Source organism: Anguilla anguilla, chromosome 11 (assembly GCF_013347855.1).
Source record: "Anguilla anguilla isolate fAngAng1 chromosome 11, fAngAng1.pri, whole genome shotgun sequence".
NCBI classification, from domain to species: domain Eukaryota; kingdom Metazoa; phylum Chordata; class Actinopteri; order Anguilliformes; family Anguillidae; genus Anguilla; species Anguilla anguilla.
In genome coordinates, this window is record NC_049211.1 from 15,670,419 (window position 1) to 15,733,261 (window position 62,843).

The 62,843-nt window shown below is 46.7% G+C and overlaps 1 protein-coding gene across 3 annotated transcripts; it reads left to right on the top strand.

The window, feature by feature from the left end:
- The first annotated feature begins 12,461 nt into the window (after positions 1–12,461).
- Positions 12,462–55,176, top strand: sema3b (sema domain, immunoglobulin domain (Ig), short basic domain, secreted, (semaphorin) 3B). Of its 3 annotated transcripts, none has more exons than XM_035383157.1 (18): positions 12,462–12,907; positions 34,324–34,643; positions 37,177–37,334; positions 39,860–39,922; positions 45,664–45,783; positions 46,268–46,361; positions 46,483–46,602; positions 46,912–47,054; positions 47,208–47,322; positions 47,479–47,548; positions 47,829–47,973; positions 48,082–48,301; positions 48,502–48,593; positions 48,720–48,761; positions 49,048–49,205; positions 49,583–49,638; positions 50,601–50,740; positions 51,192–55,176. In XM_035383157.1, exons 2-18 carry the CDS (start codon positions 34,466–34,468, stop codon positions 51,690–51,692), a joined length of 2,415 nt encoding a protein of 804 aa, XP_035239048.1. In that variant the 5' UTR covers positions 12,462–12,907; positions 34,324–34,465; the 3' UTR covers positions 51,693–55,176. The 3 variants fall into 3 exon arrangements, with proteins under 3 accessions (XP_035239048.1, XP_035239049.1, XP_035239050.1); XM_035383158.1 differs by lacking the exon at positions 12,462–12,907 and adding an exon at positions 29,742–30,167; XM_035383159.1 differs by lacking the exon at positions 12,462–12,907 and adding an exon at positions 31,063–31,167.
- Positions 55,177–62,843: the final 7,667 nt, after the last annotated feature.

Consider the following 62,843-nt stretch of genomic DNA (forward strand, 5'->3'; position numbering starts at 1 on the left):
AGTGAAGATATTGAAAATAAGCATGTTATTCCTGCACACATTCTTTTTATGATCTCAGCTTTTATTATGCCATTTCAGTTCATTTGTCAAAACGTTACGTAAACACCGTTGAGGCTGGCGGTGTGCACATACATAAAAGATGACCTCTGCATGTATGTGTAATGTGTTGACAAAGGTTTGCACTGAAATATTGACTTAATAAAAGCAGGGGTCATATTCAATGTGTGTAGGAATAAAGAGTTTATTTTGAATATTTTATATTCATTTTGGGGGGATTTGATTTGTAGCACTATGAAAAAAGAGCACAAAAAAAGTATGTGCTGACCATTTTTTGAAACCATCAGATTTTGACCATGCTCTGAATTACACTTGTTTTGAGCGCTTCAGCTCTTGGGTTGTGTACAGAGGTACAGCCTCTCCAGTGGGACCCAGTGCCGCAGAACACTCCGCATTGCTGCGGCGCCTGGATGCTGGGCTGAAGAGGTTAAAAATGAGGCTGCGGCGGCCGTTCCACTACGGCAAAGACAAAAGGGCCCGCGTGGGCCACACAAAGCGCGTTCCCTCTCCCGGCAGAAAGAGCCGAACCGGGGCTCTCTCACGCAGCCCGGCAGGTGCGGTGGCTGCTCTTTGCTGCTAATTTGATATATTGTTAGCCGCTGTGGTTCACTGCACAGCCACTGAGCTGCCGAAGCGCCGAAAAGCCAGGAAACCCCAGAAGAGAAAAAAAAACTTTTTTTGACCGAAATGAGAAAAGGAAGGCGAAGACGGGGCGCTTGTTTGCAGAGGGCAAGAAACGGGGCAGAACTCGGAAAGATAGAGGAAGAGAAAAGAGTGTGTTGGGAGAAAGGGAAGAAAGAAAAACAACCTCACGCGGATGTTTGCTTTGGGAGGGAGATGAGAGACTCACCGGAGGACTTGAATAGCAGAGACCGGCCCACCTCATTCACCCCATTTACCACGGGGCCTTGTGCTGTAGTGTGCCAAGCGAGAATAAAAGACGGTGCTAATGCACATTCTGGATCTCCTGAGGATTATGGAATAATGGGACCTGGGCCATATTCTAATCAGTGACACGTTACACACATTCCCAGATATGGTTGCTGTTTAACTCCAACATTTTGTGTTTGCATGTTTCACTAGGTCAAGGCATGTAATAATCATTATCTTCCTATTCACAGAGAGGAGAGGGGAGAGTTAAAGTGGAGCCAAAGCGAGTGTGAGGTATGGGTGGGAGAGTCTGGCTTGGGAATCCTGAACAGAAGGAGGAATCAGTGCTGTCATGGGTGAGGTGGAGGAGGAAGATTTCCACATTGTCAGAAAGGAAAAGTGAGTTAATGCAGTTGTGGCTCTCAGTGGTGGGCAGTAACAGGAAAAGGAGTAGAACTAGCACAATTTCTGCACCTTTTTGGGGACAAAGCAAAAGTGCACCCCAAAAAGACATACATTACATTGTGAAACTAGCTGAAATTAGTTAGCAGGTGTTCTCTTCTAAAAAGTGTGACATATGTAAATAGCCAATAATGGTCAGCAATAGTGCTGCGAGAAGTACTAGAAGTACAGTATACTTATATATTTCCACTAACATGACATTAAGTGTGAAGACTTTCTAGAAAGGAAGTACTAGAAAACACACATTCATGCAAATATATGCAGGAGCGCACACACAAGCATGTGCAGACACGTACATACTACAGTGTAGAGCAGAAGTGGGATAATGCCAGGATTACATTGCTTGCTGTGAGAGGCTGCTGGACTGAGTTGAGCGGGCAGCTTGTTATCCTCTCCCTGGTGTCAGGATTTATTTATTTATTTATTTGTTAGCTAGCTCATTTGTCAGCCTAGTTCATACCCTACAGACACCATGTATCAGCATGTATCAAGCACTTCTAGGAACGAATGGAGATGAGCTGAAAACTCATCATGTACACAAGTATTTGCTTTACTGTCAGTCCTGCAGTCCCCTGGTGCATATGCCTTGGCTAGATAACTAACAGTAACAGGGCTGGTTTTGCTCTTCATGCACTTTGTGTCTCCTGTTTTATGTATGTCCCCAAAGTCACATGGTAATAACAAAAATTGAGACTCATCACACAGGCCCTGTTACTTTCTGACTGTGTTGAAATTCTTCCTTGGTTAAAGCCTTTATGTGTCAGGGAATGCAAGTTGAAATTGGATTACCAAAGTTACAGTACTAGAGCAGTACTAACACTGCCAATTCACAAAGCAGATTCTGATGTATAATAATAATAATAATAATAATAATAATAATAATAATAATCATCATCATCATCATCATCATCATCATCATGAAGTCTTAATTGTCATCCAAAATTTAATGTTTGATTCTGAAGTGTGTATTATATTCAAAGCACTGGACTGTGTTTACCTACACACCACCGGGGTTCACGCAGTGGCATCCACGATATGGACAGATGCAAGCTTAACTAGCGAGCTTAACAGCTTGGCAAAGCGCACACGTACACACCCTCCTCCCCATGTTAATGGCAGATCCAGCTGCGCTGCACATCTGCTTTAACAATGAGAGACATGGGACCAGAGTCACACTCCTTCACACTGACGCTGAGCTGGGCACCGTCCACCTCTGGAAGGCACAGGCTCCCGATGGCATGTGTGCCGCCCCCCTCCCTCAGCAGGGCTAACGGAGGGAGGGAGGAGCAGCGAACGCGACGGTGGATATGAAGACAAATCATACTTCACTTCAGCCGTCATTAGTCTCACCTTGCCGGCCCATCTGCTGCAGATACTTTTGGCAGGCCGGGGGAAGCACTCGCTCTCTCTCCTGCCTCTTTCATTGGCTCAACGGATGGGCGTTCTGCAGTGGAATGCTGTTCGGATGAGGACGGCAGCCAGGTGTTCAATCTTCACCAGCAGTGTAATTACTTGCCTCGCCAGAAGTCCTTCTGTCAGAGCATCTGACTTCGCTGCGAGAGCTGCTGATTGGTCCAGATTAGACCTTTGGCTTGCATTATTTGTTATTGGCTAAAGAGGACATCTGCTCAGTATCAGGGGACATGGCCTATGAGATGAAGATGTGGAAGCAGATACTTCTCTTCACGTCTTCTCAGTGTTTTGTTTAGGCCAGGCAGTTATGGGCAGACTACTGTTAAATGAACATACATGCGGTGAATCCCTCAGGCAAAAGTACAGCACCTGAATTTATCAGTAAACAGTAAAGTGCACCTGATGATAGCAGACTATCAGTACAGGGCCTGGTACTGTTTAAGGGCACAGACATAAGTGGCACACATCAGACACGAGACTCACAATCTAATGCTCACGTGTGTAGTCCAAAAGTCCGATAGGCCTTTCTTAGACAGAAAATTTGGCATAATTGTGCACCATGAAAAAATAAACTGTATTTAATTTATTTATTTCACAAATGGACTAGAGGGGGCTGAGTCTTTTGCGGGGGGGGGGGGGGGGTGCAAGGCTATACCAGGAAGCTGATCTCAGATCAGAACATCTAAGCCTGGAAGGCACAGCGGGCAGAAATGTCAAAGGAGGAGACTGTGACCGAGGCACAGGGGTAACCAAGAGAAAAGCTTTCCCTCTGATAATGGAAGTAGGTGATGCGCATTAGCCTGAATTAAATGCACCTGAAGCAAGTAAATAATGAAACAAGAATGGTGGGGTTCCTGCTGGCTTTCACTTTGAGGAAATGACACGATACTGTGGAGCAATCCCTGGCTCTGGAACAAATTAAGTATGTGGATCAAAGGAGAGAGAAGAAAGGGGTATACGAACCTACGAGAGAGAGAGAGTGAGAGATTGTGAGAGAATGAGAGAGAGAGAAAGTGAAGAGAGAGACTAGCAGAAAAAGGTATGGAGAGAAGGCACAGGAACAGTGAGGACCACATGGTGTCATGTTTGCGCCTCCCCATTCAGGCATTCCCTCCCTCATACGGGGTACGGGGTCAAGAGTCAGAGGGTGTCCTGTGCCTATGGTCTACGATTGTTTTTCAGACTCTCCTTTTTGAAGTCAAGGCCGCTTTTATCTTCAATGCTGAAAGGGAAACTGAACCCCACATCTGTATCACCAGGTGTTTAGGTAAAGACAGACTCCATGAGGGGGTGAGGTTAGAAATATTGAGACCAGTGCTGGAATTCATTTTAAACCATAGTGGATCTGGTGAGAATGATAGTTGTCCTAAATTCGCTTGCATACCCCCATTTCACCACAGACTAAACTCCAAACCCCTCTGGGCTGGAGGTTCCCCCACCTCGTCATGTCCGGAGAGGCGCGCGTAGCCCAGGCCAGGGAAACAATGGGATCCTCTACTGTAAGACCACTGTAGGATGAGCACTGTGTGACTGGAGTAGTGATGTCATTGTGTGTCATTCTCTTGCATCAAGTTCAAACAGTACCCCTATTCATGGATCCACTTTTACTTTCACACTCTCACTGTGACTGTGAAAGTCTTAAAGATTTAGAACTGTGTGTGTGTTCAAAACGAGGCCTGCCATATCAGTGATATTAGGACACAAAAGTGAATTTATATTTATCAGATCCGCAAAAAAGATCACATCGCCTGAGTCACACCAGCCACTTTTATTCAGGCTAGCTAGCTGTAATAAAAGAATTGTCAGAGACGTGACTGATTCAAGTATTTCGGGAATGAGTGGGGAGAGTGGGAGATGCTGAACGGAGATTCGCTGGCTCTTGCCAATTTTCCCTTTGAATTGGTCTGTCTCTGTTGCTCTTTCTCAGTTGCGCTCCTTGACGTGTGCGTGATTCCCTCAGAGCACATGCTGAAGTGACACAGAGGGACTAGCGTCAGATGTCTGTCAGTCTCACATGGTTAATCTCTGCTGACCCCTGGCCCTTAAGCAGTGGTTAACCCGATCTTGATTTAATGTGCTACTGGAGGGGACCCGCTCCTTTGTCTTTGACTGCGAATGCGTTTGCCTTTAAGGCTCCAAAGAAAACCCATTTGTTTGCTCGTTTGAGGGGTTTTGAGGTGTATGGAAATTATCAGTGAAGCTGAAAATGCAGCAAAGCTGGTGGGGTCCCATTGAAAATCATCAGAAACCACTAAGTGCTTTTATTCCCAAATACCTCGCTGACATTTTCCTTAAAAGGCACGACTGTTGTTTTTTTGTCTAGCCCCCATGTGGCATGTGACCCCCCAGCAGGTGTTTAATTTTACAGCGTGTATATTTTTCTGCTTAAAGCTGTGGCCAGGATCTGAGAGGCTTTGAAACGCGAGCAGCAGGGCAGGAAGTGGTCGGCTCTTGGCTGGGACATACAGCGGCATTAGCGTGTGCAATTAAACAGAAATAAATCATTCTGACTGCTTTCATCCCCACGGATGCTACACTTATATAACCCCCCCAGGCCCAGCCCAGCCCAGCCCAGCTCTGCTCCACCAAGGGCACATGCTGGAAACTCCCTCATCTTCATCAGGTACCGTAGCGCTCCCATCCCTCTCAAGTGTTCCCATTCATTTGCCTCCTCATTTATAACTGTCTGCCGCTCGTCTGTATGTGCTTGGGCCCTTTTTCCCCCTCTGTCCTTGCGTGTGCTGCGGTACGCACATCCTTTCTCTCCTTATTCTCCTTCTTGTGAAATGTCCCATAGCCTCTCTGTCTGTGCGCGCTTCTTTCTCTGGAAGGTTAGGCTGTGATTTATGCAGAAAGTCTTGTTAAATTGCTCTTCAAGGGCATAACAACACTGATAAGTGACGTTGTGAAACATATCCTCAGAGGCGTCAGCTTTTCAGACCTTGTGTGGGACAGCCTGTTAATAGAGTGAAGCATCTTTCTCTATTTTTTGCTCTCTCTCTCACACACACTCTCTCTCTCTTTCTCTCTCTCACTCTCTCTCAGTCCTCTCCCTCACACACACACACACACACACACACACACACACACACACATGCACACATGTACATACACACACACACTCACTCAGACATTCACACATACACATTTGCAAATGCATGTACACACACAAAGCAACAAATGAACAGTATAATGATAACTAATAATTATTTTAAAGACCATGTTCTTAGTTATGAGCTTTACAGAAGCATTTCCCTTTCGCAACGGGTTTAACTCCTCTCACCTCTATGGGCGATAAACAACAGCCAACTTTCAATTTAGCGCCTTGACATTCTCACCACCACATCGGTTGGGTTGGAGAGGCAAGATTTTACACACAGTATGGCCAAACGTAGCCACGCAAGCCCATTTCCCACGACTGTGTGAGGACGCAGGGATGAAGGCCCTCCTGCTTATCTCTGCATGTGAAAACAGGTCCGCGTTTTGTGTTCATAAGGGATTTATGACCCCCGGGACCAAGCAGCTGGTCAGGGGCGCGAGGCAACAGGGGTCAGCCGGGCGGAAGCTCCCACAAAGCGGGCCGGACAGGCAAGCTGAGCTGCATCTCCGGTTTAAAGAAAATAAGAAAAACACGACCAAAACAGGAAAAAAAAATGGAAGTAAATTCACATTGCCCACTTTGTGTGTAATCACATGCATGAGGTCCAATTTAAGAGGAACCAGAAACGTTATCAGCAGCAACAAGCTTGCACTTTTTAACCATGACGCTCACTGTAGAGACCAAATGGCAGGGTTCTGAAAATAACGAGCTTAAGGACAGGGCTCAATGGCACTGTTATTCTCACTCCGCTCAGAGGTTATTAAGTTAACTATTTCACGCTATGCGCTGACTATGGGGGGAGGTAGGGTACTGTATACACATGATATGATTCATCAGATCTGGGGCAGCTGAAGGTTCCTTCCTTGAAGCTTTGATAGAAGGGAACTCTGAGTCTGTCAGTGTCACCTCCAGTTGCACAGCAGTGTAATGTTTAATCAGGGAAATGCAACAAAGCTTCACTGCAGCAGGGCAGAATACTGTTGTCAGCTCATCTCAGCACTATACTCTCTTCCCCTGTGAGAATGTAGCCCTTAGCCTTTTAGCCCAGAGAATGGGCCTAACGTGTGGGATGGCAGTGAGAAGCTTCTGAGAGTTGGACCAAGAGAGAGGGAAGGAGGGAGAGAGAGAAAGAGAAAGAGAAAGAGAAAAGAAACAAGAAGTGTATGGATTTTTCAATCATGGTGTGATAATCCTCTGTCCTGAATGACTTATGAACTGAATAGATGCCCCCGCCCACCCACCCAAGAAAATTGGCCTATTAGACTGTACAACCCCCAGGAACAAAGCTCAGTTTTCTACTCTGCAGTACAAGGAACTTTCTGTCCTGCCTCAAGAAAGTTTAGTTTTTTTAAAGAGCAATCTGAGCCATGGCTGATACAAAGACCAAATGCCAGCGGCTTCTGATTCTCAGGTCTTGTGTTCAGCAGTGTGTGTGTGTGTGTGTGTTAGAGGGAGGTAAGGCATCATCAGAGGACCCTGTATTGGCCACAGGACAGAAAAAGGGCACTAACTCCATCAGTGCCCAGATGCATGGTTACATTCCTGCCAAAGCAATAAAAAAGCAATATTTTGAGTCAATATGGCCACAACAGGTATTCATTTTGGAATGTGCACCATAATGAGACACTTTCTGCCTCTGTAGCCGGTTGCAGGAGTACACTGATCCACAGAAATAAATAAATAAATAAATATGCAAGCATCCCAACAACATGCAGAAATCATTTACTCGAAGATCCTTGACACACACTTTTCCATTTGGAATTTCTTTGCTGAGCCATGTGTTCTTGGTTTGAGCGCATGTAATGGAACAATGTGGGGTCGTCTTTGAAGTGAAAAAGAAAAAGTCGTTAAAGTGACTCAGGGTAACTTAGTTCAGGGTAAGAAAGGAGGCAAGCACATTTTTTGTTGAGAGAAGCACTTTTTCAGCAGGGATGAGCGCTGAACTGGCAATTTTTATATGCAAGACTATATGCAGCTCCTCTTGAGGTATACATGCATTTTGTATGTATTATACATGAACAGTCGTGTTCACAGTACTGTAGACTCATGCAGTGTATTCCCCAGTGCCGGGCATTGCGATCTGTCAGTGATGCTGGGTGGGGCAGAAACTCAGTGGAGGTTTCAGGATTGATTTGTTTTCAGTAGTTATGTTTAATTTGTTCTAAAATTAGCAAAAGATATATTTAAAAAATCCATTGCTCTACTTTTAAAAATTGATAGGAAAATATTAACCATGTGGTATTTAACCAAACAATTTAATTAATTCAGCTAAAAACTGACAGGTGAAATCATTGGGTCATAATTATTGAACGTGTGGTCACCTGTTTACTGAAACTAAAGTATTTGTGAAAATGGATTCAGCAAGCCAAACCTGCATTACACTTCAGTAAGTGAAAGTAGAAAATCGTGTGTGAACGCTTTCAACAACCTTAATTGATCAAGATATTGGCTGTGACAAAAACCAGCACAGATGTGGGTCCCAAGACTGTGCTATAAAAACACTGATAAAGAGCGTATGAATTATTTAGGTGAATAACTTTGCTTTACTGCACTGCAGGAATACTGTTCACAGGCTCACAGATGAAGTGTCCGCCTATAGTATACAAGTAAAATGTTCTGGGATGCCGTATAGACACACACTGCCATATAGATACGTCATATAGATGCCATATAGATGGAGTATCACTATGACGTATTACACAGGTGTGTGTGTGTTTCAGCAGAGACAACACACACACGCATGCACGCACACACATGCTCACAAGCCACGCACGCACACACACACACATGCCCATGCCCAGACACTGATGAACACAGATGTTTCAGGGAGAGGCCCTTTAGGGCTTGGGGGACTGTTGACAACAGCCAAGACAGGTGTATTCAGTAACCCCCTCCCACCCTCAACCCCATTACCCACACAGTCACCCTGACAGCTCTCATTAATTGCCTCTGCAATCTGTGTTGGGCATTGTCTTGTTCTGTGTACCTACTCATAATTTCTCCATTGTATCCCCTCTCTCCCTGTTTCTTTCACCTTTGCCTTTGTATTTTTCTTTCTGTTAAAATTGCCAGTCCTGATTTATGATCCATGGAGTGGCACAGAGTCTGCTGAATTTTATTTTCGCCTAGGAATCTGTACCTAATTCAGACTCAAGAAACCAGGTGAGGTGAGTTGATTGTGACATCAGCATCTTTAATAAGTCAATAATTGCTGAGTAATAATGAAAACCAGCACACCCTACCATTCTCTGAGACCAGGGTAGTAAAACCCTGGTTTAGGAGGAGCAGGCTACATTGGCTCTGTAGTCACATAGCGTACAGAGTCTGAGCTGGCCGTGCATGATTAGGGAACGGGGAGATGGTGTGTTCAGGAACTCAGAGTTCAGACTATGCGTGACTGTTTGTTTAGTTAGTAATGAGGTAGATTAATAGGTACTACTGAGATCAATGTTTAATAGGATCTGGAGCCAGACGATAGCATGCTCGCTAGCTTCATTTGTAGGGTGCTCTCAGGAACTCATGTTTGGAATTCTTGCTCATATTTGTTCAGCACGCAGTTACTCCATCTGGATAATTTCAGTGTTTAGACCCCCTTAAGTTATATTCCAGCACTGACGAAGCTCGCTGAAATCCCTTCCTGAAACAAAGAAGGTGGAAAAAGCGCCGGTGTGGAGTTACTGAGCTTCTGTTGCACAGCTTAGTGAATCTGATCCAGAGGGCCTCACTCTCCACTTAGGCAGCGGGCCCATTCAGCCTCCTCTGGGAGAAACCGCACAAAAGGACACAAAGAGTTACAGGCAAACCCACTGAAGTCTCCTGCCTCTCAAATGCAGCTAGCACGTACAGGTGTGGCACTGTTTATCTGCGTGCTGCTGTGTGTGTGTGTGTGTGTGTGTGTGTGTGTGTGTGAGAGAGATAGCAAAGTAGAGGAAGGTAGATAGAGGGGAAAACTGTTTCTGCATTAGTGTGTGGGACTGTGAATGACTAGGTGTGCAAGTGTTTCTGTGGGTGTGCATATGTATCGGTGTATGTGTATGTGTTTGTGTAAGCGATTGGGCGTGAGAGTTGAGGGAGAGGTCTGTTGGAGAAATTTGTGTTCACAACGTGAGAGAGGGGGCAGGGGTGGAAAGGGCTTTTTAAAAGCAGACCTTGACAAATAGTAAGTTGACAAAGGGCAGTGGGGTAGGGGGTTGAGGGGCTGGGGGGCTGGGAGGAGGGGGCTGGAGGTGGCTGGGGCGGAGGGGGACATTTAGGAGTCCTGCAGTCGTGTAGCTGAGAGTGAAGGAGCAGTGATTCAGTGCCGGGGAGAAAGGCTTCTCTTTGAAAGCTGCTCAGCTGGTCCCTGCGCTGTGATTGGTGGCCACTGTGGCCCGGTCTCTGTGGCCCATTCACCGGAGGATTGTCCCCCTCTCTCACGCTGGGGAAGTGTTTAGAGGCCTTTTACTGTGCTCCCCACTTTTCTCCAGGCATCTTTTCCCCCTTCATTACAAGCAGGAAATAAAGGGAAGGCAGTCCCCTCCTGCTCCCCATTGACACCGGGGGTGCAGGAAGAAAAGCTTGTATTATCATTTATTTTGCTTATGGAATGTGCTTCTGTTATTCACTTTGATAGACTGAAGAAAACATTCATTCAGCTGTCCAAGGTTTCGTTTTATGGCCTGGGTGTGTAGGAGGGGAGCGTCGGTTGATATTCCAATCGGCCGTGACAGCGCTCAACGTGTGGACCGTTACCTACACACTTTGGCTCCGTGGTGTGGGGCTGCAGTTGTTTTCACTGCTGTGCTGTGTTTGTCTCGCGGCACTCGCTTATAGGCAGAATGGCTTTCTGACTCAGTAAATCACAATTAAAAGCTACTGCAGACAGCAGACCGAAACAACACAATGAGACAATGCCAGGAATTACAGGAAGTATAGATGAAGGGACACCTAGTGGTCTCTCTCTCTCCCTCTCGCTCTCTCTCTTTCTGTCTCTCAATCTGTGCATGTGTGTGTGTGTGTGTGTGTGTGTGCTCAGAGGTGGTGCTTTCTGGTCTGAGGGTTCATTTTAAAGCTCTGTCCAGGATGTGGCAGGCTCTAATAAGAAGGTCTCATGTATAATGAATGACCTAGAATGGGCTGACCTGCACTCATGCTAAACAGGTGAGAGCTTCCCAGTATATGTGGCCCTCTTGAGCATGTGAGTGTATCTATTTTGTAGACTTAGTCATTACTGTTTTCAGCCGTTTGTTCCAAATGAATCTAATGGTACTAGCACAACATGGCAAAGTGATTATTAGTCTTTTAGAACAGATATGGTTAGGTAGGAAATATAATTTGTAGGGAAACTGTGGTTGAGGGAAAGACACTTTCAGTGTTATTTAGAGTTCTTCTTCAGTGTCACACCTTTGGGGTGGTATAATGTGAGAAGGTGAAGCGGAAGATATTACTGAGTGGCCATGTTTGTGCTGTAAACACACCAAGGTGCAGGCTTATGGTAGACTGGATGCCCTTTATCACCTAATTTGAATTAAAATTACACTGGTGTGTGAGCCGGCACGATACACATGCACACACACACACACACACACGCACTCTCTCTCTCTCACACACACACCACACACACACACACCCACACACTCTCACACAAACACACTCACATACGTAAATGTGTGCATTTGGGGCGAAGGGCACTGCTTTCCCATGGCAACCCCTGGATGAAGTCCCCAGCCGTGCATGGTCCCCCCTCACCGAGGTCTGTGCCAGGAGTCAGTCAGCGGCTGTAAACACAGACACCTGCTCACGTGGGCATCTGCCCCGGCTCAGCAAGTGCAAAGAACAAAAGACGCAGACGTGTCCCGGAGGTGGGAGGTGAAGCTGTTAGCAGTGAGAAGGTTGTTAAATGCTGTCGAGGGGAGCTCGCCAGCGCGGAATTGGCAGCGCTATCTGGGGTTATGAGGGACGGGACGGCGGGATTTCGCTCCTCCAGTCATGGGAAACATGGAAGGCGCCTGTGGGACGCCTGTGGGACGCCTGCCCGTCCGCCCCGAATATCAGCCCCCCCCCGTCTCCGCTGGCCGCAGTGCGCTCTGTTAGGGCAAGCCACGCCCCCGTGCCTGGGCACCGTTGGGACGGCCGCGGGCCCCTCCCTGTGTGAAAATGAAGCGCATGGTAAATCATTCATTGCAGCAGGAACTCAAGGTAGGCTCTGACAGGACGGGGCAGGGGGAGAGGAGGCGAAGGGGTGGGGACTCTCCGCGTCTCTCCTCTGACTCGATCACACTTTGCGGCAGACGTCAGTCTGAAATGGACGGAAAAAATGCAGTGTACCCCCCCCCCCCTCACAGATGGGCAACAAGGGAGATATGACTGACTCACTAGGGTCAGATTGAAGTGATAGAGAGAGTGAGAGAAACTGAGACGGAGAGAGAGTCACCTCTGGACAGTCTACCAATTGTAGCCTACCACTGTGGAGGGAGGGGCTGGGAGAGGGAGGAGGAAGAGAGGGAGGGAGGGAGGGAAAGCACTGAGCAGCTTGAGAGAGAGAGAGAGAAAGATAGAGAGAGAGAGGGAGAGAGAGAGAGAGAGAGAGAGAGAAAGAGAGAGAGAAAGCGAAACAGAGAGAGAGAGAGTGGGTAGCAAAGAGTGAGTGAGTGAGTTGCTGGGATTGAAAAGCTGCTTCAGTAAGCTATCCCACATCTGAAACCTTGTTCTTTCCCCTGCCCGGCAAAAGAACAGTACCTGGACAGAGAGACAGAGAAAGAGTGAGAGTGAGAAGGACTCTGGTATCCCATCGCAAAAAGACCTGGAATTGGGGAACTTGGGAGTCACACGCACACAGGGGAGTTCTACTGTCAGACCCGCCTGCCTGCTGTGGTCTGATCCTTATCTCTGCTCCCTCCCGTGACGAGAGGAGAGGCTCAGCTGCAGCTGCTGACCGTGAACGCTCAGAGCTCTCGGGGAGCGGACCATGGCACCTGTCGGAAACAGGGCGGCGGAGAGCTGAAGACACAGGGACAGAGTACAAAGGTGAGGGAGCGGGACTGCTCTTCTGTCTCTTCTCTTCTGCACGAGGGTGTGTGGATGTGTGTGTGTGTGTGTGTGTGAGCGGAGGGATGTTATCCTTGCAGTTTCCCACATAGCTGCAGGATTCCCTGGCTGTGAGCGGGCTACTCTGGAGCTGATATGGGGCAAAAGCCTTGTCAGAGTAGAGAAAGTGCTGGTTCTCTGGTTCTGAATGCTCTGGTCTGGGCTTTCTGAGTGTGAATTGGTTGCTTTGTGAATTTCTCTGGCCCTTAGGCCATAACCTATTTATTTTGTTCCTTCAAGGTTAATCCTTTCTGTGATACTGCTGTAGTTCTGTAGTACTGGAGAAAAACAGATTTTGTAAGATTTTCAGAAGTCCAATATAATATGTTTGATTCATATTTTTTAGTCTAAATCCTTCTCCTAAATCTTTTATAGTTTACACTGCCAATTATACATTTTGAAGTTGCCTCACTTACTTAAAATCATCTCTGCTTTAAATTCAGTGGTAATCCCTAACTGTCGGTCATGAAATTTATTGGCCCTTAACACTTCTCCAAACGTTCCCCAGTTCTACCGCAATGCTTTCCAGCTCATGCGTCTCATCTATCATTCAAGTGGCCTGTGTGAAAAGCCATATAAAAACAAGTTTAGTGCTCGCATGGCCACGGGCGGGGAGATCTGGCGAGACCTAGTGTCTATATACCCTGGGTTTAGTGGCAATGTTTCACATCTGACTGGAGGAAGAAGCTTTCCTCGGCGAGCGATGTCAGTCATCTTTGTTTGAAATATTTAATCGGAGCTGTTACGCTTCTGAAATATTGCCTGTGCGATAGCTGCAGGGGAAAAAAGAGAAAAGAAGCCTCTTTCTCTGTCGTGCAAAAAGCAAAAGGATGTCATCATAAACATTTCATGGGTATTTTAGTTTTTTTCCTAGGCAATTGAAAAAAATGATAGAAGTCATGGTTGCCCAGTAAAAGGAGAGCACATGTAATGCTACTGATATTTGGTACAGTATACACACATTTGCTCATTATATTGATCTATTTGAATCTGAATAAAGAAACATGATCATTGCTGGATGTGTTGTATTTTGAGAGTGTTGGTGCCAGTGTAAATCAGCCTCTCCAGCATACTTTATGTATAATGGGTCTGTAGAGGCCACTGAAGAGAGGAGTCCATTTTTTATAATTCAAGGACTCCACTGCATTTTTTGAGTGGCTCAGCTAAATCAAAATTCGCAATTGCTTTCTCTTGTCCTCAGCAAACACATTAAAGTAAGTGTGTGTCTGTGTGTGTGTGTGTGGGCGAATGCGCACGTGTGTGCATTCGTGTGTGTGTGTGTGTGTGTACAGTCTTGGTTTTCTCATGTTCTCTCTGCAGTATGTCATCTGTGTAGTACTCTTTCCTGTAGATGTTGATGTTGCTGTGGACAGAGAACCTAAATCAAATTATGAGTTACATAATGAGTGTTACTTCACGTATCCTCATAGCAATTACTTTATCTCCGTGTCTAAACCTTTTTATATGAATGTTTTCATTTTTGAATTACGGGGTCAGAGGAATTTGGGCTCAGTACACATGTGCTTTTAAGTATAATGTGCAGTTAAACTTTGAACGCTAGCCTTTGCTTCTGATAATGGGCAAACGATTTCCTGAAAACATAATTTAACCATTATGTTAAATTCAAGAGAATAGGAGGATTCCAAAACAAGATGACGAACCAACTAAAAAAAGGGCATACTATTACAAATCAGTGGTTCATATTTCTAAGAGAGTGAGAGTATGCAGCCAACTTGACTTTTATAATACCAAATGAATTAAACATGGGCCAAATGCTTTCATGGGGGCCTAATACTGATGGCACAGGAGATTTTTGCTCTGTCCTATCGCAGTAAGAGCCGGTGTGTTGGATTGGAAGGCTGTGGCACTTCATGTGCGACGCTGAATTACTCTGACATAGATTTATAATCCCGGGCCTGAAAAATGAAAGCACCCTGGCAGGCTGGATATGACTGCGACAGCTCCCCCGGTCGCTATGGACACATTCAGCGCCTTTCTTTAATTATTCCTACTTCTTCCTCTTTTTCATAATGCACAGGGCTGTCCATCACAGCCTAGGAAGCCAGTGCAGAGGGTGGGGGTGGAGCTGCTGTAATTGTGCATTTATACCGCATGCTGGGGGGATGTCAGGTCACTGTCTCTGTGAACTGGGGGGTCGGCATGCCATCACCTTGAACTTGGAGTGGGGGGGGGCTGAGGGGTTGGGGGGGTTGAACTAGAATGGAAATGAAATTACTGAGGCTACCAACAGGATGGGGGCAAAAGCTCCCCCCCCCCCATCCCAGGGGGTGTGCTTACCAGGCTTTTCAGGCTTAGTGGAAATGGATTTGGCATCTGCGGTATGCACCACAGAGATAACAAAACGGGGGCCCCGGTAATGCACTAGTGAGCACATTCCACCTGTCATAGCGCTGGTGGAGCGACCAGCGGGATTGTGGGTTCGAGCTCTGGCCCTCACACTCATTGAATAACAGGGCTTCGGATTGTGGCCTTCTGACTTTCTTGCTGTTGTGAGTTGCTCTGCAGTTCTTGGGCTGGTGGCTGAGGCTGATTTGAGCAGAGCTGCGAAGAGTTGCGCAGTCTCTCGTCCAGCTCATGTCACCGCAGCTGCAGCACCTGGATGCTGAGTGTCTGACCTGTCCAAGAGGACCATCTCTAAATGTTTCAGAGGGTAACGTGTATTGTATTCACACTCCAGGCAAGACAGAAAATCCTATTCAGCAAGTCTCACTCTGTGGAAGAAAACCTTCCCCCTGTTACACATTACCTACAATCCATCAGCCGTACCTTAACATGCAAATCCCTGCCAGAATTTCCTGGATTACTGAGCAGATAAAGCTGGCTCTGGGTCTTTGGGCTTTGAGATTTGGGCTTGTGTAATGCTGATTGATTCATTCTCTGCTGAAGTGCACCACCACGTTTGTTCACTGCTGCACTCAGTACAGCATAAAATTGCACTCTGGGTCTACGACATGCGGTCTTGTTTAAGCAGCTCTTGGCTGTAGGGAGTCGTCTAAATGAGGCTTTTTACCAAGGTGCTCAGGTGTCCCTCCCTCTCCTAAAAAGCCAGAGGAGAGCATGGCCTTCCTTGCTCCCCCCCGTGCTCCGCACCGTTCGCTGCTGTTCCCCAGATGCTTGCCGACACCCCATTTCCTCTCCCCATTCTCCGCCCTCCTCTCCTCCACTGGCTCCTGTGCCTCTGGAATCCCTGCCAAAGGTAATCAGGCCCCGTTTGGGATGGGTGCTCTGCCTGGCGTACCCTCTTCAGTGAAGAGATGGCTTTAGCCGGCTGAGAGGCTCAGCCCGCAAAGCCTGTTAATTGTGCCGCTCCCGGTGGGGGTGGGGGCGGGGGCGGGGGCGGGATGAGGGGGGGGGCGAGGGTGGGGTGCGGGCCCTGCTTCGTTTCTAATTTGGTTTTTCTTGTGATAAAACCCCACACGAGCGCAGGCTGCAGGGTGCTTATCTCCCTGTCACGGCCAAGGGTAACAGATCCGGAGAGAAGGCGAACCCCTTTAAGCAGAGGCTGAACCAGGTCCAATGTGTTGGGTAGGTGTGAGCTGGAATATTAGTGTCACCTAAATAAGAGCGTCTGCTAAATGCCTATAATGTAATGTAAATGAGGGAGAACAATGGAAATTAAATAGAATTTCTGTTCTATGATGAGGCTTTTTGTACACAGCATACAATCTCATTATGTGCACATATGTGTTTGTTTGACTTTGATTTGTTTTTACTTGGAATTGGACTTGGATTTTTCTAAGCAAATAATTACTTGCCAATAAATAATTTCTATAGAGATAGACATATTTCTCTTTCAAGTGAATCTAATGATAAAAATGTGGCTCTAAATGGAGACCTCTGATTCTGCTGGTGAAGGGTAAGGATAATAGATTGGAGGTAGAAAATCACGGGCAATTAAACAGGGTATGTGGGGAGTAGAAAGCAGAATATGTGAGGAAAGGGTATTGAGTAGGCTAGCACATGCAGAAGGTGGGGGGCATGTGGGGTGTGAGGGGGACGTTGGGGAGCATGTGTAGAGGATGGGCGCAGGTGGCGTGAGGGTGTGAGAGTGGAGCCTTGGGCAGCATGTCTGGAATCTAGGGGGGCAGCTGGTGTGAAAGAGGGGCATTGAGGAGAGCAATGGAGGGTAGGGGGCAAGCAGCCTGAGAGAGGGGTGCTAACAGTGTGATCTTAATAACCATGTTTTACTGGTAACTGGTGATCTTTAGAATCTAAATTTTGAGCCCTGACAAGGGTCCTTTTCTTAGAGTGATATGAAATGTCAGTAAAAGTAAGTTTGTGCAGTGTATGTACTTACAGGGAAGCCACACAGCGTGCCCATTCTCTGCTAAAGCCCTCAGGACCATATTCCAGAAAGGGTGCCTTAGAGTAATACAGAAAAGAGAGCGAGAGAGAGCTTGGGCGTGCCCCAGCACCTGTGCTCCTGATACTTAAAGCTCCCAGCTGGTAGTACCTCTGTTTGGTTGTCCTTTGTTATCTGCTGAGATAAATAATATTACAGGTAAGCTCTGTGCTGTTTGTAAATGAGGGCTCTTGTACGGAGGCTTTTCTTTCTGGAGAGGGGCGCTTGATTAGGATGTGTGAAAAGAGTGTTGACTTGTGGCGGCCGTAGACAAACAGAGGGTGCCTTTGTGTCCAGCGCTGCGTGTTTGTTTCGCGCCTGCCACGCCCCTGCCCGGGCTTGGCTCATTAACCACGGGAGGAAGGTGGGGCAGGAGCAGCCATCGCAACAAGCTCTCCCTGGGTGATTAAAAAGAGGGAGTGTGAGCGGGGCGCCGCGATTGATTGCCTGTCCTTGGAATGCAATTGCTGGTCGGATTACGAGGTTCGAGGAGCGAAGGGTGGAGGGGGAGTGCCTGGGGGGAGGGGGGGTTGACAGATAACCTGGAGATGTGTTGGGGCAGGCCGGTGTGTTTGGATTTGTTCTTACACGAGGCCGGAGCGCTTCCTTAAGGGGGTAAGAATGGAGAGCGAGATGATTTGTGTCGCTGGCTGAGTGAAGGGCGCAGGCGACCTGTGAACCGCGTGACGACCGGGCTAAAGCAAAAGTGTCCCCCTCCCCCCAGAGCAGCATTTAATTATCCAATGAATCACTTACTACAATTGGTGTCACTCTCTGGGAACTGACTGATGATTGAAGAAGTGTGACTGTGGACCAAATAAACTGCAACACACAACCTTTGGAAGCCAGTTTATGTCACTGATTGATTTCCTTTCCCCACAATTGAGCCTTAATGGTGACCTCTAATGATCTTTAAGAAGAAATGTAGCTCACACCAAAGCCCCAATGTAGCAAAATGTATCACATTTATGTTATGATCAGCCACACCCAAAATAAGCCTGTGCTTTACATGCATACGCCACTCACTCACACAAAGGAGGGAGGCTTTCCTACGCTTTTTTGACTCAGCAGATATGGACTCATTCCTCCATCCCAAACATGCAGAGAATGAGAGAATGGGTAAGTTGGGGGCCATCGGTTTGGTGAAACAGGGCCCTCGGGGACCCGTGACGACCCGCCTGTCAAACTGATGCAGTCTATCCTTGTCTCGTCTTTGGGGCAAAGATAAACACCCTCGGGGAGGGTGCAATCATATAATCGGCCATCGCATGGTGGGAACTCTCAGATTTAGACACCACACAGTCTTCTTATCTGCCCATCTGACACACCTGTGAGGGAAAAAGTGGGGGTTGGGTTAAAATAGTCATCTCAACCCCACCCCCCCCCCCCCCCCATTAAACTCATACCATTCCTCCACAAGGTGATTCTCACAGTGGCCTCACTGGTGAATGATAAACCTGGCTGCTGTTGCTCCAGTTTGCACTGTGTAAATACTTTTTAACCTCTCTTATTGATGTGATCAAGCCTGTGTAGCTTCAACTGCAGTGCATAGAGATGAAGGAAATAAGAAAAAAGTCATGGAGGAAAAGTTGTGATCTGTACATGTCAGTCTGGCCCAGATTTTTCACTGCATTGCCTGGCATAGAAAAGTCATTAATTATTGTGTCTAATGGCTCTTAGATGTCCTTTTGAATTAGCTAATGCTCATCAGTACACTATGTGCATGGAACTACTTGCCAATTCACATGCAACTATTTGGAGAGGAGTTTTAAGGCCTGTATTCTTAGTAAGACACGTTGCACGTAATAGAATATGACATTTACGTGCATCACTGTAGGTACACTGTGTTTTTGAGAATTCTTTTACTTTTAATATGAAATGGAAAGTTCTCTGTCACAGTTTGTTCTGCTCTATGCTGCCCTAACTACTAGCAGGGGGATTAAGTGATCTTGTCTCCGTATGTGTCTGGATTTAGGGTCACAGGAGGTGTGATGAGGAATCTCAGGTGATTGTTTATAGTAGCAGACTGTTCCCCATTGTGGAACATCTCTGGGACCCCTGCCCCAATGCAGCAAGACTAAACCCTTGGGCTCCCCAGTAACACAATACAGTGCCAATCACTACATCTGACCTCACACTGAGCACAGGGCAGAGTCATGCTCAGATGCATCTATCGACATGCCCTGGAGCTTTCGGGTGCTCAGAGGGTACTTCCAGTCAGTTTAAGGGGCAGTCAACCAGCAAAGACGCGGAAGAAAGGCAAGAATCAACAAAGAAGAATGCCATGAATTGTTGTGAAGGAGGTGGGCAGCACAGCATTCTGTAGACAGGCAAAATGTGAGTGGGGGGGGGGAGCTGTGTCACTGAGGCAGAGACTGGACAATAAAGTAAATTCCAGACAGCATTCTTCTGGAACCTCTCTGAATGATTCCATAGACATCTGACATTCTAGAAGGCTTAGCCAGCAGCTTTGTTCTGTCTTCTATTGCGGTCTGATCTTTAAAGCATTCGGTTTAACCTGGTGGTTCTACTTCAGGTCAGCTGGTGGATGTGTGTACCTGAGCCTATGTGCTCGTGAACGTGCGTGTTCTGCCTATTTTTGCTATTTTTGTTGAGTGTTTTGTTGTTTTGAGAATTGTTGTTAGGCTTGACACCTACAACACCTCTTTTTTTGCTTCCTTGGCTTCAATTTGACTGTCAGCAATGAAAGCCATAATTGTCATCTGCTTGCTGTGTCAGCTCATTTTCAGAGAGTCCTTTATTATATGTTTGCATGTGCTCTCCCTCCTAACACTTGGACCTTTCCCTTTCTCCTTCTTTCTACTCTCTTGTAACCCATAGCATGGCGACTCTCCTTCCTTCGCTGCCCACAAGGCCGCGCCCACCCATGGCGCCATGCGCCGTTAGCATCATTTCAGTGACCAATGGCAGGAGTGCCACGTGCTCCTCATGGGAAGGATGTCCATGTGCTCTTGATGGAAGAGGCCTCTCACTGATCACGTTATTGCCCATGGCTTATAAACACTGCAGTAGGTCCGGTGATGCATGAATGTGTACAGTACGCCTTGCTAGAGGTCAATATACCATGAGACTCTTGTGTGGCTATGTATATCCTGCATTGAGGCTTACCATGGGTACTGTTAATGTCATTATATTACGTAATAGACTAATATACCTTTCTTTAGGGTAAGAAGAAAAGAAAGCATGGCTTTGTGAATATGCAGTGCTTGTTGCAGTAAAAGCTTCTTTCAGTATCAGCTCAAGCTAACAAGGTTGGCTTTGTGAGCCTCTCCATTAGGGGACTATAAAGGTCTGTTTATACAAGTGTTGAACAGGGAGTGTTAAATTAGGAAATATACATGGTTTCAATTTGTTTTCAGGAAGAAAACTTCCATTGGGGGAAGTCCACAGCGGGTGCGTTTTAGAATGACTTCCTTGCAACAATGTGTGTCAAGTCTTCCTGTAAGCCAGTCATATTACTGTGTGATTGTACACATGGCATAATCAATGCTTCATAACTATAACCTGTGAGGTTTACCCCCTCACTGGAGACAAAAAATCTTTACAGCATTGAATTCTCTTGTTTTATGGCGTGTATAAATGGTCTGTTGTAGCTCAGCGGTATGCTATACCATCCTGAGTCTCAACAAATCTCCCTATGTCCTCACCTCCAGTAAAATTTTAATAAAATATAAAAACCGTGAATGTCAATCTTTTAGCAATTTTACTTGTATTGAAAGTTGCTATTCAGCTCTATGTGCTGTAAACATCTTATATCTCAACAACTAATAAAGTTGGTTCAAAACCCCACGTGACTAAAAGGGAAAAGAAAATAATTTCCGTTTGTGTGAACTAAATTTTTTGGTGCTGCACAAAGTTTTTCATGACATGAGCAAATGATTGCCACATGACTACAAAATGAAACATCAGACTTGAATAGCTATTTATTTTGCAGTTTTAAAGATAAAATAATTTAATGAAAGAGATCAATGATACTGTCTGATAAAAATGATTAAACAAAACTGAAAGTGATAAAACAACAGTAACATATGAATAATTAAATGCAATTTAAATTCCAACTAAAATACAAATAAAACATGACAGACAGTCCAGTAGGTTTTAATCAGTCCGATTTGTTAATCTGTTCATGGTTCCGTGCACATTAATTTAGCGTGCACGTTCTAGCTTTAATTATCCCAGTTAGATTCCGATTTTAAGCCTTCTCTTTGACTATTCCCCAAGGGTCTTTCCACTGAAGCTGGAATCTCATAGTGTTCTCAGAATCTAATACAGAACTCACATCATGGGCTTAAACCGGTAAATAACTCCAGCAGAATTTTAGGCTCACTGGAAAACAGTCCCAGCATCGACACATGAGCCTAATCAAACTCACATGAAGCTGGCATGCTGTGGGTTGTGATGGGTAGTTATGGTGTTGCTGAGGTTTCAAAGGATGTTCCAAGTCCTTCCTCTTGGTTATGAAGGAAACTGGGTGGCCTTATTGTGTGTAGTTAATGGCTTAATGGCCCGTATACTGATTACTATGTTTAATTACAGGACCCATTGCTGATTATTGTGTGTAGTTACATTAGTAAAAGCCAGGGTGTTGTTCTCCAAGGTGTGGGTCATTTTTAAGAGCTGCATGTCTCAGAAAACCTCAGTATTCCTTTAAGTGTGAGATGTTACAGTCCCCTCATTGCTCAGCGGGTAGGATCCTGATTTATTGTGACAATATTATGAAACATCTTTGAGGCATATTTCATGTCAACTCACTTTTTAAAAATAACTTGGCTCATTTCATGCTTCATGGTATTGTATTCATAGACCATACGTTTTGACACTGACGTAACAGGACGTCTACACCAGCTACTCCCACTTGCCCAAAAACTGCATTCCCCTTGGTTTTCTGCTTCACTCATAATGTGGTCCCCAACTCCTACTCCCCCAACATCCAGACACACAGCAAAATGTTCAGTGTTTAATCAACTCTTACAGTGTACATATGGTCCCAGTTGGACTCACATGTACTGTGTTAGATTTGAATTAACAGTGGACATTTTGCCGTGCACACATCTAACACCAACACTAGCGGCAATGCCAGCACCTCATTTTCTGATGACATTACCAGGATTCCTTTCTCTGTCCTGGAATCCAGCCTGTGTGTTTGCCTTTGTGAAGCGCTGACGTGTGCACATTGTTTTTCCCGTGCCCCGCGAGGAGCGTCTGCAGCTAATCCTCCTGTCGCCCTCCTCTCTGCAGCGGAGGCTGCTGGTTAGAGGATGTAGGCAGCGGAGGCTGCTGGTTAGAGGATGTGGGCATCGGACGCCCCTGCCGGCTCCCCACCAGATGCTTTGTGGGTTCCGGTTTGCTTTTCGTCTTCCCTGCGTGACCCGCACGCTGCTCCCCACGGCGTGGATCTCCCAAACGCGCCGTTCGGACAGTGGAAAAGAATAAGCGGCGCTTTATTTGGTCACTCTGGTTCCTCCGTTTCTCCCCTAAGGCTGTACGGGCCATGAGGGTTTGTGTAAAATGGACCGTTGCCTTCTGTAATCAGCCTTCCAGCCCTCTGGGCAAAGCCAGCACGGTTTTATGGAGAGCCGAATTCTGGGTTCTGATTGGCTGTTGGCATTTGCAGTTTTACGTGGATCTCAATGGATTACGCAGGTGACTACTTGTTTTTGAACCCACCGCTCCCCTCGTTTGCTGAGGGATGGAAAGACAGTTCAGCGAGAGGAGAAAAGAGAGGAAGGAGGGGAAAGGATGGAGCTGAAGCTGAGGAGTGTTCCTCTGGCCTATCTCCCCTCTCTCCTCCATTTATCATTCCCATCCAGGCCCCTGCAGCTCATGGCGCCATGTATGGAGATCCCATTTAGGAGATGTCTCTGAGGGCTCCTTATCCGCCATGCAAAACCCCACTGCCCTTTGCTCCAAGGGTCTCTCTCTCTCTCTTTCTTTCTCTCCCTCTCTCACTGAGTGGCATGGCTTTTTCTTAAATGCCATCATTTTCACATAAGTGCTCTGTTATGTTGTGGGCTGCTTTTTGGAGAAATGTCTAGTGCCACTGAAAAAGCAGGTCTCTCCAAACCCACATCTAAAAAGGCGTGTGAGAGCAGGGGGTAAATTTGCCCTGCTTAGAATCAATCTCATTGCATTCTGACCATAATATGCAACATTTGGTCTGAAACAAAAATACTTGGTAACATTTTATTCAGGTTTAATTTTTGGAAATGCCAAGGTGAGAACTAAAGAATTTTCCAGGATTGCTTACTTTCCGTAGACGGTAAGACAGAGATGGCTAGAGAAGATCAGAGGAACAGAAGAAAAAGAAACAGTTGCACACAAATGGACAACAGCTGTGAGAAGTGACACATCACCAGGTCCCAAATGCTGGAATGTGTTCTTTTTCAGCCTTTTTATACAGTAAACAAAAGTTTGCTCCAAACATCTGCAGGATAAAGAAGCGTCAGTCCAGATTTTGTAATATCTCTTATCAAATTGTGGGTTGGCCTTCGGCCACAAACTGTACTTTTATTTTGGCTTGCTTTCCCCAGTATTACATCAGCTTCCTGCTTTCTGCTGTCCAGTATTTAAACAGATTTTGTTTTTCTCAAATGTCATTTTGGCACTGTGAAGATGTAAGGTTAGCCATGTGCAGAACTGAGGCAAGCAGTGCTGAGGGCTGTTGATGGAACTCTGTGTGAGATAGCCTCTTGTGTACCTCTGGCAACCTACCTGCCTCTGCTACAGCCAAAGAGTGACCAGCCAATGCAGTGTGACCTCTGGAAATAATGAGATGGTGCTGAACTGGCCTCTCAGCTGTACCTGCCATGGAGCTAGGGGTGCTCACTAGTTTCACGAGTTCACTCTGTGCGTGTGTGTGTGTGCGTGCGCACGACGCGTGTGTGTCACTGTCAGGAGTGCATATGTGTGTTTGCATGAGTTCAATACTACAATTATGTAGAAGTATGTTTTAGTGTGTGCAAGTGTATGTATGTGTTTCAAGTTGCTTTTTCAGTCACTAATTGGCAGCAGACAAAGAAGATTGCTATTTTTGGTACAACCGTACATTAATTCCAGACACGCTGTTTTAATGGTCCTGGAGAAAGTACAGCAGACCTCAGTCAGCCTCCATCTGAATACACCAGCCTTAATTCCTTCTGTGATCTTTGATTTCAGTGAGTTTAATGAGTTTAATCATAGCTGTTTTATGCCGGGAAAAAGGGTGTTTTCCCAAAGGGTCTTTCCCCGTAGTAGTATACCACACACCTTTAGTCAATCTTGCATGTCAGCACAGCCATTTAATAAAAGCAAGCTGAACCCTTTTAAAGCAGCTTTGCTGAGTGGATTTGCTTTGATTAGGCCTTGATGGAGGGTTTGGAGGCAGCGCGTGGGGTCTGGATATCCTCCTCCCCCATCCCGACACCTCTGTCGTGGGTACACCATCCATCACTCTCCCAGGCCTTCGATTGCCTTTAATTATGTTTTAAAGCAGGGGATTTCTGCTCCTGCTCCAGTGCCTACCCTGTGTACACCTGAAGTCTAGACTTTAGAGCCTACTCAGACCCTCCCTCGGCTCTTTTATAGAGACAACAACAAATGCAAAATTATTAAATAAAACTTGAACTGAGTACACTTTTTCAGAAGCTTAGTGCTCCGGTCTACGTGTATGTGTGTGCGTGCATGCGTGTGTGTGCATGCGTGTGTTTGTGTTTGTGTGCACGCAAAAGAGACAGAGTTTGCATGTGTGTGGATGAGCAGGATGCATAGCCTGTTCAGCAGAGATAGTTTTATGGTTTTGCCCAAACACAGTGTGCAGGTACCTGTCGCAGGGGAAAGGGACGCTCTGTTGAAATCCCCTCATCTTTGAGTGTGCTGGGGAGCGATGGAGCTGCTTCCCCAGGGGGTCAGCAAGCTGTCAGACCTCTCAGCTATTCATTTAATTTTGAGCGCGTTGACTGAACCTGTCTGTTTGGATCAGTGGCTTTTGGAAACAGCTTTCCAACGCCTTCATCTGTTTTTCTCGTAATGAGACAGAGCCTTTTGGCCTTGGCACTGCATCGCCTCGATGGCCCTTGTCGTTGAATCATAACATTCAAGAAAATACACACAGTCCCTCTCCAGATGAAATACAGGCAGTGCAGCTCTCCACAATAATCCAGGGGGGAGCACAGAGATTCATGTTGGAGATGTTGGAGTTCACTGGGATTCTTTCAGGAGAGGGCATTACAGTGTTCCCAAAGCAGGGCCTGTTCTGTTCTAGTCTATTCTCATTTATTTGGTACAGCTAGTGAGTGTGTGTGTGTTTGTGTGTGTGTATTTTGTGGAATTATGTATGATATATGTAGTATTGGAAATACTAAAGCATTTTATATGGTCTGTACTGTAATACTGATATCAATCAAATATCGGGAGCATTTTTAGAATTTTCAACATCTGTTGAAACTGATAAGCATGTGGCTACTGGAAAGAATTAAGATAACACGCTGATTTGCAGTGTCAGTCTGCATGAATTTCTTGGATCTCTGTTTCTGGTTTCTAGATAGAACAAGGCAGACTACAAGCCCTTGCCAATCTGATTCATTACAGCCTGCATACCTGAAAAACCACCCATAAAATGCAATGAATGTGAGTGAGAACTAGCTCTGTATTTGTGAGGTAGGGAACTGACACTGCATTTGAGTAAGCGGGGAGTGATGCTGAATCAGAGCTCTGCACTCCGGCAAAACCAGCCGGGTGGAGCACCACGCTCCAGGAGTCGAACCCTCTGGGGTCATTGCCACCTGACCCGCAGGGTGCCGCGTCGCATTTTGGGCACGCTCCGCTCAGTCGGGCCTGCCGTGGGAAATCCGCATCACGCAGGCCCGCCTCGCATTCCCAGATGGCCGCGGTGCTTCACATCCAGGTGAGCGTGACAGCGACGTTAAGCTCCTGTCATGTTTAAGGGTGTGGTAATCCCTCAGCGCTGACCCCGTACCTGGCGGAGGGGTGCAGCGATGGAGGAACAGGCTCCAGTCCCCGCCTGCTTCAAAGGGAGAGCGGATTACTGGTAAGTGGACCCCAGGGTGCACCTCAGCCGCTGCGGGCCCGATCTCCAGGGGATTATCCCCCTGGACCCTGGCGCTCAGAGCCCTGGGAGTGACCCCTGAGAGCTCAGGCAGGCCCAGGCAGAGTGGTCTGAATGTGGGAGGGAGAAGGGAGACACCGGGGGTTGCTGGAGAAGAGCTGGGAGAGATGGAAGGAAGAGCCTAGGGAAGAGAACGGAGGAGGTGGGGGAATGAGTGGGGTGAGTAAGGTGAGAAAAATGAACGGGAGCAATGAGGGAAAATCCCATTCACACTGCAGGCAAAGCAGCCTTTTTACAGCCGAAGCCCCCTTGTATTTGTGTGAAAGGTCTCTCACCCCAACTCCACTCTGCTATCTGTCACATTAATACCTATGGTATGCTAACTGGTGGTTTATTGTGCAGTTTGTGCAGCTGAACGGGTGAATCACTGTATCATGTCGGCGCTGGTGCGTAAAGCCAGACAAACAGATGGCTTTGTCAATCACAGGGCTAAAAAAAAGCAACCTCTGGATGTCCACTACACGTAATGTTAACTGTTGAATATAACTGTCTGATATGTTAAGTAATAATATACCAAAAGAACATGATATTGGGTTAACGTGGCACCAATAAGGTGTAAAATGAAAATGCCAAACATGTTGTCTCCTTATTATTTAAAGTTTATTGAGTCTATACTATGTATTTATTTGTACAACATGAGACATTTTAGATTACTACATGCTTATATAAAAGGTGCATTGATACAGTATGTTCCAAATCAGTCTAAGAAAACATTATTTTTAATTAATTGAAGGAAATAAAAGAATGAGTAAAATTGGCAGAAGCTTTATGGATAAAAGTATAATTTGGGAGGGGGTTGGTACTGCTTTGCATATGGACCAAATATTAAGTGTTGTGGTTGTGCGGCAAGTGCACCACATTTGTCTTATATTTGCGCACATTTAATTTAAAAATACTATTACCTGCTGTGAGCCCAAGCTTCTGGAGTCAGAACTGATCTGCACCTACCGTGTGCTGCTTGTGCTCGTGGCTCCCAGTAGGCTCTTACTCATTTTGTAACCTCTCTTCAAGCGATGACCTCACTGCCTTCGCTCATTTATCTATTTATACATGCAAGCCTGTAATAAAAAAGGCGCATAAATGTCAGACATACTTCATGATGGGACTTCGCCTTTTGGAATCACAGGCTCTAATCAAATCACTGCCGTCGCTTGTTCTGGGTCAATTGGATTTAGGAGCCGGACGAGATTAGACCCGGGGAGACACCACTGTAATGTAATGGATCTGCTAGCCGCGGCGCTAATGATCTGCTTAGCCCTGGAATTTATTTTATGACATATTTCCGTGTCACAGCTCAGTGCAGTCGTTCCTGTAATTACATTTATGCCCCAGACATGATCAACTGGTCCTCCTGCCTGGCAGAAAAGCCTTTTGTTATCTCCTCCTTGGTGCTGTATGTCTTGCATTTAAAAAAAAAAGATTTATTCTCTTATGCAAAGCAGTTTATCATTTATGCTAAAGTAAATGACAGCCCAATGCATCACTCATGTCAGAAACGGCAATTGTCAAACCAACAGTCTTCCTGTCGTTTCCCTTTGCCATAACCACTACTCCATGCTGGCTGCTGTGAATAGGAATTTGCTAGCTCAACCATAGTGATAGTACTGTATGTGGCTAATGTTATGCTGTGGACCACTGAAACCAGAAGTTTTATTTTTGACTTGAAATGGTCTTTACTTGACTTGCGAAGGTATCCAGTTGGACAAATCAGGTGCCCTAAGGAACATTTTTGAGAGGATGAAGATCAGCCGATATGAGGAGGCTGGATGCAATGCAAGCATGGTGGTGAGCTTGCGCTTGACGGACCCCTCTAGTGCTGTGTCTACTCCGTAATAACACATGCACATTTTTGCACGCTCCTGTGCATTCATTTGGTGTTGTCTGAATTCCGAGGGGCGTGGCTTGACATTTCCTGCCAGAGCCACGCCCCCATCCCTCCCCACTAAGGCGTGATTGATTTGAGTACTGCCCACTGGAATGGCCTTTCCCCCTGAGGGGCGGAGGTGGCGGGGGAACTCTGTGTGTGGCAGGCAGTAAAGGTGCCGTTCAGAGGGTAATAATCTGCTGCTCCCGACCTCTGGCCGGGTGACACTGTGTCCCTACTGCTTCTGTGACCCTCAGATTAGGGAGGTCTCTGTCAGCCAGAGGTCTCAGAAACCAACAGACATTAAAAATTAGGGGCAATGTTGGAAAAAATGAAAAAAGGCATCATGGAAGAAGAAATGAAAGATGGTAGGGCTAGCCTATAAAATCTTTGTTTCATTGATCCATAACACATTTCTATCATACTTCTAACAAGAAAAAATGTATATTTCAGTGGATCTGTATATGGTTTGGCATGCATGAATTGCTTCAGCATGGAAATAATGTCCATTTGGATCGAGGAGGTGGTTGAGAGAATGTGTGGGACCTCTGGCTATGATAGATTTTCCTGTTTCGTTTATTCATTTTATCGATTCCTCTTCCAGTGGAACCACAGGAGGCTCAGTCGACTGGTACTGCAGCCTGTCGTCTTCAGGGTCCAAACTGGTGCTTCGCTGCCTGGCGTGTGGCCACCTCCCCCTGTCTGTGTGTTTAGACCGGGGGGTGGGGTGGGGTGGGTGGGGGGTCAGGAACAAAAGAGCTGTGAGCTTGCCTGCTTGCTGTCCCTGCTTGTGTTTCAGTGGAGCCTCCAGTGCGGATAGCTGGGCTCAGCTGGTGCTTAGCAGAGCGGCGGCAGGGAGAGACTCTCAGCCATCTGAACTGAGAAGGGTGCGAGAGCGCGGCCTGTCTGATCCCGCCACCTCGCCTGTGACAACACCTCGCCTAGCGGGCAGCGGAGAGGACGCTGAGGGGAGAGGGGCTCTGTTAGCGGATCTGGTTGGCGTGTGCGCTGTTACTGTGGTGGAGGATGAGCTTCCTATTGCTCCTGCAGTGCAGCCCAGTGATGTGGACTGGCAGGGTTTCCTTTTGGTCCCCGGCTCAAAAATCGTTGTCAAGAATTTCTGCAATGTGAAGGTTTGCCTGTTTTTCTCTCTCTCTCGCTCTCTTGCTCTCTCTCTCTTTCTCTCTCTCTCTCAGTGCTGCCAATCTGATGATTTGCCCTCCCTTTCAAACCTGCAGAACCATAGCACCTCCTCCCCTATCAACCCCCCCCCACCCCCCCAAGCATGTTTGCCTGTCGCCTGCAGTCAGAAAGGGAGGGATTATATATCCTGGCAAGGGGGAGCCCTTTGCCTGACTCCCCCCCCCCCTCCCGAGTCTCTCCATGTTCTTGAGTTCAGGCTATTATTCCAGTCTCCTTTCACTTGCTGACAGGGTGCACCAGCTCTGCTCCACTTGTAGAAGAGGGTTTTTTTTAGTGAAGGGAGGCAGGATACTCCAGCACCCTTCTGAAGTTCCCTCTTTGAACTACTTGGATGCGGATAATTCAATTTTTTCCCCTTTGGCCCCCGACTACAAAGGGCTGAAGAGGATCTTACTGTTTTGTGTGTTTGATTGTGTAGCAGTGCAGAGGAGGTCAGCTTATTCTAGCCTCTGAGTGTGTGTGTGTGTGTGTGTGTGTACGCACGTGTGTGTGTGTGTGAGTGTGTGCATGCCAGTGTGCATGTGCATGTGTGTGTACCTTTTGCCTTTTTGGAAGACAGTAGCTGATTTGGGGCGCTGTATGGCGTTGGCCTCTGAGAGTGCTCTCACAGGGGCTGTGCGCTGAGTGGATTGGAGCGCAGAGCAAGGTGAGTTTTTTTTTTTTTTTTTGGGTGTTGTAACCCCCTCCGCTTTCTGCAGGAGAAAAGGGGACTGCAACCCAATGAAATGATATTCACTTTTTCTGTTTCATTCATGGCTGAATAGGTCCATGGGGAGAGCAGCTTTTAATGACTTGCAGTCAGTTGCGCTGTTTGTTCTTCTAAACCACTTCAGATGAGAGCTTGTTTTTTCTCCTTTCTTTCTTTTACTTCTCTGCTATTCCCTGCATTGCAGGAGGCATTGTCTGTTGGTCCAAAGCCAAGCCAAGTCGATTCCACAGAACAATCAGATCCTTTCTTCTCTCTATTCTCTCCTTATTGCTGTGCATATGTAGGAGGCATTGGTTGCAATAGGCTTATGACACGTGGAGACCTATGCAACTGTATTTTCATTTTAGATTGTGTTTGCTGTTTCCTTAACACAGATGGTTTTCATTTCTGCTACAATATATTTCACAGGTTTTTAGTCAGTGCCACATGCATTAAAAACCTAAGGAATTCCCCATTCAATTTATATACTACCCGTGCTAGAATATATTTTTCTGCAAAGGCAGCTTTCTCAATTCATTTCTTAATTTGGAACAGGCAGCAGTGGAACTGCTGAAATCAAAATAAATGCACCTGTCAAACAAGTAAATGACCTTTATTAAGTTGCATTATGGCACACACTGAGAGCGCTTCAAGCGAGTCCGCCAATAACTTTAGCACTTATAGGGTCTAACAATGATGGCTTTCAACTGCCGGGGGCTTCAGGAAACGTGCACTACAATAAGATTTAAACTTCCCTTTATTCTGAAGACAGGGGCTGAAGCGTTTTGTTTCTGGGCCGTCTGTCACAGAGCATTATACAAACAGTGAACGGAGTTGCCTGGTTACTCATTATTACCACAGCTCTGGCTAGCGTTAGCCTTTTCAGACAAATCCAATCTCAGTTTTTATGAGGGAAGTTGAGTTGCTTATTGATGTCAGGCGAGAGGGAAATAAAAAGGTAAATGCATCACTATGAGACATATTGACATTCTTTTTGTGTGTTGGAGTCATTATGACGTTACAATCCCTATTCTGTCTGTGCACAGTGTTTCGAGAGCCCTGCTGTTGTACTGCTTGAGTGCCTCCATTGTGTGTCTATTCTAGCTGTGCTGAGTCTGTGTTGTTAGTGCAGTTGTGTTTCTGTGTATTGTAACTCAATACAGTTTCTGCATAGCCTGTTGAAGTTGTGTGGGTGAGAGGGGTAAAGTATTTTGCTGTCTCTCTGTGTATTTTGTCTCTCTGAATTTATGTCTGTGTTTATGTGCTGCTGTTCAGTTTGTGCTTTTGTGGTCCCTCAGAGAGTTCTGTGTAGTTTATGTCTGTATTTTGATCATTATTTATTTGTCTAGATGTGCTGCGTTCGTTTTGTGATGCGTGCCTGGGCGTTCTTGTGTGTATTTGAACGTTTTTGCTGAACGTGCTGTATGCGAGTATGCTTCCGGTGCCTGTGTGTTGTGGTCAATGTGCTGCTCTGTATGGCTTAAACATATTATAGTTCTGTACCATTGATGGTCTGTGTTCGCTGCGGTGCTGCACATACTAAAGCTGTGTGTGAGACTGTGATGTTGGGTGCTCTATACGCAAGGTAGCTGTGTTTTGGTGAGGTTTTCTATGAGGGAGACAGTTCCTCAGATGGTGTTCTGGGTCTGCTCGTTTGGGCCAAAGAAAACCAGCACAGGGGCCCCTGCAAGCATCCTGCATGTTTCTCACATAAACCAGACTTCATCTCCTACTCCTCATCTTTATGCATTCCAGTACATTCCCTGTTTCTTCCTTGGTTCATTCTTGGCGTAATTACCATAGGGAGGATAGGCTGATAAATGTTGTATCAGGATGACGAAGGAGGGCTGGGAAGGCGGGGTACAGTCTCACTGTGGGATGGCGGTCCCCAGAGGGCACCTCCGCAGCAGGACTCCAGCTGCCATTGCTCACTACAGCTCAAACGCTTCCTGCGGGCTCTTTCCCGTGCGGAATATCCTTGCTGCTATTCAGCAGCAAGGATGTACCTGCGTTATGGTAGCAGCGGGGGCCTTATGGAAGTAAAAAATGAAATGGAAAATGAGTAAATGGAAATGAGTGGCTGGAGTGGTGCTGAGTGCAGACGGTGGGCGTTCGGAGGGAGCGAGTTCTCTCGCTCTCTTGTATTGTGATGCGGCGTGATGTCAGTCAGCCCGCGGCCTCTCGCTCATTATCTCGGTATCAGGGGCTGCGTTCAGACCAGCGCGGCTCCGCGCTTCTGGAATCTGTGCGCTTAGCATTCAGCGCCCGAGGACTTGTCCGCCTCAGGCGCAGATAGCTCGTTTACCTGCCAGTGGAGATGCGCGTGGGGAGGGCCTGTGACCTTGGTAACCGACCGAGCGGGAGGATAACAGCGGTCTGGACAACTCTCGTTTCCTGTCTCCACCTGGAGTTCTCATATCCACCACTTTTTCAGAGCGGCTGCTGCGCTACTGCCCCTGAGTGCTGCATTCGACCCTTTGCCCCACTGTGTGACCCCCACGCTGGGGTCACTAGGAAAGAAGAGGGTATGTTTCAGGGCCCCCTGCCTAGCCTGCTCAGCCCAGCATCCACTGGGCCAGATAGGAGTGGGGCAGTTGGCAGCCTGACAAAGGGCACAAACCCCTCACACCTTTTTCTCTGCAGCAGCAAGGAGAAATATTGTGCTGAAATCGCATTGCGCTGACACTTAATGGGCAATTCCCATTTGTGCCAGCTCCTGTAGAGTACATCCCGTACAGTACGGTGGGTCTGTCTGTGCATGCAGGCCCAGGAGGCCTGAACATGGTACCTGTCAGTATGCATCAGTGTGCAGCATGCAGGGATGATGCTCGGTTGCAGCTCAGGTCCCAGTGAGCAGAACCCGGAATCTAGACGTCTAGTGCGGTGGAAATCTAGGCTGAAATACATTTTGACATGAATGGACTAGGTTAACTCCAATGTAGCTCAGGTTTAATGTCGATATAGCCTGGCTACTTCCTAGCTGGTCAGAAAATGTTTCCTTTTGAACCAAATACACTGGTTTTCACCTGAATGCCTAGACAGCATTTCGCCAACTTTTCACTGACCTTTCACCCCAAAAATGTTCTCTTGGGTTTGAAAAAAGCTGCAGAACAGCTGATGATCTTTCAGGTTGAACTGGTTGAGCTTGACATTAATCTCCCTCAGGCAGTACTACTGTTAGGCTGCCTGGAACAGGAGGAAATTCTAGAAAACCTGGGTTCTAGAACACCTCACACAGGGTTGAGTGAGCGCTAACAACTGGGAGCAGGTAGAGAGAGAGAGACAGCTCTGATTTAGTGCAGGGCTCTCAGTATCTTCTGATGGCTTCAGTATGCCCTTAATTAATGTGGGTCATTCCTCAGGGAATTACTTGTGAGGGGAAAGAGCAACAGATGACTCCACACTGGAAACATTAAGCTTTATCAGAGCCCCAGCCCTCAGACTCCCTTCACAGAGAATGCCTTTTAGCACAGGTTGTGGTAACCTTTGCCAGCCTGCTACACCTGATTCCAATGAGAAAAAGAGTGAGAGAGAAACAGAGAGGAATGGAGGGGGGTTGTAGGGGCTGTACTTGCTGTACCGTTGTAAATGTGCCATCGGAAAGGTACAGTACTTTTATTGAAAGGCTGATTGCATTTGCCAAAGTCCTGTGACAAGAGCTGCAGGGAAATAAAACAGGACTGTTTGGATTGTGCCCACTGCAGCTCATCCCAGTGCTTTTATTACAGTTTCGCTGGCTGTTTATTGCCTCTCTGTAAGAAAGCAGAATAAGCAGAAATGGATATTGTGAACAAGAGAGTGCACTGACTGATGGGTATGAATGAATCTGGAACTGGCACTCATTGGGCAGTATTTCTGCAGGATGGCAGCTCACCGTCCCCCCCATCCCCCCCACCCTCCTCAAGGTGACCGCGGCTCCAGCCTTGATGGTGTTTGGATGCAGTCCCATAATGCTATACTATTAGATTTCTCTTTTATAGTGACTGGTGTTAATATGACGAGCCTCGGCATGGTGTCTGTCCCTGATTAATATAGCAGTGTTGGGGGGGTCGCGGTGTGCCAGGAAGCTTGATGCCTGCCGTGTTTGTAAAGTGTCTCTCTGGGCTATCTTTAGGTCCAGTGGTCCCCCCTTCACCAGAGCTGAGAGGTGAGATTTGAGAGTGACGGGATTCAAGAGTGGAGAGGCGCCAGTGAAGTTCAGAGGCAAAAATAGCAGAACCTACCACGACAAGCCTGCGAGAAGCACAACCAGCAAGATGATGACTATGATGATGATGATGATGGCGACCATGGTGACATGCGGATCCCTGTTGTTGCTCGGGCTGATGTCTGCACAGGCCTCATCCAGCGGAGTACCTCGGACCAGTGGCTCTTCATCATCATCCTTCTCTTCATCCTCCTCTTCCTCTCCTCGTATGAAGCTGTCCTACAAAGGTAAGGCTCTCTTTTACTAATTTACTATTTTCAACCCAAAAACCAGTTTTCAAGTCTTCGAGCAGATGATGCCTGATGGTAATGATGGTCTTGGTAAAGAAAGTTGATTGATATTTGTCTAGGGCAGTCCAGTAGACCTGCAATGAGGGTTTCCCCAAAGCATCTCTTTCCCTTGAGCACAGGCATGACTTTTTGTGGACCAACTGGCCATGAAGGAGGTGGGTTCAGCTGGGTTCAACAGACTGTCTGTGCAGTTTTTCTAGTTGAAAGGCAAATGAGACTGTATAGACTTAGTTTCTGAGGAGATTAACACAAAAGAAAAGCTTTTCTTGGTAGACATAAAAGGTTTGTAAGCTGAATAAATATTTCCCATGCTCCAGGCCATGTTTTTACATTTGAATCTAAGTGACATACTATAAATATGTAAGGTAAATATTTTATGGATCTTTTAAGGATCTTCTCTGATATCCATTCCTGGTCTTGTTGGACCATCAGAACGGTCTCCGTAGTTTAATTCATGGTCTTGATATGTGCGCAGATCAGTCGATAAAATGTTGAATGGCATCTTCATTTCCGGAGTGTCTGTAGTGTTTAGGGTTTTCAGGTCTTGCTTGTGCTCAGTGCATAAACCACTGTGCACCAGTATTCATCAGGGTGGGGTGATAATTCTATCCACAGGGAATGGGGGCTCAGTATTCTTAAGTAAAATCAATTATTTATCTGGAATGAAAACCCACTGAAGTGTGCAAATCCTTTAAAAATGGAGGTGTGGGCAGCTGTGGGACCTGTGTCTGTTTATTAGCGAATCCAGTGCACGTGCTCAGAAGGCTTTGGTGCGTTTGTAGTTTGCCGCTGGAGGTGGTCCAGCATTAAGTGTCACACTCTGAGGAGCAGTGCATCCTCACATGTCCAGTGAAGAGTCTTTTGTGTCTGCTTCTAGTAGCTTTCCAGGTTCAGCCATGCCCAGCTCTACAGCCGCTATCTTCCTGTTTATCATTAACCTCGCAAGCCACCGCCCTTTTCTGTGTGCATTCAAGTGTCCAACCTACAGGCCACCGGCACTGACTCCAGTGCCTTGACTGACTTCTTATATTTGGGTATCTTAGTAGAACAGTACATAGTTCCACACAGAGTAAAGTGTGACATTATGGACCTCACCTCACCTAAGGCACAAATTTTATCAGGGATTCTGGGACCTGGTGAAGGGGTGAATGGTTGAAGCCATGCACCCACTTCCTAGTCACCCCTTCAGTGTGGTGATAAAAGCTCTGATTGGAACATCTGTTGCCCCAAAGACCCCCAGGAGTCCGCCGTCTCCAAGGCAACTGTGGAAGGCAGCCATAGTGCCACAGTACCACAGAGAGAGCTGGGATTAGAGGGATTGGGGTGGGGGGGTTCTCCATGAGAGCACAACCCAGCACCTCACTACTCAGAGAAAAATAGGCTTGAATGGTCAATCAGTGTGAATCACGGGCTTACATTTGACTTTTAATAGTCTTCCTCACAATGGCCAACTCTCCAGTCCCACCTATTGCTCATGAAGCTGAAATACTGAGGTCATGCAGAAGTGATGTAATAAGCCCTGGGATATCCCAGCCAAATAAAATGAAACTGAACCCAGAGGAGAGAAACTTCCAGAACTGTGGGAGCGTGAGTGGAGCAGTTCCACACAGGAAGTGGCCTCATTGCGAGCTAAAGTTTGTTGATAATGGCATTACACGCCACACTCCTCCGGGACAGAATTACGTCTTTTCAGGGAAATCTCCTCGTTCTTCGCGAGCGGCGCAAACGGTAAATCACACCAGCACGCTGGGCCCTCAGCCAGCTCTGACGTGGTATTTTTATCCAGGACGGCGAGCCCGAGACGCTGGGTCTGCTGACGTGTTTGTGAGATAAAGTGGCGTCACCGCGGGCCCGGGCTGTCTGAAGCTCGCACAAGGGCCGCGGTGTAAAGAAATGTAAATAGTTGGCGTGTGAGAATGCCGCATCTCCTCTGACATCCTAGTCAGGGATGTGCGGGGGGCACCGGAGGGGACTCTTTGGGAGAGGCGTCTCTCGCTGAGGTAATGAAACATTCTGAGGCCTTCGCTCCGTGCCCTTACACTGTTTCAGCCCTCTATTTTAGTCCTGGGGTGTCACCGCAGTGCTGAGTTATGGTCCTGCTGCTTACACTTCTGAAGGTGCTTCTGCACTGTGCTGAATGCATGTGTCTGTGTAAAATATTCGCGCGTGAGTGTTAGAATGCGAATACCTGCGTGTCAGAAAAAGTACAAGACTTGAGTGTGTATGTTGAAGCAGAAGGTAGGAAGTGTGTCAGTTTGTGTGTGTGAGTGTGTGAACATGTGTGTGTGTGCGTGCGTGTATGTGTGTGTGTGTATGCGTGTGTGCATGTGTGTGTGTGTATGCGTGTGTGCATGTGTGTGTGCGTGCATGTGCATGTGTGTGTGTGTGCGTGCGTGTGCATGTGTGTATGCAATTGAAAGTGTGTGTGTTTGTGTATTCCCCTGTCTGTAACTGCTCGTTGTCTCTGCAGAGCTCCAGGCCTTCCACGGAGTGCGGCGCTTCGAGCTGGAGCGCTCCTGCTGCTTCAGTGCTCTCCTGCTGGATGAGGAGAGAGGAAGGCTGTTTGTGGGGGCCAGGAACTTCCTGCTGTCCCTCAGCCTGGACAACATCGCCAAGCAGGAGCACAAGGTCAGCCTTTCAATGAATAATCAGTTCACCAATGAATCAATCCATTAGCCAGTCTTGGCAAGCAGTTTGTCAGTCATTTTTTCTTTCTAACCGTTGGTCTGTCTGACCATATACAATATACATACAGATTGGGAGTCGATATGTTATACGTGCTAAAAACTGTAAGTGTGCTGTATATGCTGAAGACAGTCAGTATGGTGTATGTGCTGCAGGGAAGCAGTATGGTGTATGAACTCCAGGGAATGAGTATGATGCATACACAGCATTGTGCAGGCCATGCGTAATGGACCAGTGATGACAGATTGATGGATCCCAGTCTTATCTCTGAATGGAAGAGATTGGGGTTCAGAGGTCAATGCACAGTGCCGGACTCCTAACAGGAGGGATCAGTTCATCTTTGATTAACTGTCATCAACCCAACCCCCCTCCCTCGTTCCTCCTCCCTTGCAGTTGAACCCCCTAACCTTTGATCCTCTCCGCACACCACTGCCTCCCCCCTGACAGATGTGATATCTGCCCTCAGCCCTCTATCCATCAGGTGCTGAAGCCAATCACTGACTGTTCCCACACCGTATTTTTGGCTGTGATTTATGGCGTAATTGGAAGGTTTAGTCACAGGATCACAGGGCTATTGTAGCGTCTTCTCCCAGTTGTTATTTTTTTTACTTCTTGACTGTGTCCTGAGGAAGGCAGACCAGCATGAACTACTGACATTTTTAGCAGGAAGAAAATATCCTATATGAATGGTGTATGCAAGCTCTTTGGTGTCGAGCCAAAAATTGGAGCCATTCAGATTAGGAAAGTGACTGCTGTCTGTTGCCTCCTCAGGCAAAGAGTGAATTGAACAGGATGCTGTGGAAAATGAAACCACAGGGTCTTTCAGAAAGCAGATGTAATCCCTGTACCAGGCAATCCTCCTCTCCTGAGGCATCTGCTCTCTCATTTCCCCCCGAGACATTCACACCTTCCAGGCAGCGAGTTGCATCGGAAGTTCCCCTCACATTTCACAAGGCTAAAGAATTTCTCCAGCATTTCTGAGCAAGCGTGGTGCGTCGCGTTTGGGTAAATGGGGTGAGGAGCGTATACTGAATGTGGGTCACTCTTGAGGGTGTTGCTGTGTTTTGTGGGCTGTCTTATGAGGAGCACAGGGGAAGGGTCTGGGGCTCCCACCCTGTGATTTGACATTCCTTTTTTAATGGGAGGAGGCTGGGTGCAGCCAGAGGGAAGAGGTGTGCAGGCCTCTACCTGATGGGATATTTCAGAGCAGTCCAAAGCCCTCAGGCCACCGCTCTCCCTGCTGCACCCCACACTGGGGGAAAAAGTAGGTCTTTCCTACAGGCCTACCTCAAAGTCTGGCTATCGCATTACCAAACCCAGACCTGAACTCTCCCATTACCAAACCCAGACCCAGCCTATCCCATTACCAAACCCAGACCTGAACTCTCCCATTACCAAACCCAGACCCAGCCTATCCCATTACCAAACCCACACTTAAGCTCTCCCATTACCAAACCCACACCTAAGCTCTCCCATTACCAAACCCAGACCTAGGCTGTCCCATTCCCAAACCCAGACCCAGGCTGTCCCATTACCACGCCCAGACCCAGACTGTTCCATTATCTAACCCAGACCTAACCTCTCCGATTACCCAACTCAGAACCAAGCTTTCCTATTGCCAAACCCAGGCCCAGGCTGTCCCATTGCAGGCTGTCCGACACAGTAAAACGTTCAGGGTTAAATCAACTCTTACCTGGTACACATGGAGTTAAATTAACACAGGGCATTTTACTGTGCATTACCAAACCCAGGCGCTGCCTCATTACCAAACACTGGGTCAGGTTGTTTTGGCCTCTGCCTGAATTGTGAGACCCTCAAATGCTTAAGACTGTCCTGAACTGCTAGGATATCTCTGTCAAGACAGCACACATACTGAAAGTACGTGTTTATAATGACTAATGAATATCACTGCCTTTCACACACAAATGAGAGCTAATTCCCATTTTCATTCGATTGGCAGATATCCCACCATTTAGGAGTACTCTGTTTGATCCCATTACAATGCATGCGAAGCATTACCTGTAAACCAGTGTATGCTGTGCGGTCCTGAAAGAGGAGGGGAGAGGTGCTAGCCCCGGGCCTTATACTGCAGCCCAGTGTGGAATGCTCGTGTCTGTCACAGCTTGTTTGCTTAGCGATGACAAATCTACTTCCTGCACTGTGCTGTTAGTTTGTTTTAGTTCCGTTTGATTGGATTTATGACATGCGTAACGTTTGACGGATGTCTTTTTGAAAGTCCTGTAATTTTTAAAAAAAGGTCAGTTTTTGCTTGAGGTCGGCTGTCGTGCAGTTAAGTTTTTATGATTTTATGACAGTTGGTGAGGATTCCTGCACCTTCTGTGTCTCAGAAATGTCCCTGCGGGGACGGGCAGTCGGGTCCTCCCCCGCAGGGTCACGACCCCAGACATACCTCTGTCCCCACCGTCCTCCTGACCCCTGACCCCTGTCCCGTCTGACCTCTCTTTCAGATATACTGGCCGGCCCCTGTGGACTGGAGGGAGGAGTGCAACTGGGCAGGAAAGGACATCAATGTGAGTGCCTCCTCATGCTCGTACATGTAGGCCTGGTCTGTTAGACCAGCGTCTCGCCTTCTCAGTCCATTGTTCTGTTTTACACTGAGGAGCTCCTCAGAGGGGCGGGGGATCCGGTGTTGCTCGGAGTGATTCGGGGCGGGGCACGGCCCGCTCGATGAGGAGATTCTGCCCGCTGTTCTCCCCCTTCTCCTGTCTGACCCCGTCTGAGAGACACTGACTGGCGCATGGAAGTGGTGCTTCCTTCCCCTTCTGCTCGTTTAGAGAGCAGCTGGGCTCAGCTGGGACAGAAGCGCGTTGATTCTGTGCCGCCTGGGTCCCGCTCTGACCCACCCAGACTGCTCTGGGGCCAGAGGGACCACCCACGTTCGTGTGGGATGATTACCCCCCCCAGGTAGCCTGGAGGCTGGCAAGTCCATGCTGTGTGCACTTCTGTGTTTGTGTTTGGTGGGGACCAGGGGACAGGGGATTGGCCCCGGAGACTAGCCACACAAATACCTCACCCTCATCAGCCTGATTATACAGCTGGAGCAGGCAGACAACAGCCTCCATTCATACTGCGGGCCTGGCTCCTGTTACACCTGAGGAGTGTCAGCTGTGTGTGTGTGTGTGAGAGTTCGTTTGTGCGTGTATGTGTGTGTGTGCGCGTGTGCGAGTGCATGTGTTTTTCTGTGTACATTATCCTGTTGTGTGCTTGTGTTTTTGTGTTTGTGTCCCCCCTCCCCCCAGCCAAATTGAGACATTAGTCTGGAGTGTTTAATAATAAATAATTGAGCAAGCAGCCGAAATGGTGGAGTGCAGAGGAGAAGCCCTGCTGTGTGATTCCTCCTCCTTCATTATCGCAGGATGGGCTAGCCGGCTGCCTGTGGCTTAAACGCAGTCGAAGGCTGCGGCTCGCTTATCTGGATGGCGAGCGCACATCGTTTTTCCGGCGTCCGACCCTGGGGTTTTCTTGGCACTTGTCCTTGGCGTTTGTGTATAATGAAACCGCACAAAAGCAGTTGTGGCCGGTCGCGGGCGTCTGAATAAATTAGCGGGGGATAAAGCGCAGCTGCTCGACGGCTCTTTGGGGCTCCGTCACCATGTGTGGTGTAAGCTGTGGGGTACGGTTTCCGCTCAAGCCCACTCTTGTGCAAAGAGACTCGTGCTGGCCAAACAGGACCAGGCTTTTACCCAATCGTAGAGCAGCCACTCCCTTATATGGAAAAGCTAGTCAGGATTCTCTCAGGTATGGGAGTGGCTATGTGAGCGAGTGAAGAGAGTGATGAGAGTTGGGATAGTGCTCCATGTCCATCTGAGGGCTAGTCCGCTTGTGTCTCATCCCAGGCAGCGGGCACAGCTGGCATTCCATTTCTTTCACCCCCTTTCACCCTCCCAGAGCCTTCAGCCATTCACGAGAGAAGTGAGGGTCTTCAATCAGCACCTGCTTGGAGGCCTGTGATTGGTCCCAGAATGCATTGTCATTCCATGCGGCACACAGGCGAGCAGATTCTGTGAAATCGAGGGTGTTGGCTGGCTGGCTGTCCAGCAGGACAGCAGGGCTTGGTTGGGAGAAGCAGCTTGTTGCAGCATGCCATAGCTTTGTCACCCTCCTGAAGGACAGGGTGGGATGGATGTTTTCCACTGGGATGGGGCTCTCCCTACCAGGACAGATCTGCCCGTTTTTGTGTGTGCAGGTTTGAGTGTGTGGGTGCGTCTGTGTCCCAGGAAACATGTGAAAGGTCCTGCCTGGCCCGCGTTTGAGGCCATTGTATTTATAAAAATGGTTTATATATTTTACTATACAAAAACAAAGATTGATTGATTGACTGTGTCCCCCCAAAGAACACTCCCACACACCCTGTGAGTAATGAATTCTCCATTGTCCTACTCAAGGGAGAACACATGGTGGACAGAGCCAGCAGCTGACCCATTTCATATGGCCCAACCTCATCCTGCCGCACCCCTCTCTGTGATATGCATCCCTATTATGGATCTACATACTTCAGAGGCGTGGAACACGGTCCCTCCCCAAATTCCCTGACCTAACAAATAAATTCCACCATGGCCACACTTTTAGTGATAGACGTCCAAAATGAGGGAAGGCCCCTGGAGTTCCACACATTTAAAAACAAACTAAACTACAAGGATGATTTTCAAAGAAACAATTTTGTCAGCACAATCAGCTTTGGTACTTCCATTTGACAGCAAGAAGATCCCTGAAGCAAGCTGAAATCAAAAACATATTTAATGTATGTGGTGCTCAAACCCAATGCAACTCAAAGAAGTCAATGGACTAATAGAAAAATAAAATAAAATAAAATAAATAAATAAAATACAGCAGCACGTGCAAAAGCAAAAAATTATATGTGCTAATTGCATACAAGGATCACAGCCCAAAACCCTAGACAAGCAAACAACGAGCAACACCACATTTCATCTAACACCATCTATTTTCATTAGGTTAATACAATATTGGTGAAAAGCACATTGATTAAAGCAATTAAGTAATCAATTAACTAGCCACATGACATGACTGAACTAGTGTGCTCAGAGCATGTGCTTCACTGTGAATGTGCCTGACTTGACTCTGAGCTTCATTTAAATGCGGTTCAGTGCTAGCTTCAGTGCACCCAATGACAATTTGTACTTTGCTTCCTTACATCCAAAATACAATGTTTGAACATCTTAAATCAATAAGTGGGTACACATGTACACATATTGGTATGTGTACACCTTTAAAATTACCTATATATGTATGTGTGTGTGTGTGTGTGTGTGTTTGTGTGAGAGAGAGTGTGCATGCACATGCATGTGTGTGAGTGTGTGTGCGTGTGTGTGCATGTGCGTGTGTGTGTATATGTGTGCGTAAAAAGTGTAAAACGTTCATAGCTGGGTAACTGGTTTATATTGGTTTTGACTGTGTGCTGACAGGGTGTGTGAGAAGTCCAGGCTTTGTTATGTGTGGTGGGCGGCTCTACCTACCATTCTGGGTCAGCTGACTGTGAGGTCCCCTGCGGCACCTGAAAGAGATTTGCTTAACTACCCACCCCCTGCCCCCCATCACAGACACACACACACACACAGGCCCTTCTCTCTGCTCAGTGCAGTGACCTCTCTTCTGACCTTAATTATTGCGCAGTGTGTTTCTCTGTGGGACGGCCCGGGCCACCATGGGAAGGGGCGTTAATCGGATTGTACTGCAGGGCTGGGCTCTGGGACAGGGACTGCCCCTCTCTCTCATAACACTTGGTCCCATTTGTCTTCTTTTGGCTGCCTTTTATAGTTTAATTCTCTAACTATAAAACGCAGCTAAAAGCTTAACTGTCTTTTTTATTCTGCGAGAGTTGTATTTCTGGTAGAAAATTAACAGACTGATCTTTCAAAATTCCCGACTGTGAAAAAACACTGCTGCTCTTTGAATTCTTGTAAGTGCTAAAATAAGATGCAATGGATTTTTAAAGGATAAACTTAAAAGCACTTATCTGTTCTTTGTCAACATGGAAGTAGCTGAAGGGAGACTGACTTTTTTTTCCTTTTGAATTTTGTCATGGAAAAGTAAAACATTTAACCTGAGGGATCTAAACACACTGTTGAATTGTTAGGATCTAGAGTGGCAGAGATTAGAACTGATGTGGTTCTAGATTCTAGGGGATCCAGATTAAGGCAGAATCTAGAGCTATTGTAATGTTGGTGGTCAAATGTGTGGAAAAAGAGGGCTTGGTCCTTCCTCGGCCCATGGACATGTTATCTGACACAGCAAAGCAATGGGAACAGAGCTCCTCTGGTTGCTGATCAGGCTGGGCTCTTTCCGGGCCCTGCAACCCAGCGGACTCGATGCTGCGCAAAGAACAAAGGGTCTCTTTGTCGTTGGGTGCATTGAATGTAGCCATTCTGACCTTTTTTGTGCTTTTCACAGAATTGTGAAATTACAGTGTTCATTGTGAATGAAAGGAGTGTCATTACCCGGGGCTGACTCACAGCAGGGCCTGATCTGGGAGATGGATACCACAATCCCCTCCTGTGAGTCCGGCAGGGACCGGCGCGGGTCCGGGGATGGCAGCCTGCATGTGCTCACTCCACGGGCATTCATTTAATGGGGGCTGGTAGAGTCAGAGGTGAACTCTCCATTGTAGCCCGAGGAACCAGGGACACAAAAGCTGTGATCAGTGACGCACGGCCTCCCGAAGCCCGTCTCTTTACAAGCCCCCGTTATTTATTATTTTGCCAGCTCTTTTGTGGCGCCCCACACATCAAAGTGCTGCTGGCCTGACTGCAGCTCCAGGCTGCTTAACCCTCAGCTGGCCCTTCACTAATTGAAAGTTAGAATGCCACAGGAGCCCTGGTGGGTGGGGGGGGAAGAGTTGGGTAGGGGGTGTGGCGCCCCTGAACAAACACGGCCCCCGCTCTGTTTGTCAACAGCTTAATTGGCGCGTATATGATTCCCCCATTAGCTTTCAAAGCGCTGCGTTCAGAAGGAGGCTCTTTGTTCCCGACCGGGGCTGTGTGTGTCTGGATTAATGACGTGGAACGGGAGGTGGCAGGACGAGAGGGTCTGAGTGCTGATCTCCATCAGCCCGAGGAGAGCGCCATAGGGTTGGGGAGGGGTCGGGCCCGAGATGTGGAGCCCACAAAAGCGTGACCCCCCCCCCCCACCACCACCACCACCACTCAAATTCATGAGCCACAGTGGCTATAGTGCTTACATTAATGAGGCAAATGAATGATGACTCTGTTATTACGCTTGCTGAGATGGATCCTGTAGGGAGCTTTTAAGTGGTTGGCCGTGAAGGCGAGTGCAGCAACAGATGGATAGAGGAACACATTTCTTGATTCATTTCAGGCCCAAGTGTAGATGAGGTCCATAAATTACAGGAAGTGGACAGACAGACAGGGAGAAGCCTGGGCCACAGATATGTGGATGCTCCCGCTCCCCATGCCCTCGCCTGGGGGCCAGGCCCCCCCAGGGTCCACGGCCAGTGAAACCTGATCTGGGCTGGACAGATGTTTGCCACTCAGTAGCCAGTTTTTGTAGTAATACCAGACGGTGTAGCAAATGATCTGCTCTAATGGAGATGGGGGTAGAGAGAGAGAGAGAGAAGGGGGGGGGGGGCATACCTCTCCAGATAATTACAGTATAGGAGTCAGGAACAGCTGGTTGTGAATGGGGAGGGGGGAGGGGACCAGCTGTCTTGCCCTCGCGTACAGAAGCAGATAAGGTGGCAGACTGGTGTGGGAGGTGACCACTATGGCCCGGGCTTCGGTCACTCATGTGTGCGAGCCTTTCATGTGCTGTGGAGTTCAGCCATTAACTTTAATGTTATTGAGCCCAAGACCCCCACTTTCGTAGAACAATGTTGTGGCTGCGAGTCAAAGGCCATTTACTGCAGGATGTGATGGCAGGTGGTTCTGTTAGCCATCCCCTCTCCGGGAAATACTACTCTTTCCATTGAGCAGTGATTGTGAAACTCTTAAATGGCGGAGCACAGTAAAAGACACTCTGTTGGCTGGGTTTCTGTTTGACGTCATCCACTCATTTACACTGAAAACATTTGGAAATGTTCAGTCTTAGAATGCATACAAACTTAAAGCAGTCTGGACTGGAGGCGAGTGTAGGGAGTGTACGTTATTCCTATAAATAAGGCACTTGACTACAGTATGCTGTAGAGTACAGTGTGTTCATATGTGTGCTGTAGAGTACAGTGTGTTCATATGTGTGCACAGGCCTTACGCTCACATACGCTTCTGTCTGTGCTTTGCAGAAGGAGTGTGTTAACTATGTGAAGGTCCTACACCACTACAACCGCACCCACCTGTATGCCTGTGGAACAGGAGCCTTCCACCCCACCTGTGCCTTTGTAGAGGTGGGGCAGAAGATGGAGGTGAGTGCCCAGTTTTCCTGTGATTGCTGCCTACTTGCCATTTTAGCTTACAGTACATCACACTACATTACTTGCTTGGCAGACACCTGTAATCCATTTCTACGGTAAATTTGAGAATTTGAGGTTAGGCACTGCAACAGTACTGCAGTGTCCATATACGGGTTTCGCATCCATGCCCTTGGTCTTGTGTCCACACTTTAAATCCATGATCACTGTACCTGTGTCCTGTGGCTTCTCCTTTCTCCGTGTTTTCTCTGTGCCTGTGTCCCTCCCACATCATCTCTAGCCACCTGTGTGCGCTGCTAAACATTCAGCTTTGTAGCTTTTCTCTGATGCATTCCCATCTGCATTAATATTGCACTATATCTGCTCCCCTGCCCAACACCAGCTGTGCACTCGCTATATGTTTGCAATTAATGACGTTTCTGTTAATTAATGATGTTCCCAACCTCAACCCCACTTTCCTTCTTCTGCACACGCCCAGGATCACGTGTTCCGTATTGACCCCTCCAAAGTGGAGGATGGGAAAGGAAAGAGCCCCTATGACCCTCGGCACCAAGCAGCCTCAGTCCTGATTGGTAGGTCCCGCCCATCAATCTTCAAATTCACTCTCCCTCTACCTCACTCTCTCTCTCCCTCTCTCTTGCCTTTTTTGTTGCACTTGAGCTGTTCTGCACTGAGCATGTCCCCGTTTCCCAGGTGATGAGCTGTACGCGGGCGTGGCCACGGACCTGATGGGGCGGGACTTCACCATCTTCCGCAGCCTGGGCAGCCGCACCTCCATCCGCACGGAGCAGCACGACTCCCGCTGGCTCAACGGTGAGCTGGCAGGCTAAGGGCGGGGGGGGCACAGGGGTCAGGGGTGGGGTGAGATGTGGAGCTCTAATCCTGGGTAACACAATGCCTTTTGCACTGTGATTTTGCAGTATTTATCGTGTCAGCTGTTTTGCAGTACATCATTTCTTTATTAGCTGTAAAATTCATTATTTTTGTGTACACTAGGTCTGCTCTGACTACGCAGCTATGCAGCCTTTCGTTTTACATCACGCCAGTGTGTGTTTGTGTGAGTGCGTGTGTCTTCCTTTTATTCTATGATCATCTTGTCTTATTTATTTGTGTGCATCACAGAGCCTAAGTTTGTGAATGCCTTCTGGGTGCCTGAGAGTGAGAACCCTGACGATGACAAGGTCTTCTTCTTCTTCCGTGAGACTGCTGTGGAGGCCCAGGGCCTGGGCAAGGCCACCTATTCCCGGATTGGACAGCTCTGCAGGGTGAACAGCCAATCACGGTTCAGCATGTGTTGTCTTACACACACTACACAGGCTTTGATAGCTTTACCACAGTTAGATATACAACAAATGTATTATAAACCCAAATCCATGGTGGAATATACAATATCGACGTGAATGTATCTTGCATTTCAGAATGACATGGGTGGCCAGCGGAGTTTGGTCAACAAGTGGACAACGTTCCTCAAGACCAGGCTCATCTGTTCCGTGCCGGGCAGTGACGGCAGTGACACATATTTCGACGAACTTCGTAAGCACTGGGCACAACAACGACAACCAGTAGCTGGGGTTGGCTGTCTGCATGATGCTTTGTCATTTAACTGAGGATTCCAATAAGAAAAAGGTTTCCTCTGTTTTTCTTTGCTCTGAACTCTGACCTGTGACCTGTGACATGTTTTCCTCCCAGGGGACGTGTTCCTGTTGCAGACCAGGGACAGGAAGAACCCACTGGTCTACACGGTCTTCTCTACATCCAGGTTAGAGGTCAAACACTGCATTTCACATTTATTTAGGGGAGAGACATAACTCTGGACTCTGGTGTGATTATTGATGGTTGGTATATCTGTGTGTGTGTGTGTGTATGCATACGTGTGTGTTTGTGTGTGTGTGCGTATGTGTGTGCATGTGCATATGTGTGTGTGTGTGTGTTTGTGTGCGTGTGCATGTGTGTGTGCATATGTGCATGTTTGGATATGCATATATTTGTTCCAAAACTGTGGAACTGACTCTGTGACTGTGCCTCCTGCCTCTCTGCAGCAGTGTATTTAAGGGCTCAGCCGTCTGTCTGTACACCATGAGCGATATTCGAAGGGCGTTCCTGGGGCCCTTCGCACACAAAGAGGGGCCCAACTACCAGTGGGTGCCCTTCCAGGGAAAAGTGCCCTACCCCCGGCCAGGCATGGTAGGTGCTGTAGCCTGTAGCCTGAGGGCTCAGAGCCACCAGTTATACCCTGTTACCGTTTCCATAGCAGCTCATCTCACCCTGAGCCTGTGCACATTCTCCCTGCAGTGCCCCAGCAAAACCTTCGGTAGCTTCGAGTCCACCAAGGGTTTCCCGGACGACGTGATCCAGTTTGCGCGGCACCACCCGCTCATGTTTAATCCCGCGTACCCGCTGAACCGCCGGCCCGTGTTCCTGCGCAAGAACGTGGACTACAGCTTCACCCAGATCGTCGTGGACAGGGTGGGCGCGGCGGACGGGCAGTATGACGTCATGTTCATTGGAACAGGTACGCCTGTGCTACCTTTAGGGCACCATCTACATGTGCACAGCTATTATCTGCTGATGTACTACAAAAAAGAAACTCCTCTGGACTTTATTTCAGTATTTTTGTCTTGATCTACCTGGTTGCAGTTACACATATATAGGAAGAGAAGCACGTGTGATGTCAGTCATGTGGGGTATAATTGTGCGTTACATTATCTGCAGATGTGGGGACTGTCCTGAAAGTGGTCTCTGTGCCCAAGGAGAGTTGGAACAACATGGAGGAGCTTTTGCTGGAAGAACTGCAAGTGTTCAAGGTTAGAAAACTGTATATCTGTGTGTTCGTCTGTGTGTGTGTATGTGTGTGTGTGTGTGTGTGTGCATACATATCTGTGTGTTTGTGTATGTACTTATCTGCACCTCTTATTGTTTCTCCTCCACAGGACTCCTCTTCAATCATCAACATGCAGATCTCCTCAAAGCGGGTACCTTTGTCAACATGTGATAACACCTGATAGAAATAGAACTAGTTACAGGGAGAGAGGGGGTTTCAGTAATAATATATGGTGTCCAAATGGTCAGTGTACTGGAGAGATGCTTAAAAATGAGAACAGAACACTGTGTTTAGAAAGAATGATCCAGCAGCGATGTGTGGAGGCAAATCTCACACAAAGTGTTCTGTAGTGTCTCTCAACATATGGCCCAGTGTCATGTTAAAGTGTCTCACTCCACTTCAGCAGGATAAAGTTCTCCCTGATTCTGTTCCTATAGCAACAGCTGTACGTGGGCACGGACACGGGGCTGGCGCAGGTGCCCCTGCACCGCTGCAGCATGTACGGCAAGGCGTGCGCCGAATGCTGCCTGGCTCGGGACCCCTACTGCGCCTGGGACGGGACGTCCTGCACCCGCTACCTCCCCAACACCAAACGGTACACAGCGCATTACCGTCTCACAAGTACCATTACAGTTTAGCGTTTACCAGACCCTCTTATCCAGAATGTCCTAAAGTAGTCCTGAAATATCAAGAGTGAACATTCAACACTGCCAGGGTCAGCCATTAACCTTCAAGTGCCATGGACACAACAAAGAGTGTACTTTTGCACTTAGTACACAACAAAAGGCAGAGCGAACATCTAACTCAATATAAAGCAAGCAACATGAGTGGAGACCACAGGGTCGAAATGGTAAGACTTCCACCAACGCAATGTCCCCTGCTTTTTCACACTGGTGACACCATCAGCTGTTATCATGTATGTAAAAGTGAAAAAAATGTTAATAACACGCTGATCATTTTTCCATCACACAGGCGCTTCCGGCGCCAGGATGTACGAAACGGGGATCCCAACACCCTCTGCTCTGGAGGTGAGAACTGCAGCTCTCTTTTCATTTTAGGTTGCCATCTCAGACATCAGTTTGATTCTGATAAAGTGCAGTTCTGAACCCTGCGCTCCCTTCTGTCCCTGACCACAGTGCACTGCTCTGTCACACTGGCGTAAACGAGGGCAGGAAATTGAGTCACGCAGTGACGCCAAACATTCTGCGGGGAAATTTCAAAACATTGTGCAATGTTATGAAATGTCGTAGGGATTGCTTAAGCTGTTATAGTGGCGGTGATGTCCCCACTGAGACGGTGTACATTTATTCTTCTTACATGTCACACACAGACTATTGAACATACACAACATGGCCAAAAGTATGTGGACACCAAACATCCAAAATTATGGGCTTTAATATGAAGGTGGTCCACCCTTTGCTGCTATAGCAACCTCCACTCTTCTGGGAAGGCTTTATACTAGATGTTGGAGTATTGCTGCAGGGATTTTCTTCCATTCAACCAGAAGAGCATTAGTGAGATCGGGCACTGATTGAGCGATTAGGCCTGGTTCGCTGTTGGCTTTCCAGTTGATTCCAAAGGTTTTGGATGGGTCTGAGGTCAGGGCTCTGTGCAGGCTTGTATACTGCATTATTAAAATTTGCTCTCACTGAACCTAAGGGGCCTAGCCTAAAAAATGAAAAACAGCCCCAGTCCAAGGGGTGGTCTGAAACCTTTGGTAATATAGAGTAGATACAAAGCAAACCGAGATGTGTAATACCCAGTTAATCAATGTGTTGTTCCTTCATCAGTAATCTCACGTCACAACCGAGGCTAGCTGACAGTCTGAAGCATCCATAAAAATTATAGCTGTGATTAATAGATTGTGTTAAACCCACAGAGCTGCTATGGTTAATTGTGCGACATACTGTAGATCATGTTCATGTCTCATAGCTGCATTGCTGATGTGGTAATGAGTGATAAATCAAATTGACTATGCTGCCCCCTGCAGACCACCACAAGCACCGCGTGGCTGAGAAGAAACTCTATGGGGTTGAGGGCAGCAGCACCTTCTTAGAGTGCATCCCCAAATCACTGCAGGCTCAAGTCACCTGGACCTACCAGAAAAACACAGACAGCTCGAGAGACGAGGTAAGAGAGAGGAGGAGAGAAAACGGGAGAGGGGCAGGGCAGAAAGAAAAAAGGGGAAGAAAAAAGGAGGATTTTGAGATTATGGTAAAAAAAAAGAAGTCTTTTTTGCAGTTTTAGGTACTGTATGTACATTTTCCGTGACTAGTTTTTGTCTGAATAATGTTGCTAATATTGATGCTACTTTGCCTCAGTAATTATTATTAACACATTTTAAAACCTGGCTTTTGTTTTATGTGTGTGTGTGTGTGTCTGTGTGTATGCATTTGTGTGCGTGTGTGTATGTCTGTGTGCATGTGCGTGTGTGCGTGTTGTGTGTGTGTGCGTGTATGTCTGTGTGCGTGTGTGTGTGCGTGTATGTCTGTGTGTGTGTGTGTGCGTGTGCGTGTGCGTGTGCGTGTTGTGTGTGTGTGCGTGTATGTCTGTGTGTGTGTGTGCGTGTGCGTGTGGGCAGGTGCGTCTGGATGAGCGCGTGCTGCAGCTGGAGCGGGGGCTGCTGGTGCGTAGCGCGCTGCGGCGGGACGCGGGGCTGTACCAGTGCCACGCCATGGAGCACGGCTTCACCCAGACCCTGCTGGGCATCACCCTGGAGGTGGTGCCCTCCTCCGCCCCCTCTCTGTCTGCCGACCCCCCCGGCCACCTGGACCCCCGCAGCGGCGGCCAGGGCCCGCCCGCCTCGCCCCGGCTGTGGTACCGCGACTTCATGCAGCTGGTGGACCACCCCAACCTGAGCACGGTGGACCAGGTCTGTGAGCAGGTGTGGCTGCGCAAGAACCGGCAGCCGGGCAAGGCCCCAGCCGTGGCCCCTCCCCCCAAAGCGGGCCTGCCCCCCGGCTCCGTCCGCAGCCCCCCCAACAAGTGGAAACACCTGCAGGAGATCCGGAAGGGCAGGAACCGCAGGACCCACGAGGCCAAGCTCACGCTCCGGGCCCCCCGCAGCGCCGGAGAGTGGTGAGGTCGGACATTCGGGAGGGCGAGATAGAGAGAAAAACAGAGAGAGAGACTGGTACAGAAAGAGACAGAGAGAGACTGATCGAGGAGTACCAGAGGTGGTCAGAGCCACACACTGTATCTCCTTGTGTGAATAGTTATCCTCCCTCACCTTAAGTTCTTTCCCCAGACTACCCCCTTTCCAAGTCACTTTGTTAAGCACTGTCCCCTTGAATACCCAGAGTGTGCAGGGCAGACTGGACCCCCCCTCCCCTGATTTGGAGGGGTATGTGGAGCAGTGACTCTCACTGACTTTCTTAGTTTTTTTTCCAAATCCTTAAAACTGGAATAAATTTAGAATGGAAACACACACACAGACGCACACGGACACGTGCTTCACACAGATTAAAGGAGGCATACGCACATCTCTTAGACACACAACACTGCTCTGTGGGACACTGCACCACGGTCACATCATCATCAGCCGAGAGTTCAATGACTTCACTAGTTACAATGGCAGGGCTTCACCCAAGGAGGAAGTGGGTGACCTCATGATGGCATCATAAAGATGAAATGTTCAAAGAGTGATGTGGACAGACTTTCACTAAACACCAAGACCGCAGGGAATGGGGCTGACTGCTGCTTCTAGCCAGATATCAGCAGTCCTTCACAGAAGAGAGAGGAATGTACCTGTTACCGGTCCACATAGACACATGCACACACACACGCATGCACACACGCACGCATGCACACACAAACACAAACACACACAAACATGCATACATACAGACACACACACGTGCACATAATCTGTGGCAGTGACAATGTTGTTGCTTATGATGATGATGATGGTGTATTGACATTATTCAGTTCATAATGAAAAGTGGACTCCTTGCATATATTCTTTAATATATGTTCATGGTTTTATGCCTTTTACTTAAAACATAAGACTTTATATGTATACTCTTGCCCTGTACTCTTGTGCTGTAGGTGTAGGTTTTATATTGTTCCCAACTTTGGCCTAAACCACTGAAGACCATGTCTGCCATTCCAGTGCACCTAGCAGACCTGCTGAGAGATAGAGTGCTCTTCCGTTACAGGGAATTAGGAGCTTTAGACAAGGAACATTAATAATCTGAGTATGTTCCATGAAAAAACATTTTTGTTCATTATTGTAAATGTATGACAAACTGAAGCTAGGTACAAAAAGTGGGAGGCATTGTACACACAACTGGGCAAGACAAAATTTCTCTATATTCTATTTATTTTTTTCTCCAATTATCAGAATATTATTTTTATTTTTTAATTTTGCTTAAACTGATATGTGTTAAATGTTGACGTGCTTTCTTTGGGTAAAGCAAGGGCTAGAATGGCTGGCAAGTTAGTAACACAGCATCCGCACAAGAGGGCGCCAAAGGATGTTTTAGAGATGAGGATGAGCGTGGGGTGGAGCACAGAAAGAGGTCCTCTATCTTTTGTCTGAAAACAAGACTGGGAATACTTTTTGTTCCTTCTTTTCACACAGTAGCTAGGATAGCCGGTGTGCTAGAAAGTCTTACGACTGTGTTCACATTAGTGTCAAGAGGACTGCATTCTCAGACAAATCTATGGATTTTCTCCTTCTTTTCTATGACAAACTATTTAATTTATGTATGAATTATGCATTTTCTTCCCCCATTACCTTATTGTCAGTCTTCTTGCTTCCTATTTGTAAAACGACTGAGTGTATGTTTGAAGTGAATGTGTGTGTGTGTATGTGCATGTGTGTCTGTGCAGGCGAGTGTGTTTATCTTTGACTGGTGCACTGCTTTGACTGGTCCTCACTGGGCATACAGGAAGTGACCATCTCTTCAAGTCGCTTATTTAAGTTTCCACTCCCAGGTCCCACAGACCTGGTGAAAAGGCAACCACTGACAAAGTGCACAGACGGACGACAATAAACTTGACACTCAATTCTCTTTTCTCCTTTTTTACCAAATGAATTTTTACCGAAATGATCTCATTTTATGTGCAAGTTGATTTCTATATAGATATATTTTTGATGCATTTCTTTCAAATGTTTTTTTTTTTCTATTTCATTTGTAACTGTGCACCACATTTACCTGGATTGATCCCTGGAATGTATGACAAACATATGATACAAATTAATATGCCATAAATGTATAGGTTACATTTTCAACTGGGTTATTTAAGAAAATCAACGACAGTACCTGTAATAATGGTCATGATCACTAACTGCCCAGGCCTGAATATCTGCTGTGTAGTCTGGAACAAAGATGTATAGAGACTTCCCATCAGTGACATTCCCATTGAGAAGAGAAAAGCTCTTTTTTTTCACAGCAGTGGGCAAAAGACTTTCACAAGCCTGGCTTCCCTTTTCCCAGAAAATGCCACTGTGTCTGTTGTGCAGAGTGGTGGGGGTATATCATATCCACTGTGTGAAATGTGTGAATAGAGCGCCATCTGGTGGCCACTGCCAGTACAGGCCTGGTGCGTGTGACTGTCCCTTCTGTGGAATGCTGTGAATGTCTTTTGTTAGAGTGACGTGGCTTTGTAAAACCTACATAAATGCATCTAACAGTGTATTTTGATGTATGGAATACTGTTTGCTATTTATACTTGTGTCATGTTGTAATTTACTCCTAGACTACAGTAGTTGAATGGGTATTTTCTATAGTGCTCATAAATTGCTGCCAAACAGTTGTGATGAAGCATGGGACAGTGGAGTGTACAAGACTTGGTGAAGAAAGCACAACTATTAACAAGGTTATAGAAATATTTATGTGAAAAGATAAGCTAATATGTTGTGGTGGATTGTTTAATGTAGACTTACATTTGTACTGTCGGCATTCTGCTAGAAGAAAAAAGAAACTTTTTTTAGTAGAAAACATTATTTCTAATTTCTTTATTTAGTACTGTTGAAGTGAAATTAAAAGTAGGTATTAAACTTCTGATATTCCTCAATACAGTGTTGAATCTGCCTGTTTGGGAAAACACTGATGGAATTCCCCCTACCATCCAATCAGCAGTGGCTCCAGTGCCATCAATATCCAATCAGCTGGGGAGTTCCTTTTGTCACCCAATGCCCATCTGACACAGCTCACACCTCATGCTGAAATGGAAGACAGATATAGTCCTGTTCTGTTCCAGTGGTACTATCTGAGCGTGTATTTGTGTGTACTGCTGGGGAAGAGTTCTATACAGTGTGGTTCTATGTATTTACACCCCAGACACACTCCATGACCATCTTACTCACCCCATAGCTTCTCAACCATTATGTGTAAAAGTTTTATACTGACTGATGCATAATTGGTTCCTGGGGAGAAGGGGTATTTCTATACCTGCAGTATGTCAAGGGAGATAGAAAATAGTGTTCTCTGTGTAGGAGAGGGTGAAAGGTCAAAGGCCAAAGTTGATGTGGCACACTGTAATAATTCCGTACTTCATTGTGAATTGTTGTGTCAGATTGAGATGTATTTGATTAACACAATAAACAAACAGTTACTTTATTGGCTTCGCTCCTGAATCAATGTGGTTTATTTTAATATTATTGTCAATATTATTTGAATTAAGCTTACTGTAATGATTTTTAATTCAGGTGTTTGTGCTGTGTTTGCTTGTAAACATTACTTATGCGGTCCAGTTAAGAATGCTGGAGGGTACGATTGCCTAATCAATGAACTATATTCACAGAAAAAACAATCCGTTTCACAGTAAGAACACAGGAGGGCGCCCGTGATCAGTAGTGGAAGCATTGTTGAAGTTTTTCACAGCCAGAATTCTGTTCCTTTGCTTCATTGGATTCTGTTCTATTTTCACTCTGCCACAGCGTTGAGCACAGTGCAGAATGTAAGGAAACCACACAACTCATTTCCTTTAATGCCCCTCCCTGCCCCCTCCCTAGCCACTCGATTTTACCAGAACACAATAAAAGCACAATGACACCCCTTCATGCGTGTGCAATGCTTCTTTCACCTACTCAAGGAAATTGGGAGGGGGGGGTCCTTTTGTTTCACAGGTCTCACTTAAACATTATGACTTACTTTAAATCCCTCATTGCTCCCTTAATATAACCTGCCGCCAGCACCCCCTTATTTAGTTTCATACGCTGTACTCACACACAGCTAGTGACAGCAGAGATATTAAACTGAGAGAATAATTAATCATGCTGGCAACCAATTAGTCTTAGTGGCCCCCCACCCTCCTCCCATCCCTTTGAGAGGGCTGAGGGGTTTGGGGCCATGGGGTCCTGGGACCAGCAGGCCTAATTGAGGAGCCATTTCCTGAAGCCTGCGGTGCCAGTGAAAGCTGTTGAACTGGTCATGAACAGAGACAGGCCTTCTTCTGCTGCTGCTGGTGAGAGACACGCGCAAAGAGCAGCTACTCACAAACAAAGCAGGAAGGACACAGTTACACACAAAACAAAGTGGGGCAGATTCAGTTACTCAAACAAAGCAGGGGAGACACAGTTACACAAACACAAAGTGGAGCAGACACTTACAAGGACACACAAGGGAAAAGTACAGACAGAGACGTGAGAAGGGAGGCAGAGAGGGAGTGTCACATGAAAGTGAGCCACGCACAGCTCCATACAGGTACAGCTGCACAGGGGATGTGAACAAGGACCAGATTGTGGACGGAGCAGCTGGTTAAATGTCAGCTTCCCTTAAGGCTCAGACACCAGACCTCACCTCACTAATACAGCGTGTATAACTAGAGCACGCAATCACACACATATGCAGGCGCAGGGAGAGTGGGCACACAGTAAATCACACACTGTCAGACTGCTAATAGATTCTGCTGTAGCATTTTCATTTTCTCTTTGCGTTACAGTCTTTAGGCTTTTATAAATTAATAGGGAGGGTATACAGAGTTGTGAGGTTTTCATGTTGGCTCACAGTGAATCATTCTTTGTGATTAAGAATTAAAAGCAAACTTCAGTCATAATTGATCAGGCAAATGGTATCTGTAGACCAGAGTGACGCTTGCCACGGGTGATGGCGTCTGTTCCAGCCGGAGGTAATTGCACAGACCCCCAATTATTTATGACCGTGAACCTCTCTAAATAGGAAGTAACACAGAGAATGGATGGGGAAATATAGGTCCTCCAAGGGCCAAAAAAGCCCTCTTTCTCCTAGAAAGCACGCCAGGCACCATCACACTAATAATGGAGGATTCAGAAAGCTTCCTGTTTAACCATTCAAGCAAACAATTTTCCCTAAAAAATAAAAAATGACACAAGACACTTCTGAATTTCAGATCACAGGCAGACCCCAAGGGGGTAATATCTCACAATCCTAAATAGAATCAGTGCTTTCCTCTTCATGAGCGTTTGTACCTGTTAAGTGGTTGCATCTGCCGCTGTTACTGTTGTGACTGAATGCTTGTGAGGTGGGGTGGGGAATGAAAGACATGTGCCTCTATTGTGGTTTTAAAAAAGAGAGAGAGATGGGACTGTGTGCCAGTCTAACCTGTGATTAACAGGTTCGAGTGAAGATTTACGTTTTCTTTAGAAATGCAGGAATTTCTGTCATTGCATGGTGTCTGCCATTGTTTAAGCAGGAAGGTGTTACTCAAGCCCCCCCCCCCCCTTTTCTATTACTAAATTCCCATTACTAAATGGGGGGTGGGGGTGGGGGTTATGTGCCCTATTGCTCCCAGACCTGGGAAACTGTACTTATCATACTCCTCATGACTGAAACACCCCCTCCCCAAAAATGAAACAAAGACAGGTCTAATGATTAATGGTTCCAATTAGCCCTAATTACCTCCCGCCCGTTTAAGCAATTAACCCGGGGGTCACAAGGACTTGTTGATGTAAAGGAGACAGAATTTCAGTCTCGCTCTCTTTCTTGGGCCCTGTGTTTACTGACGGATGGCAGGAAGTCCCTGGTGTGGGCGGGACCGACTCGTAAGGCAAACACTTTAGCAGCACGCAAAACAGAGTGGCACAGTACGCTGGAAACGCTAGATAACCATAACAGTGCTTTTGAAAACAAACAGTCTGTAATGAGTGAGTTGAAGCCAGAACAATGCATTGAGTGTGTAGGCCATCTAGAGGGGGTGGGGGGGATGCTGTCTGTGGACTCTGTCCTCACTCTAACAAAGCAGATGAAAAGATGGAGCAAATCACAAAATTACAAGAAAGGATAGATTCCTAGCTCTTCACAAAATTATCTTAAAGGCCATTTCCATTCTGCTGTTCCTAGACATCAGAAACTGTAGGGGAACTGTACTTGGGTATGGTGATCTAACTGGCAGACTTTGAGATCCAGGACCAGACTTTTTGACACACCTCGGCACCTGGGGACTTCTGATAGCGGGGGGGTCAGGAAAAAACAGGATTTGGGTTCCTCAAAGGGGAGCAGCGAAGGAAATTGGGTAAAGAGGGGCTGATGAGTGATCCCTCCCCTTGGCACAGTCTCGTAACTTAGCTGCAGAGAGTTGAGAGTTAAGAGCCTATGGAAGGGAGCCAATGGAGAGCTGAGGTGTGAGGGACTGAAGAGCTGTAAGAGAGCGTAGCTGTATGATGTCATAGCTGTATGAGAGAGAGAGCATAGCTGTATGAGGTCATAGCTGTATGACAGAGAGAGCATAGCTGTATGAGAGGTTATAGCTGTATGAGAGAGAGCATAGCTGTATGAGGTCACAGCTGTATGAGAGACAGAGCATAGCTGTATGAGAGGTCACAGCTGTATGAGAGAGAGAGCATAGCTGTATGAGAGGTCATAGCTGTATGAGAGAGAGAGCATAGCTGTATGAGGTAATAGCTGTATGAGAGAGCAGAGCACTCCAGGTGCTCTTCCATGCAGCACAGCTTTGCCAGGGGGTGGGGCTCATGGGTACAATAGGAACAATCGGCAGGGTGGTACATATAGGAAGGAAGCAGGAGTGAGAATAGGGCAGTTAGCTTTGGTCACTTCCTGTGCACACAATGAATGAGTTAAAGAACAGTGAGTAAACCTTGACGACAGTGTGTATTATTGTAAAATTATACACTATGCCCTTCCTCTCTCACTGTAGCTCTCTTTATCTGTTACCCTCTCTGATTTCTTCCTGTCTGAATAAAGCAAAAAATATGAAAAGAAGGTGGATGTGTCTGCTTTCCTTTAGAAAAAAAAATTACAAAGAAATGAAACAAATATGTGGTCAAAAAGAATAATAGACAAAATAAGTAACACATTCTTGCACGGTGTCCCATTTATTCAGTATCCTTTCTTTCTTTCTCTCTCTATGTATATCTCTATTCCTTCTTCTTCCCTCTCCATCACCAGCTCTTTGCCTTATCCCTTCCTTTCTGTTTTCCACTAAGGCGCTAGGCACATCTGTCTCTCTCAGCCTCCCTCAGTGCTTTCGCTGAACGTGCATGCTAATGTTCACTATGTTATTCTGTACTGGTTACTCCAGCTGAGAATTCTTCTCCCCATCTATTTTAAAACAGGCAGGCCTGTCTGTCATTGCAGACAAAAGAGCTGTTATAACCTCTGCAGCTGTGTGTGTGTGTGTGTGCACGTCCATGTGTGTTTGAGTGTGTGTGCGCACCTGAGCATGTGTGTGTGTGCGTATTGTCTCAGGTGTGTCATTCCAATGAGGCAGTGGGCTGTAAAGTGGCCTGTGCTCCAGTGTTCCACCCTCAGCCTGAGGAAATCTCTAAAAAACCAGAGATTTATAAAAAGGAAAAAACAAGAATGCTGCTTTAGTACGGAACAGTAAACAAGTCATAACATCCTGTCCATTACTCAGCTTCCTGCTCATTCCTTTAATCAGCTTCTTTCACCAACAGACCTCTCATATTCCTTATTTTCCCTTTTCACAAAAAACTGCTTAATTAGCAATTTGATCTGCATTGCATTTGATAGAGGTGTCATTTATATACATATCCTTATTTAACTAAAACATTCCTTTGTAATCTACTATTTATCTAATTCTGTTGATACTGGAATTCAAGGTGGGGCTGGAATGTTTTAAATTAGTCAAGCATTCATAGATCATAGAGTCAGATTGCGTGGAGAAACAGTTGCATGTAAACCCTGTATGAGATTTTTGCAAAGAGGTTACATCAAAAGAAAGAATGCTCTCCACTTGCCAACAAACACCACTTCTAGCTGAAATCTGACTTAATATAAGGTCTCCTGTTCTTTCAGTCTCTGGGATATTAGAACCTGAATAAACAAAGCCAATCTAGTCTGATGTGAAGGAATATGGAGATCTTAAGATGTCATGTAGAATATCTGGAACTTTCAAAAACTGTTCATGCCATTTTCAGTCAGGTTACACCATTCTCTACTCTCAAAAACTCTGACCCAATCAACAGATTAATAAGTTTGTACAGTGCACCTTAATACAAAGGCATGCAGAGGTATGACTTCAGGGGAAAATGAGAAGCTTTCTGAGGAACACATGAAAGCAAGTCCCCCACATGGGGGTTAGGTGTTCACAGAGCAGGTTACCGACATGGAGGTGGCCATGAGTTTGAAAGTGCAGGTGATCACTGGGGTTGTGACCTCAGGTTGCTATGGATTCAGGAGCAGTGGTGACCGTGAGGTTTAGAACGGAGTTGAGGTGAGCAGCAGTCCCTCTGTGTATGATGCAAGAGAAATGCTCTCTCATTGCTGTCTTAACCCCAGAGGGAAGCCCAGGCCAGCAGCCCTATTAGATGAGTTATTTGACCCCCCACTCACCACCCCGCTCTTCCCTGGTGTTTAATCTTCATCACACCTCCACCAGGCCTCTATATGTGGCAGACATATGCAACAGTTCCCTTTGGCTAGCAACAAATCGTTTGTCAAGGGATTTCTCTATTTGACTTTCCTCTAAACTTAGTTGTAGCCTGAAAATAAAATATTCCAGGGTTTTCAATACACCAGGATATCAAAAACAACCCCGGGGGGAGTTTCTCGGTTTCTGGTAGGATCAGCCCCCTCGATTGAGAAATAACAAACAGCACAGAAAGCTATTACATCATTCCACTTTGTCTGGATTTCTGCTATAGGCCAGATATGAACTGATTGTGTGTGAACCATGTTCTTGTACAGAAGGGAAATTTCTCAGTTGAAGGTATAGCTGATGCATCACATCATCCTCTGATGAAGGGAGACCAAACGCGACTGAACAGGGATTCTTTAAGCTATTCACCTGAGGTAGAATAACCACCAAGTCTCGAAAGAGACAAAAGGACAGGGGGAAAAAGAACGAAAAGAAAAATACTCCGAAGGGAGGATATCCCAAAGAAAAGCTCTAAACAACCCGCGTACTGGGTAAAACAACAAAAGCTTAAGGAGTATGAACTTTCTGAAAATAAAACGGAACTGCCGGTGCAGAAAACGAGGTAACCCAAAGAAAACAGACCTCGAACCGAGGCGGAGAAAGTAACATCCTAAAAGAAGAATTCTGAGCGTAGGTTGTGGCACTAACTTGTTGCCACAACCCATTAAGCTAAAGACTGTTGTGCTAACTTTGCAGCTACAACAATCCAGTACCGCAAAAACTCAATCCTATACCTTTACCACACCTGACCGATTACCGGCTCTCGTGTAACATAAATGACACTGAAGCAAAGCATATCGGCTTGCTAGGGGTTTAAATAGAAAGCTAACAGGTGCAAATTGTAAACAGAGATTTGCACGCGCATAATTCAATCAGGGAAATGAAGAAAGCTGAATGGCCGTAATATCTGAAGAAAAGGCGCACTTAAAAAACCAATGGCCGTAATAACGAAAGAAAAGGCGTAGAAAAAACCAATGGCCGTAATAAACAAAAGAATGACGCAGGATGGAAAAGAAATTGGTGTTATCGCCCAAAACCATGACAAATATTCCAAACATTAACCTGATTTAACAAGCAATAGTTCACCAGACGTCAGGTGATGTGGGGAACCAGTGCTATTTGTAATGATGGATATTTGGGTGGCCAGAATGAGAAACTGTGGATGAGAAATTAACTGCAATAACCACAAACTGTCAGGGTTGTGTTTATATTTAATGGACTATGCCTCTAGCTCAGTGTTGCTGTTACTGTAGTTGAGCATAGTGAGACAAACCTGTTTCAGAAACATGTTTCCCCCATTTTACATCACAGGCAATGCATAGACACGCACAGCTTCTTGGAGCTCACAGTGGAAAGTTATGGCTGTTGGCACAAGTGTTCACACAAACTGGCACTAACTCCATGATTATTTCCACTTTCATTTTTCAAATGGGACCAGGGTCATGCCTTAAATTTCATTTAATTTCAATGTGGAAAACAATCCATGAGTTTAATGCACTCAGTTTCTCTCTCACACATGCACATATTAAAATGTTGGACAAGGCTTGAGAGGCTGTTGAACTTCAATGACCTCACTGCGGTGATGCTGCTGCAGTGCTGTCATTATAGATAAAGGTGTGTAAAGGGCTGTGTATTTCCCAGCATCTGAACAGATTGCACCAGGGCGTGTAGCTGAATAACAAGTCTGATGAATTGGCTGCACTGGCGCTCCAGGGGTCCAGCTGGTCCCAGCCAGCAGCCCAAGCCAAGCCATGTCACTCCTCAGAAACGTGATGTCATATCTCAGGGCTTTTGTGTGTATGGTACTCCAGCTGCTGTGTGCTGTGTGTGGTGTTTTATAGAGCTTGTGTTACTGTGTAGCATATGTTACAGGCTCTCTCCGCCTGTACATTTACCAAACACATCAATATATTTACCTCTGCTCCCCTCTCCCAGTGAACATCTCATACACATTCACCATCTCATCAGGGCCAATACCATTTCCTTAACCCCTTAGCGCACATGCCAAATCTTGCCAATTCTTGCCCATTTATGGGGTACCCTATTTAAAGCTTTATAACTCCAGATGTGAACACCACAGAGACTTGAAAAATGGCTTAAATGAAGCAAGACATTTGTACAATTTACAATACCAACAGATTAGTTTATATTCATAATTTTGGAAGAAATAAAGTGCCACAAATGCAATTGTCTAGACATACTGAGAGATTGCATATATACAGCAGGTTAAACTATACATGTGCTGGATCAAAAACTTATTGACCACAAGTTCATAAAATCTAAGGATGGATATGTAGACTATAGACGTATGAAGCAAAAACTAAGCAGTGTACCCAGCGTCTCCAAATCTATCCAAAATGTCTAAATTATGCATTGCTGTAAATCACAACATATTCACGTATTTCACTTC

What these genes read in the sequence shown, in the direction of transcription:
- sema3b (XM_035383157.1), top strand. Translation starts at nt 34,466, where the DNA reads ATGATGACTATGATGATGATGATGATGGCGACCATGGTGACATGCGGA. An exon ending in ACGGTCTTCTCTACATCCAG is followed by an intron (nt 47,549 to 47,828) that starts GTTAGAGGTCAA and finishes GCCTCTCTGCAG; the next exon opens with CAGTGTATTTAAGGGCTCAG. An exon ending in TACCTCCCCAACACCAAACG is followed by an intron (nt 49,206 to 49,582) that starts GTACACAGCGCA and finishes TCCATCACACAG; the next exon opens with GCGCTTCCGGCGCCAGGATG.